Below are 56,480 nucleotides of genomic sequence, written 5' to 3' on the forward strand. Positions count from 1 at the left end.
ATCAGTTTGAACGATTGGAGCATCAGTATTTGGGAAGAGCTCAACATGTGGATCTGTATAAAAAATAAGGGACTAGACGAAAGAGAGAATTTAGACAAGGAGGAAAACATAGTATTTTCCCAAAAAACCACATGACGAGAAATCCGAAGACGTTGAGAGATAGGATCCCAACAACGATATCCTTTATGTTCAATTCCATAGCCCAGAAAACAACAAAGACGGGCCCGTGGTTCCAATTTTGTGTGTTCATGGGGTCGAAGAAGAACAAAACATGCACAACCAAATACCTTAAGAGATGTGTAAACGAGTACAGTGGCAAATAATTTTTCAAAAGGAGTTTGATTATGAATAACCTGAGATGGAAGACGATTTATGGTATGAACAGCAGTGAGTGCTGCTTCACCCCAAAACCGCTCCGGACAAGAGGAGGAAATTAGCATGGCACGGGCTGAGTCAAGAATGTGACGATGTTTACGTTCTGCACGACCATTCTGTTGTGATGTATCGGGGCATGAACGTTGAACAATAGTACCTTGGCGATTAAGAAATTGGATAAGAGTGTTATCTTTATATTCCATTGCATTATCGTTACGAAGAATTTTAATAATTTTGGCAAATTGAGTATGTACCATTGTTGCAAAGGAAATATAAATAGTAGAAAGCTCAGAACGATTTTTCATTAAATATAACCAAGTGTAACGTGAATGATCATCAACGAACACAACAAAATATTTTGAGCCCCCCATAGTGGTATTGGGAGAAGGCCCCCATATATCAGAGTGGACAAGATCAAAAGAATTGGCAGCAATAGAATCATTTTGATTAAAAGACAAACCAGGTTGTTTACCAAGATGACAAGAAACACATTGAAAAGAATTATCCTGAACAGAACCTAAACAACCTTTGGAAACAAGAGAACGTAGTTTAGTAAGAGACACATGACCAAGACGTAAGTGCCATAAATTTAAATTGCTGCATGGAGTAGAAGTAGTAGTTGCAGCCACGGAAGAGGATGATGGGATGTGAAGATACCGAAGCTTGAACATACGACCAATTCTACACCCTATCCCAAGTACCTTCCTCGTCTGCAGATCCTGTACAACACAACCAGCAAGAGAAAAAGTAACAGTTAATCCAAGTTCGCATAATTTCTTATAAATTGGGCCCTTTGGGCCTCCCCCTTAAAAGGCCTATTAAGAGGGAGAAGGGCTTGCCTCTATAAGGCAGCCATCCTCACATGTTTTAACCGATGTGGGACATTTGTAGTCCAATACCCCCTCGCACTCGTGAACTGGGTATCTATGCCCAAGGCTCAACGAGTGGACTTTTTTTCGAGGACGGATGCACACCGGGCCTGCTCCGATACCATCATATAAATTGGTTCTTATAAATTGGGCCCTTTGGGCCTCCCCTTAAAAGGCCTATTAAGAGGGAGAAGGGATTGCCTCTATAAGGCAGCCATCCTCACATGTTTTAACCAATGTGGGACATTTTTAGTCCAATATAATTGACCAACAGAGAAGAGATTCAACGTGAGCGTAGGAATACAATAAGTATCAGACAATTGAATGGAAGGGCTAGAAACATGACCACGGAAATTAACATGCAATGAAGAACCATTTGCTGTTTGAATGATAGGGCAGAGGGATAAGGAACTTGAGAGGAAAAAATACTAGAATCGGAAGACATATGATTACAACAAGCTGAATCAAAATACCAAGAAGAATTACCTGAAACAGTCGAGAGTGCAGTAGATGGTTGTGATTTAGAAAGAACCTGTTTGACGATATCTTCTAAATCACTGAGTGATAAGGTGGAGAGAGACGGAGGGGGCTGAGGAGTCTCTACAGTGGCAGCGGTAGTAGCAGCAGTTGGAGATGATCTAAATGAAGAGTCAGGACTAAACGAAGTACCTCGAGATTGAGGTGGTCGAGGAGGCCGAGTGGGACAATTTGGCAGAATATGACCCTTCTTGTGACAGTAGCGACATTCAACCACTGGACATTGAGGCATAGAATGACCATTTTTATGACAATTCCGACAATATGATGGTCCTGTTTTGTAAGAGTGAGTAGCAAGAACCATATCAATTTGTGGAACCTTAGATGAACGAATCCGAGTTTCTTCAGATAGCAGTTGAGAGACAACGGATTCCAATGTGGGTAGTGTTGTACGTTGAAGTAAGGAAGCACGTACAGATTCAAACATCTCAATGAGGGCCATAAGAAATTGAATAAGTCGCAACTGGTCACGATAGTCGGCATATAGAATAGCATCAGCAGTGTCCTTCCATGCAGGTTCTGATAATTGCAATTGATCCTATATTGACTGCATCTGAGAAAGAAAATCATTAATAGATTGTCTAGGCTCTTGTTTCATTTTATGAAGAGTCATCGTTAACTGGTAACGATGAGAGAGCCCCGTAGTTGTGTATCGTTTGGCCAACAAATCCCAGATTTGTTTGGCAGTCTCAAAACGACCAAACTATTGATGAATAGCAGGCAGAGAAGTATTATTAAACCAGGTAATTATTTGATGATTTTTGCAGTCCCAATCATCTAAACGATCAACAAATTTTTTTTATGTTTCATCTTTGGCTTGAGTTGGCTGGACGATATCTCCGGTAACAAGACGCCAGAGTTGGCGACCTTTTAAAAAAGTCCTCATAGACTGAGACCAGAGAATGTAATTCGACCCATCTAGGATGGTGTGAATAGGCTGGGAGATATCAAGTTTCTCCATGGTTTCAAACACTTGGGACTACAGATTGGCAAGAAATTGAAACGAAGAACAGGGAGTCAGGGCTTCGATACCATGTTAAGTAAAGAAGATATGCAAAAGATATTGGGTAATTTTCGGTGTGTATTGCAATATGTCAATGTACATCTTTATACAAAGGATATGTAGCTAGAAATAGAAACGTATTAACACTAATTCCTATAATCAAGTAATCATGCTAATCAACGTATTGGACCAAGCTGTCATCTTAACAATTCCTAAACTTAAGTCAATAACAGATCCTATAATATCATAACACACACAAAATGGCATGTTCATTCCAGCCATGCACTCTACTGACCATCTAAGTGATGATATTATGTCCATTTCAGCCGTGCCACCTACTGGACACATTAGTCACAATAAGCTTCTAGTCCCGGTTATACCATCCACTACCATTGAGGCTCGGCCAAATGAAACAATGTCATCTACTACCCTAGCTAATCCTCGGATAACTTGTGATGAGTCACAACTTCAAGCCGCACCCGCAAGCTTCGGTTCTACTGATCATGCACCTACTGGCACTACAATTCCAGAAGAATCTACAACTTCAAGCCCTCCACAACCGGCTCACACAATGATCACTCGTGGAAAAGCTGCCATAATAAAACCAAATCCCAAGTATGCTTTGAGTGTCACAACTCAGAACATACCAAGAGAACCAAACTCAGTTCGCTCTGCACTTTCTCACCAAGGTTGGAAGCAAGCCATGCTTGACGAGCTTACAGCACTACATGCCAATGGCACCCGGACATTAGTTCCACGGACATCCGACATGCATGTGATTGGTTCAAAGTGGGTGTATAAAGCTAAACTCAAGGCTGATGGTAGTTTGGACAGACTCAAGGCTCGCTTGGTCGCCAAAGGATATCATCAAGTTGATGGCATAGATTACACGGAAACTTTCTCACCAGTCATTAAACCAGGGAATCAACAGCCTGGAATGAAGGATCCTCAATGCCCACAACATGTTTGCAAGCTCCAAAAGGCACTCTATGGACTCAAACAAGCACCAAGAGCCTGGTTTGATCGTTTTAGCACCTTTTTACGTAACGTTGGTTTTTCTTACAGTTTGGCAGACCCATCTTTATTCACTTTTTATTCAGGGAATGATTCATTAATATTACTTCTATATGTGGATGACATGCTTCTTACAGGGTCTAGTGTTCAAGTTGTTGATCAATTTGTCAAAGTCCTTAGCAGGGAGATCGCCATGAAGGACCTCAGACCACTTCACCATTTCTTGGGCATTGAAGTCACTACTACCAACTCTGGGTTACATCTTTCTCAAACTCATTACGCTTTGACTATTTTGGAAAAAACAAATATGAGTGAATGTAAACCCATGAACACACCAATTGAGTCCAGAGCAAAAGATCTTCCCACTCACATGGCCATCACCGACCCATCTTACTTCCATAGTATAGTGGCTGCCCTCCAATACTTAACTCTTACACGTGCGGATCTTTTGTACAGTCTCAATTACATTTCTCAATTCATGCATGCTCCTCCAGAAGTCCACCAAAAAATGGCCAGACGTATTCTTCGCTATGTCAAAGGCACAATTCATTTTGGCTTTTTTTTAGCTCAAACACTACATTTGATCTATGTGCTTTCTCTGATGCAGATTGGGTAGGATGTCCCACAACACGACGATCAACAACTGGATATTGCACATATCTTGGTCAAAATCTGATCTCTTGGTGTTAAAAAAACAAAAGACAGTAGCTCGTTCAAGCACTGAAACTGAGTATCGAGCCATGGCACATGCGACTGCTGAACTCACTTGGCTTACCTTCCTCCAGAAAGATCTTGGTGTCCCATTGCATTCTACGCCGGTCTTATTCTGTGATAATTTGAGTGCCTTATGCATGACTATCAATCCCGTTTTTCACGCACGAACAAAGCGTATTGAGCTGGACTATCACTTTGTACGTGAGCGGGTAGCACTTGACAAACTAATTACTCAGTTTGTTTCGACTACTGACCAAGTAGCAGACATCTTCACCAAACCGATGTCCAAAAATACCCTCTCCTATTTTCTACCCAAACTATGTCTTCTGCCTCGCCATAGTTTGCGGGAGGGAAATAGCCAACAACTTCTAAGTCCTCATAAATTCGGCTATGCTACAAAAATCATGTGATGATAATTGGAGTGATAAGGCTGTCAGGAGAGATAAGGAAGATATATCACACATGGTCAAGTCAAGCTCTCCAAGTAAGAGGTTTGTTTCAAGTGAGACTCCCTCATATCAAGTGTTAGCTCCATCTCAATCCAAGCAAGAATCATCGGATTACTCAAGTATGAAGTCAATCTCTATCGTCAGTTATTAGCAGACTGATGTGCCAAATATATACGTAGATTTTTGCATCATTTACACATAAGTTCATCCCATTTTGATTTGATTAAGAGTTGATATTGCCTAAGAAAACTATATTTGCATATTGTAGGTGCCAAGGCAAAAAAGGGAGGAAAAGAGTGTAAAATGAAGATTTGAACTCCAGAACTGATTTCCGATCGATCGGAGCCATTCCCGATCGATCGGACCTGCCAAAACACTAAAAAACTCATGGAGGCAGATTGTATTTCCGATCGATCAGAATAGTGTATGATCGATCGGAGGTACTATTCACAGCACGCGCAGTTTCGTGAAAAAATTCTGAATTCACTTGTTTTTAAGACAAAACGACCCCAACTTGTTTTGAAAACGACAGAAGAGTTTGGGGTAGTATAAAAGGGCATAAAATAGGGTTTTGGGCTAGTTCTTGGAGGGTTTTTCATTCTACCACCATTGGAGAACTTGCAGCCACCATTGAAGCTTGGAGAAGAAGAGGGTCTACAAGGGGGTTTTCTCTCTCCTTTTCTATCCTGGTTTCTATGGTTGATTTCCTTTGTTTAATGATTTATTTTGCTTCCATGAGTGGCTAGATTTCTTACTAGGGTCTTAATGTAACCAAACCTTGAAGATTCAATAAACTTGGTTTCCTTATTTCTTGATTTCTCTCTCTATTGATTGTCTATGTGTGTGATTAATGCTTTTGAATGTTTGGCCATCATTTAATTGATTTGCTGCCTAGATTGAGACCGAAAGGAGATATCTAGGGTTTGGCTCAAGCCATAGATGACATAGGGTGTATGAACCATAGAAATATGGGTTTGTGGCTTATGCAATCGATAAATGATTTCCATATTCTTAATGGGTTTTTGATATATTAATCCGATTGTAAGGAATAACAGGGATTTATGTTGAAAATACGTTTGATGTATCTAGGAATAGAACATTGAATAGGTTGGGAAATCGATAGTCATTATAGAGAGAGGAATTAAGGATTACGGGACCAAGGGAATTGAATTGGATAGGTGAGGTGACGTTAAGTACCCTAGTGCTTTCCATCCCTGATTTCACACTTGTGTTTGATTTGTCTTTGTTCTTTTTAATTAGTTTAATTAAAAATCAAAACAAACCGCAAAACCTTTCCCCAATTTGCATAGTTGTTACTAGTTTGACATTGATTTCTATTGCCAACACATCCCTAGTGGAAACGATAATTTATTCACCTCTTTATTACTTGTGCGATTTGTGCGCTTGTAATTAAATCCATATCAAGTTTTTGGCGCCGTTGCCGGGGATTGAGGCAATTGTTTTTTGTGTCAAATTAGGTTTTCAATTGTGTTAATTGGTTTTTATTTTTCTGCAGAAATTCTTTCTCTTGTATGAGCTTGGGAAGACATTCTATTAATCCGGAATTAATTGCTATTGATTTGGAGATTGAAAGTACTCTTCACAATGTTAGACGGGAGCTTATTAATAATCAAATGGAAGGCATGGGAGACAATCAAGGAACGGGGAATGTTGGTGATCTTGGTGGAGCTTTAATTGTGAATGATGGTAATGGTAATGGTGGAGGTGCTAATGGAAGAAATGGTGGTGATGAGGTTGGAGGCCCTCCTAGGCAATTTGATCCTCGCTCTCCTGAGGATTGTGCTAGGCCTACTTGGGACACAAATCCTTCAAGCATCCGCTATCCTCCTATCAATGCTACTAATTTTGAGATCAAGCCGGCTATCATCAACATTATCTCTAACTCGGTGAATTTCTATGGTCTTCCTAATGAAGAGCCCAATGTCCATCTTCGCTCTTTCTTGCATGTGTGCACTACTTTTGGGATTAACGGAGATTCTAAGGATGCTATCTTGTTGAGGTTATTCCCATTTTCTTTGAGGGACAAGGCTAAGGGATGGTTGACGTCCTTGCCTCCCAATTCTATCACCACTTGGGATGAGATGGCGGAGCAATTCTTGACGAAATTCTTTCCTCCGGGCAAGGCGGTGCAAATTAGGATGGATATCATGTCCTTTGCCCAAAAGGATATTGAATCATTTTATGAGCCTTGGGAGCGCTTTAAAGGAATTATTCGAAGTTGCCCAAATCATGGTCTTCTGGAATGGGTGGTGTACCAAGCTTTCTATAATGGGTTGTGCATGCATACTAAGGAGACTATTGATGCGGCTGCGGGAGGTTCTTTTATGACCAAAAACCAAGAGGATGCTAGGGAATTACTTGATGAAGTGGCCAAGACCACTAACTCTTGGTCCTCGGTGAGGGGGAATCCAAAGCACGGTGGAAGCTTTAGAGATGATGAGGTTATGTCTACCTTGGCTATCATGGCAAAGAAGATTGATGCATTGACACTAAATCAAGCTCAAGGGGTACATGCTATGCAAAACACACCTTCCTACATTTCTTGTGATTATTGTTGTGGATGCCATCCTACAGGGGAGTGTCTCATTGCTTCTTCCTCGAATCCTAGTGAGCAAGTGAATGCCATTGGTGGAGGTAATTTCAATCAACCCCGTAATGATCCTTATTCCAACTTCTACAATCCAGGATTTAGGAATCACCCCAACTTCTCTTGGAACAATACTCAAAATGTACAAAATCCTCAACATCTAGTGCAGCCCCAAGAAAAGAAGAGGGATATTGATGACATGTTCTCAAAGCTTGCGGGAGGTCTTAATACGCTTACAACACATATCTCCCAATTTATGACAAAGACGGAGCAATTCATGAGCAAAACCGATGCTACTCTTCAAGCCCAAGCAACTTTAATGTAAAATTCTGGTGCTTCCATTCGGAATCTTGAGGTACAATTGGGGCAAATAGCTAACAATTTGTCATTTAGAGAAAAAGGTACCTTGCCAAGCCAATTGGAATTGAATCCAAAAGGGAAGGACGAAGAGCAATGCATGGCAATCACTCTTCGGACTGGTAAGGTAGTTCAAAATGCTGCTGATCTTGATGCCGAAAAGGTGAAAATTTTACAGGAGGAGGAGAAGTGTAGGAAAAAAGGGGAGAAAGAAGCTGAAAATGTCCAGAGACAATTTCTGATCGATCGAAGGGGGTTCCCGATCGATCGGGTCTCTTTGATGAAACTTCACCCGAGGCTAATTCCGATCGATCGGAGCCCCAACCGATCGATCGGCCTGTGCAAGTGAAAGATGTGCAGCCACAATATGCAATTGAGCCCGATTGGCCCGATAGTTCTCTCCCTGCACCTCCAGTCAAGGCTTATGTGCCCCCAATTCCATTTCCTCAAAGGTTAAAGAGCAACAAGAAGAATGATGATCAATTATGTAAATTTTTGGAGGTATTCAAGAAGTTTCAAGTGAGCATCCCCTTTGCCAAAGCTTTAGAGCAAATTCCTTGCTATGCCAAGTTTATGGAGGAGATCTTATCCAAGAAGAGGAGATTGAAGGAGCATGAAAAAATACAATTAACCGAAGAGTGTAGTGCCATTGTGCAAAGGAAGCTCCCAATTAAGCAAGATGATCCGTGAAGTTTCACAATCCCGTGTACTATAGGTAACAACTTGATTGAGAGATCTTTGTGTGATCTTGGTGCTAGCATAAATTTGATGCCATTGTCAGTTGCTAAGCAAATTGTAGTGAAAGATATTAGTCCAACCACGGTGTCCTTGCAAATGGCGGATAGATCAATCAAATACCCGCTTGGCATAGTGGAGGATGTGTTAGTAAAGGTGGGTGAGCTCATGTTCCCGGTTGATTTTCTTATTTTGGATATGGAGGCCAACCCTACTACTCCCATAATCTTGGGAAGGCCATTCTTGAGCACCGGGAGAGCTTTGATAGATGTTGAAAAATGGAAGCTTACTTTGAGAGGTGCGGGAGGTGATCAAATCACTTTTAAAGTATTTGGCAATAGAAGGCAAGAGGAAGTTTCTCAACAATGCCTCCAAGTGGAGCATATTGGCATGGTCATCCCCGACACTCTTGAGAAAGAAGCTCCATATATTCTGGTGGAAGTTCTTCTAGGCAAAAATTTCAAGGTTGAGCATGAAGTTCTCAAGGCAGCCTCCCAAGATGAAATTGAAGTTCAAAAGTCTCAAGTTGAAGATCCCAAGGAGAAGAAAAAGAAGAGGAAGAAAAAGAAGAAGAGGAAGACCAAGAAAATGAAGAAAAATGTCTATACTAAGGAAATGGTGGTGATGAAAGCTTATGCTCCTTGCATGGCACCTAAGCAATCAAATATCAATCCTAAGAAGCCATCAAGGGGAGTCTACACCACAACCCTCAAGGATCCCGGTTGAATTCACAAAGGGGAGTCTGGCTGAAGACTTTAAACCAAGCGCTTTTGGGAGGCAACCCTGGTTTTATTATTCTATCTCTATCTTTTTATTTCTATTTTCACATATTCCATGCATTGAGGACATTGCATATTTTAATTGTGGGGGTAGGAATTTAGGTTTCTAGTTTTTGTAAAAAAATAAAATTTTGGACTTCAAATGCCTTATGCCGTGTCATTCTTGAGTGTTTTTGGATTAATTTTGTGATCTTTGAAGCATTGATGGATCTTACTATGGACATTCTTTCCAATTGATTTTTCCTATCTTGAAAATTGTTTTGCCCATTGTGCTTTTGTGAATATGGAACACTTGACTGTGGGGTATGAAATATGACTTGACTTTGGCATTTGTGTTTGTTTGAGATCAATTTGATTCTTAGTAGCACTACTTGAGCAATGAAAAATGAAAAAAAAATATAGAAAAGAGAAAAAAAATTGTGTTTATGAATAAATGGTTTCTTTCATAAGTTTTCTGCTGAGTAACCAGGCCTCTTGCCTAGCAAGCAATGAGTTTTGCGTAAAAAGGTAGGAAATGAATGTTAGAGTACCTTGGTGATTAGTTTAACCTCATAGCCTTTTTGACTCGGGTAATTAGATCCGTTGGGTTGTCTTAACACCTAGTGCCCTAAGCCAACTGGATTGGGAGTCATTGGTCGAAAGCTCATTACATGAGTCATTTAGAAAGCTTAAGGAGGTTGAACATTGCACAAGTCACCTTTGAGAATAAAAAGAAAGGAAAAAAAATGTGAATAAGAATGAAGTTTGAATAAATGTTCATTGTATTTTCTCTTTGATTCTTATTGTTCTTGGAAGACTACATGACCATTGTTTAGGTCACTTTGAAGCCAAATATCAAGTGAAATCCATTATGTGCATCAATTCTTGAATTTATAAGCAAAATGGATGAGATAAGATTATTGAAGGAATGCTTTTATTGGTTTGAATGCCCTAATGTTTGGTTTGTTAGTGTGGATAGGGTTGCAATTGTGAATCCGTTTTATACTCTTGTTGATGACATGAATTTTGGCATTGAAGTTGTTTAATGTTTGTGGGTATCATTCTGGTAAACCCTCAGGAGACACAACTCCTCCTACTAGGGGCACCTAGGGGTTTAAAGGCTTGTGACACATGCTAAGTGTCATCGTGAACCCTACGAAAGTGGCATAGATTAGTTGCTTATTTAGAGTAGGTAATAGTTGTTTTATTTTTCATTTGAGCTTAACGGAAAATACACTTTCCCTCCTTTATTCATTCTCAATTTGCTCGAGGACGAGCAAAGGTTAAGTGTGGGGGTGTTTGATGTGCCAAATATATACGTAGATTTTTGCATCCTTTACACATAAGTTCATCCCATTTTGATTTGATTAAGAGTTGATATTGCCTAAGAAAACTATATTTGCATATTGTAGGTGCCAAGGCAAAAAAGGGAGGAAAAGAGTGCAAAATGAAGATTTGAACTCCAGAACTGATTTTCAATCGATCGGAGCCATTCCCGATCGATCGGACCTGCCAAAACACTAAAAAACTTGTGGAGGCAGATTGTGTTTCCGATCGATCGGAACAGTTTCCGATCGACCGGAGGTACTATTCACAGCACGCGCAGTTTCGTGAAAAAGTTCCGAATTCACTTGTTTTTAAGCCAAAACGACCCCAACTTGTTTTGAAAACGACAGAAGAGTTTGAGGAAGTATAAAAGGGCAAAAAATAGGGTTTTGGGGTATTTCTTGGAGGGTTTTTCATTCTACCACCATTGGAGAACTTGGAGCCACCATTGAAGCTTGGAGAAGAAGAGGGTCTATAAGGGGGTTTTCTCTCTCATTTTCTATCCTGGTTTCTATTGTTGATTTCCTTTGTTTAATGATGTATTTTGCTTCCATGAGTGGCTAGATTTCTTACTAGGGTCTTAATGTAACCAAACCTTGAAGATTCAATGAACTTGGTTTCCTTATTTCTTGATTTCTCTCTCTCTATTGATTGTCTATGGGTGTGATTAATGCTTTTGAATGTTTAGCCATCATTCAATTGATTTGCTGCCTAGATTGAGACCAGAAGGAGATATCTAGGGTTTGGCTCAAGCCATATATGACATAGGGTGCATGAACCATAGGAATATAGGTTTGTGGCTTATGCAATCGCTAAATGATTTCCATAGTTCTTAATGGGTTTTTGATATATTAATCCGATTGTTAGGAATAACAGGGATTTATGTTGAAAATACGTTTGATGTATATAGGAATAGAACATTGAATAGGTTGGGAAATCGATTGTCATTATAGAGAGAGGAATTAAGGATTAAGGGACCAAGGGAATTGAATTGGATAGGTGAGGTGACGTTAAGTACCCTAGTGCTTTCCATCCTTGATTTCACACTTGTGTTTGATTTGTCTTTGTTTTTTTTAATTAGTTTAGTTAAAAATCAAAACAAACCGAAAAACCTTTCCCCAATTTGCATAGTTGTTACTAGTTTGACATTGATTTCTAATGCCAACACATCCCTAGTGGAAACAATAATTTATTCACCTCTTTATTACTTATGCGATTTGTGCGCTTACAATTAAATCCATATCACAGACTGTGCACTCAAGCCAATCAAGCGAAACTATCAGATAAGACCAAGCAATATTGCATCAACTCTATCACACGATTGTTAGCTCTATCATGCAACTCTGTTGCACATGCTAAACAACACATGCGAACAATCAGATAAAGTTGATCACAATAGAATGTAATCGGTTGAGTGGATAGTCAAGTGTACATTATAAATTATTCACGACTGAGTCTTGTAATTTATTCAAGCTTAATAAAAAAATACATTGCATTTGTCTCTACCAATTTTCGTTACAACCCTTTCTCCTTTTTATCTCATAGGAGAAAAACTATATATATATATATATGAGACGAGACTCGAATATGAGACTTAGCCCTAGTTCAAGTTTTAACGAGTTGACTATCACCTGTCGATTTATTAATACTCGCCTTAATTACTTCTTTTTGTCTTCTTAATTTCCCACAAAATTGCATCTGCAACCAAAACAAAATAGTTCAAAATTGATTTTGAAACCCTAAAATTTAACAAGTAATCCTCCAATCTAAAGGCACGTTTCTATCACTTCTCAGTGCATATACTTCGAGTCAATCATTCTCTACCCCTCACACCTTTTTTTCCTGCAAAATTGTACCAGTGACTTTGGCAGTATTAGTAGACTTATGACATGCACTATAAACACATTGTTGACATCTGTGTTGAATATGTTTTCCATTTTTCTTACAAGTGATAATAACAGGCCTTCGCATTGGGCCCAACAACAGAAGTGATAGGATAACTTTTTTGGAAAATGACATATTAATACCACTTTTAAAACTGTTGGACATCTAGATCCACTTCAAAAAACTTTATCCCTCATAAGTCCATTTTTATTTTTTATAATATTTAAATCATTTAAATTTTATCTTATTCCTTTTTTACCCTTTTTAAAGAGGATTAGATCTAATATAGTTTTCTCTCTTGTTATATGCTACATCTCTCTTATCTCACTACATCTTCTCTCTCTACTACATCTATCTCTTATCACAATAACTTTCTCTCTCCTACTGCATCTCTATCTCATCACAACAACTTTCTGTCTCCTATTGAATCTCTCTCTTTACTACGTCTTTCTCTCTTTCTCATCTCTTTTTATGGCTATCGTTTTGGTCCAAATATGACTGGGCATTATGCGTCTCTATGAGGGGAGTCTAATGGTGATGGTGGTATTACAAATTATTGTCGAAATCGATCGGATCTGAAGTTTTTTATCCAAATTATAATACTGGCCGACCAATGTTACTGTTTTGAAACAGTAACATTGGTAACACTAGGCGATCAATGTTACTATTTGAAATAGTAACATTGACCGAACAATGTTACTATTTTAAAACGGTCATATCCGATGATCGTTTTGGCCCATACATGACTGGGCATTGTGCGTCTCAGTGAGGGGATTCTAATGGTAGTGGTGGTATGGCGAACCGTCGCTAAAATCGACCGGATCTGAAGTTTTTTCAAAATAGTAACACTGGCCGACCAATGTTACTGTTTTGAAATAGTAACATTGGTAACACTGACCAACCAATGTTTTGTTTTGAAACAGTAACATTGACCAATGTTACTATTTTAAAATGGCCAAATCCGATGGCCGTTTTGGGCCGTACCTGACTGGGCATTGTGTGCTTCAATGAGGGGAGTCCAACTGTGATGGTGGTATGGAGAACCGCCACTGAAATCGATCGGATCTGAAGTTTTTTTTCCAAATAATAACATTGGGCGACCAATGTTACTGTTTTGAAACAGTAACATTGGCCGAGATGGATTTGATTACCAGAAGATGTCTTCCCCGATTTCCAAATCGTAGCAATAAAGCAAATCCCATCTCGGCTCTCGAGATGCTCTCTTGTTTATCCTTTATTTCTTTATGTGTTTTTATCTTCTTGTTTTTTTTTTACTTTCTTGGAAGGATAATGTTGTTTTTCTAGCTAATTCTCACTTATTTTGTTCGGAAATCGAAAACCCTAGAATGTCTGGTTCTGTCTGTGAATTTTTGCATTCAGATCTACGAAGTTACCACGTTTTTGAGGTTTATGTGGTTTGAATTTTGTTTTGTTTGGTGTGTTGGCAGCTTGAATTTGGAGGTCGAATGGATGTTGGCGGTAGTAGTGGTGGTAATGGGGGCCAGCGTAGAATTTCAAAGTTGTTATGAGAGAGATGCAATAGGAGAGAGAAAGTTATTGTGATAAGAGAATAGAAGTGTAGTTGTGGGAGGAAGATAAGGATAAAAACGTAATTAGCATATTAGTGGTACCTTAGAGGGATAAAGTTTTTTGGACTGGACCTAAGTGTCTAAAAGTTTCACAAGTGGTACCGGCCTGGAATTTTCCCTAACTTTTTTGGCCCAACAATGAAAGGATAAGAAAACAAAATCAATCACGACTTAACAAGTGTTAAGACAAAACTTCATATAGAATTTAATAAGAATCAGACTACTACATCTCCTAACCATTGGACTAAGGATTGATCCCCGATCTGATTGTGTCTAATCCTTTGACAATAATTAGCGGACTAACAATAGTACTGAAATTATTGAACCTTACTTGGTGTCCACCTGATAATGATTTCTGAAGAAAGTTAGAAGAAGACGACGAAGAGATGAAACACAGAATATTTTTCTAATACTTGATTATTACTCTCGGTACATCAATCATTAGTTACAGTTATACACAACATCTCCATGATTCTAGTGATACAGCTAATATCTATCTCTAATTATCATAACAATCATTGACCCTATGATTTAGCATCAAAGACATACATACACAGTAAAAATACATCCATGTATTTTTGTTAAACTTTTGTGTTACTTTATGGGACTAAACATCAGAATAAATGTTTATCGATATTATCATTGCAAAAAGTTGTACTCTTGCAGATGGTCCTAAGAAAATTTTTCAAAGACGCTACCCTTCGACTCCACCAAAATTTTTCTTACGGATCAAAGTGTTATTGTTTTAATATTAATCCACCGTAACATCACCTCCTAACTCCGTCCTTCATCAAGTATATACTAAGAGTGTGTTTGGATTGAAGAATTTGGAGGGAAGAGAAATGAATGAAAATAGAGTTTCCTTCCAATTCTCTTGTCTGAATAGTTTATTAAAAATTAAGGAGAGGGATTTGAGGGGATTTGGGAGGAAGATTTCATTAAATTTTTGTTAAAATTATTTCTCTCTAAAATGGAGTCATTTGGAGGGAAGAGATTACTAATGCAGTCATTTGTAAGTTAAATATCTATTTTACCCTTGTACATAATATATTAACATAAAAATAAGGATAAATTAGTAAATTAAACAAATATCATTTCCTTCTTTTTTTATCTATCTAAACATGAGAGAGAGAAAAATAGTCCCCCTTCCCCTCCCTTCCCTTCTCTTCCTTTCCCCTCCAAATCTCTCAATCCAAACGCATTCTATGAGCAGTGTCGGCAGGTTCCATCGAGAAAAAATATACATTCCAAGTTGCTTCAGCATTAACTAGTGAATGTTTGACTAACTGGACTAAATGTCATTCGTTGGATAGTTAGCTTGTACAATTGGTCCTTGCATACTTTTCTATAGGTATGCTTTCATGGTAGACAAGATCAAGTCAAATTTGATGTACCCGATGCATTAAAATTAAAAACAAAATAAATCATTTATTTATTATATATGACACTGTCATATTTGAGATAATAATTTTTGGAATCCATATCACTGTTATCATGTAATACAACGTATCCCAACCCCGGTCGGAATCCGAACAAAGGACTTCATAATCCCAAGCAGAGTAGCCTAACGACCGGGCTGTTTTGAATTCCGATCAAAGATTTGAGTTGATTGAATCAATTTGAAGAGGACTCGGATCTATTGAGGCTATTGAACGGAGTTCCTTGTCATTTTCCACAATAGACATGATTTCTTCATCCAATGACACCCAAGCTTCTATTCCATTACTGATTCTTGTATCCCCAAGGTGAATCACGTATATCTGAGGTGGTATGGCAAAACCAAGAGGTGGGATCCATATAGGCTTCCCCGAACCAAAATCAATAGTATTAGTGCCTAAGTTGCACCAGCTATTAAACACAATTAATTCGTCTCCATTGGAGAAACCCTTAGAAAATGATTCACCAAACCTTTTCAAGAACTCGCAAAGCGACTGCAATCCTTGATCACCTTGAAGGCTCTTCCAAAGAGCATCATTGATTGGGGATATTCCTTCTCTCATCCGGGACACGAAACTACGCACATCTGTTTCTTCACTATTTGCTACTGTCACTGATGGTAATAATATGTTTCCCACACTTGTTTCGGGGAATTCTGGTACAGCCTTTCGTCGTAAGTTCACCGCAGTTGATATCAAAGTGGACTTGGCATTTGTTGCAGACATGATGCGTTTAAAGAGGAATGCAAATACCATTTCCGCACGCGTTGGGTTGTGCACACCTAATCTCGTTGCTTTGGCCTTAAGATTGCTAAGGGCTGATCCTTCAAACACAAACCTCCTTACAACAAATTTTCCCTCTCTGTGAAATACTTGAGCTGTTAAAGCCTTGCCGGTCAGCTCTTGCGGGAATGCTTTGTTTAGTGGAAAGATATATGAGGAGCTGAAATCGGGAGGTTGAGCAACTTCTCCTTCCCGCATCATTGTAGCCCAAGTTCTCATGAATACAATCATAGAAGGTCCCTCAAACAAGTTGTGTGGAAAAACCATGCCTACTGCAAAACCACCACAAGCAAAAACAGTTTCTTGGAACGTAGCTGCATAACCACCTGGAGTCATTTCATTCATAGAAAAGATCTCCTCTGGGACAAATTTAATCAGTGTTGAGAGATCAGGTTTCTTGAGATAATCGCATAAATTGCCATTAAATCTAGCCACCGTGTACGGAACCCCCTTGTCATTACAGTCATAGGAGATATCGTCGATGGGCCTTCCGGCGAGGGGATAATAAAGAGTGAGTGTCTTTGATAGAGATTGTTTCAACAACTGTGATCTCTTGGAGATGGTCTTGGAGGCATCTTGGTTTGCAGTGAAGAAGGCGACCATGGGAACATACATGAAAGGAGCAAATTGATCGAGGAGAGAGATGACATGGGTTCTAAGGTGTTTAGGTGTGGGAGATGAGGGTTTGATGCACTCTCTTGATATTATCTCAATCTCCATTTTCCTTCTCTCTCATTTGTACTCAAGCTAGCTCTTTTCATATTTATAATCACATATCTTACTTTTCTCTTTAGCTAAAAAAATTATTTTTCATTCTTTATTTAATTTGTGTTTAATATTTTGTATGTTGTCAAATCCGAATTTGAAGGTTTATGATGATTCGGGGATCAAATCTTGTATTTATTTACATAAATGTTACTCCAAAAAAACATATTTAGATATAGTAGTGCTAGATAGCCTATATAATGGTAGCCCGTGGAAGTCTAAATCTCTTTAATGGAATTTTAAAACGTTTTAACTCTCAAAATACATGTTAGATTTAAAAAAAAATTACATATTCAGAATCAGCGTATTAACCTTTTTCTAGCAAGATCCATTGTCGATGAATTTTATCGGGTGGATTTTAATTCCATTGTTTTTTTCAATAGAATTTCAATTCCATTATTGTTTTCACAAGAATTTCAAAACACAATGTATTCAGAACCAAAACAATGAATTCTAAACTGTACTTTAAAAAACAATGAAATTTATATTAAAACAATAAATTTTGGACAAAGAATTCTGAGATAAAAGAGTGGAATAAATCTGTTCGGCTTTCATGAACTACCAAATTGATGGACTACATGTCGTATTATCGTTTTTTTTTTTTTTAGTTATAAAGGCTGCAGGACTCAAATATGATAATAATTAATGAGTAAACTTGTAAGGGCTAGAAGAATGTCAGAAGAGTGAAGGATGTGTGCGAAATAGGTGTTTTTGAGGTCCGAGTCACCGCCGGATGAGCGCAATAAAGGGGCACTCTCGGCAATCTAATTATCAAATGTTGTCTTCTTTTGTTTTTTGAAAAAGGGGCTTGGGAAAAGGTAGGATTCGATCTCACGCCTTAATGGGTGGATAATCTCTTACATATAAAGTGATTGTCATTCAACCAATGACTCATTTGCTCATCAAATGTTGTCATATGGAGATAATAATGTATATTGGGGACCTTAATTATCACAATTTTCTAGTGTCAGTGTCTTCGTATGTTGCCACATGTAATTATTTGGATTCTTTCTTGAGGCCTCACTTTTACTTATTGGACCACTTCATCGGCTTCCAATCAACTCTTAACCCCTTCCAAAAAGTAGGCCCGTGCTATCAGTCCTCGGATCACAAAACCTAAGAAATTCAAAGGAATTATGTTCCACCAATTCGAACTCTTGATTTGAGGGATATTTCACTTCCAAACCCGAAGATATAATCACTAAGCTAATGCTAAGGTGTTACAACAAACGATATGTATCCAAATCAAATTCGTTTTTTGAGATGTATTATATTCAATGATCCTAGCCTGTATATTATTTCAGTATTATAGTCTTCCCCTCTAAAGACATTGAATTTCAAGGAAATGACTTTTTTGGAATCAAAACCCGGGCACAATCAACACACAGATGTGGTGAGTTGACCAAACACAAAACGTTAAACTAAATAAAAATAAGTGTTGGCTTTAGGTATTTTCCATACAGAAGCGTTAAGTAGTTCATGAGAGTCCAAGTCTCTTAAATGAAATTTTAAAAGATTTTAACTCTCAAAATATGTTAGATTTTTTTAAAAAGAGTGAAATAAAGGTATTACATTGATTAAATCAATGGAATATTAAATCTGTTGGACTTCCATGAGCTACCAAACTGATGGGCTACATTCATTTTCGTTTTCCAGTGTTTTCTTGTTTTTTAATTATAGTCAATTAAAAATAATCATAATTAATTAATGCATTGCCTAATTAATATCTTGAATCTTTGTTTTCAAAACGAAAATAATTTCTTATATATAAACTAAACATGCTTTTAATATTTTTCGTTTTAGAAAATTGTTTTCATCAATTTCAAACCAAACAGGTTTATAATGTTTTTTGGGAAACAGTTGGCGATCTTCTGTGCTAAACAGGAGATGTCACAATTTTGGCTATCGAAATAGGAGTGTTGGGTTTATGGATAATGTGTATGCAAGTGTGTCAGGATTTGCTGTCAGTCCAAAAGTTTTGATAAGGGTTAGTACCGAGTCTGACATCTTCACTAGATGGATTGTGTGTAGAAAAAGAACACAAAGCTATTGGCTTGTGGCTTACCTTCCAGGAAAAAGACTTAAAATTCATGATGTGTCAATCTAAAAAAAAATAGGAGATAGAAGACTATCACTGGATTGAAAGAACGTCTAATGAAAGGAAATGAAAAACAACACATTACTGGAATTCATTAAGAATTTTATTGAATAGGAACACATCCTAAGATGTATTTAAACGTGCTTTACAAGCTTAATCAAAGACATAGCCACGGGAACTTTTTTGAAAAAGAAAAGGACAAATGTAAAGCTAGTTGGTCTGAGTCATGCTAATTGAAAAGATAAGTGACCGTTATCATTGCCTAAGTAAGTAGTAAAAATTTGAAGATGCTGAGTTTGTGGTTGATGCGAAGAGTTTGTAGATTTTCCTTCTTTCTCCTTTTATAGTGCTTGTTGTGACCATGGTGACATCCCTTCTCCTATTTTCTTGGCATCTTCCTCCCATTTTATGTCATGGGGATCGTAGGAAATCACCTTCTTGTTGCTTGCTTGAGTGACTAGGTTAGTGGTATTCATAACCGCAACCCTCTCCTGTAAGGTGGATGTGGACATTCTATAAGGCTATGGTATCTTCTACTTTCCTGTTTTGCAGGCTGAATGCTTGGAATTATGGAAACATGACTAACATTCTCCATCTGAGTAGTGCCCATGTATATATGTCGACTGTGGATATATTTCTTCTCCTTCAAAGTGCAGGACGAATGTGATTTATGTGGCTCAAATGTCGTGCTTTAGCTAGAAACATGTTTGAGAAAATTCAGGAGCATAGGACTAACAAACTCTGATTTCTCCTAGACTTCTTTTGAGATAATCTTACAAAATAACAAAAATTAACAATAAAAATATCTTTTCCTTGCCATGTGGCACTAGGAGGTTGGTTGTTCCTTGCAAAGTGTGGGGCTCAAACTGTCATGTATGAACTGGAGGGTGAGGGCTACCAACCGTAATCCTTAGAAAATCCAAAAACAAGAGAAATAGAGCAAACGATTAAAACATGAATATCAATCAAAAAACAAAAGAAAATCCAAGAAGACATTCATGATAGCAACATAGATATAATTACAACTACAATAATTCATCTACGTACATATGAAATGTCAAAATCATAAAGATGTGGTGGTGATAAGAGAGACCATTATATTTCCACGTAAGGTGTTGGTAAGTGGTCCAATTCCATGTGGGTGGTAGATCGCATTTACATTGTGATATATGAAGAAGGATAATATTTGATACCCTCAAAAAGTGATCTTAAAAGACTCTCATTTAATATAGAGTGTTGGATGTGCAGTAAGTTCTACATGTATGTTTTTAATCAATTATTATTTTAATAGATTTGAAAGACTTTTGGGGGTCACATTTTAGGATCTCTAGCCTTGTCCATATGAAGAATTCGAATTGGATTTGAAGACTTGGGGATTTTTTTTTTGATAACCAAAGAAGATGGTGACACAGAATTGATCAAATTCTTTTACTTGTCAAACTTGTAAAGTGTGGAGGTAGCAAATGTCAAGTTTGGTTGGCGCATGCAAGATTGGGTCAAATCTTTGATTCAAAGTTTTCAGCCATCTCAATCTGATTAATTATGACATCTCAATCTTGACTAACTGTAATGTTGTGCTAAAATCAAACATAACTCATACAATAGCATCAATTAGGTTGATCAATCAAGTACCCAAACACTAAATAAGCAAATAAATCGAGCAAGACGTAAAGAGACACGAGATTTACAAACCAAAGAGACACAAACCAATGTAAAAGGGTGCATAAACACATGTAAATTATCTACCTATCACCAGCTCAGAAGTCCTAGGGCCTAAATATATTAATCCATATATATATATATATATATATATATATATAGGCTTAAACAACTTTATAGTTTAGATCAAAAAACTTAATTGTCATGGATTATTTCAAGTGTATAATTTCTCAAAACTTGGCCAACAATCACGCTAGCTTGAGTCTAATCAAGAAGTTCATTGTGAGAGACCTAGGTCCTCAAATTTCAAATATGAACACTTCAGACCAAATTAAACAACCAAGTAATCAAATGGCGCAACTCAGCTTAAGTGTGGGTCTCCAATCGGCAGCCCAAATTGAATTTCAACCAAAATTATTTTAGTTCATGGAAATGATCACTATCAACCTATATAATAGATTAGAGTGATGCACACGGAAGTAATTAAACAATTTTGATACCAAAACAACTGCGTACATAGGCAGATTTGAGACTAACGCAGGACGGAAACTGATAGAGGTACGATCATGATCAATACCTTGGGAAACAAGTAAACTCAGAGAATTGGAAAACAAATCTCGTTGGAACTGTTATTAATAATATTCAAGCGTGTCTTCAATTACAACTTAAAGAAGTATTTATACTAGAAAAGAAACCCTAAAACCCTTAGAAAAACAAACAAATGAAACCGAATTAAATAAGGAAACATTGAAAAATATGCGCAATAATAGAAAAGTGTCGCGTAGACCCCTTAAACGTGTAAATTTGGGCCCCAAATCTTCCGTTATGGAGGACGAAGTCTTGATATTGGTGTAAGGCACATAATTCCCTTTCCGAAAACATGTTATGGGCCTTCAAAGCTCCACCGTTAAATCCCTTGCTTTCGATCCCAAATGTCATAAAATTCAGCTGCAATTTGTTCTACATCAGAGACCAATGTACAACTTACACCAAATCACTTTGCAAGGCTCACATTTGATCAAGGATGATTCATAATGGATAATATGTAATAATGAACAAGTATTGATCTATGAAGTTACAAAATTAATCAAACCTATGTATAGTCAAATCGGGAAGATTAGGGCAAAGCTAAGCTCAACAATGCAAAAAGATCCAGTAGTCAATCCTATGATCAACTAAGTAACAAATAATCCAACCTCATGAAAATCTCCACATACAACGATAGAAAATCGATTTTGTGCAATATAATTAAAGTGACCCAAAATCAATCTTAGAATCAAGTATAGCACAAATCACTTCAAAACAAGTCAAGTAAACAAATAGCAAGTAGAGGGAAGCTAGCAAAGCACAACCAATTTTAGAGTGGTTCAAAGCAACCCTCCTACATCCACTGCCTAGGTTCATCAACTTAGGATTTTCGATCCGCTAAAGATGATGGTTTTGCAAATTCACCAACAACTTAGGGTTTTAACCAAGCTAACCCCAAACTTTCACAAGGTTTCAAGATGACCTTAAACTAGATGTTTCCCCAAGCTAACTCCCAAACTCAAAGAGAATTGTGTTTGCAGGTTGAAGAAGTCTCTATATGGCTTGAAGCAATCATCTAGACAGTAATATAAGACGTTTGACTGTTTCATAATTGGGCAAAAATATATGAAACAGGTTCCCTAGGCTAGTCTGGTTTGAAATTTGATATATGTTTTGGTGTGTCCTACACCAGATATTTCATATGCTATTAGTATGGTTACTCGGTACATCCATAATCCAGAAAAAGTGCATTGGCAAACATCTAGGTGGATTTTGTGATAAAATTTGAGCACCGTGAATGTTGGTTTTTATTTAAAGATGAATGATCAAATTGGTCAACATGTCGTTGGTTACGTGGATTCCTCCTATGCAGGTGATTTGGGTAAACGGAGGTCTATTACTGCATATTTGCTTACACTTGCAGGAGCATTTGTTTGCAGAGATCGACTTTTCAGTTACATTGACAGTTGGGCCGAACATAACCTGTCCCCCTAACACATCCAAAGCAGTTGTTAATCCTGCTGATAGATTGATAAATAGGATAGCGCTGCAAGCAGTAGAGCCAAGTAAATCCCTAAAATCAAACAACCTCCAAGGGTTGCACACATCTTTCGGTCTCGAAGACTAGATGGGAGCATGTGCGATTGTTGTAGAAGATCTCACATATTTCAGTTTTTCTCTGATGCAATCAGATAGTACGTCCTTCAGCAAAAATTATTCTGTAGACATGTACATTTTTATTTCATGTATCTTTAACTTAAAACTTTTTTTGTAAGCTTTCGTCTTGTACCGATTGAAGAAATGACAAGATCTTTGGCCCTTTTGTTTTCTAGGTCGTTCTCCGGAGCATGACGAGCTGTCGCGTCTACTTCTGCACCACCTTCAGTAGTACCTCCTCCGCCTCCTATCCATCATGGGACAAGGATTGGAGAGGAGGACCTTGCTTCGGGGAGAAAAAGAAGAATGAAGGTGCTCTCCTTCCACTGTTCTATCGGGAACCCGGCTTCTCTGCCGCCCCATTCTGGTGATAGGGATAGACTAATCTTTACTCTAAAGCGTGAATGGCCACCCATACATAAGAGATCGATTGCTCCGTGCGAGACCAAGGGGTCGGCCTTGCTCGCCTAAAAACCGCTTGCATTCTGAATCAGTGCCAATGGGAGAAAGCGCCGGCCCGAGAGGAGCTTAGGGAGTGTGCCGCTCGTTACACTATAGATGTTAGTTGTTTAGATTTGACTGGGATGATTTTGACAAACATTTAGCCTAATCCTGACAGTTTTCTTTTCATAGTGCTCTCAAGATCTATATGAGCTGAACAAAAGATCTTGCGCTGACAATGTCGGCACATGCAGTAGGTTAGGGCCAATGATAAACTGAGGGTCGATCTTACGGCAGCTAGGACCAAGCTTGCCAATTTCAAGGCCGAGGCCTCTGCCAAAAATGCCAAACTGGAGAACTAGTTCGCAAATGTGGAGGGATGCAACCAGCAGCTGTAGGCCAATCTTAATGAAACTTTGGCTATATATTGTGCTTTCTAACGATAAGAAAGCTGCTACAAACAGCTTTTGATGAGGCCTTCCACAAGTACAACGATGTTCTCAAGGATCAAGGGAATATGTATGTTTAACAAAATTCATTAGGTACAAACGACATGCAAATCATTAACATGTGCACATATAGGGAAAAATTAAATATTCGGTACATTATATAGATTTAAGATCTCCATGAAATACATTTCTAGGTATAGATTTCATTATGGGATCTACAATCATTTTATGCGTAGATATGTACTGAATGTTTACCCTTTTTTTTTTTGGATTGAGAAATGAATGGTAGACTAGAGTTAATGGATGGAGAGTTAAGTGAGAGAGCTCACCTTTACTTGGATAGAAGGTAGAGTTAATGAGATTAAGTAGAGTTATGAGATGTAAGTTACAAAAATACCCTTATTAAAATTGAAATGAGTAAAAACTTTTATGGGTAATTGAGGAAACAACAAATAAATTTTTCTCTCACCTCACAAATCCCCCAAATTGGGGTTAACAAAACATTGAGTTGGAGAGTTAAATGAGGGGGAACTGCCGCCCTCCTTCACTCTACTTAACTCTCTCCTACAATGTTAATAAGGTGAAGTTTCTCCTCCCGCCTTAACCTTCTTCAATTAACTCTCTAAAATATCAATCCAAGCAAGCCCTTAAATCTCCTTAACTCTCATTAACTATATCTTCTATCTAAGTAAGATTGCCTACAGGTAGTTCCCCCACCATAACTCTCCCTCACTTAACTCTTCATTTTTCAATCCAAGCAAAGCCTTTCAATTAAGATAGTTGTATCCGCAAGGCCAACGCTCGAACTTGGCCCGAAACTAGCCCGAGAAGTAGCTACTGTCAAGGTTGCATCCATAGGAGCTTGAACCTACTGTTGAGAAATTTGTCCAAGATTCTCCTTAACTAAAATATCAACACGACAGTAGAGAAATTGAAACCGAAAAAAAAAACACAAGAATATACGGGAAAAACCTCCAAGACCAGAGGGAAAACTATGGACATTGTCAAAAGAGAATTAAAAGAAAATTCACTATCTAGCAAATTTGAAAACCTTTGTGCACTTGTGTACTCAGATCATCAACAATTTATGGAACAAAACAATTGAATGTAACACCATAATTTATGAGGAACCTATTGGGCACGGTATCAACAACAGAGAATAAGCAAAAATTAAAGCAATCGAAACAAGACACCAAGATTTACAAGGTTTGACCAGTTGTGCCTACATCTTCAGAGTTGCAGAGAGTTTTTCACTATTTTAGAGAGAGAATACAAGATAACTGTTGTAGGGCTACAATCACAATTATATACCCTAATCTTACTTAATCAGTTGGGTCGAAAAATACATAAAGGCCCCAAAAAAATTTTAGTGCTCCAATTCGGGCCTATCGGCCCTCACCTCCGCTCCACAAAGTAAGCCTCTTGAAAATCCACTCTCAGCATCCGCAACAAATCTTCTTGGGTTGAGTCATTAACCCGGGTCACCGCGCACAAAACAGGCTTCAACTAAAATCCCAACAAAACCCGGATGGAAAAACCTCGAGTCTATAGAGCGACTAACCTTGAAGCAATCCACAATAATGAATTTTAGATTACAAAGGAATTACTTAATCTCAATTAAAACCATTAGTACATCTAGACTCAACGTATGCTTTAGCATAGCAGGAATCCTCCAACGCTGAAGTTGCTTTGGAATCCACCAAAGTCTTCTTGCTTGTGTTGACCTTCAATTGGATTCCACCAACATGAATTAGTTCAGTACATCGAACTCTTCACTACTACCGTCTTCACTAGCTTATTTCTCAAGCAGTTATCATATGCGTATAGTCACTCTTATACGAATCACTCATAACATCTGAAAGACTCCGAACCTCTGATTTGCAGTTGACCGACTTCATATCTTTTTCAGTCCCGTTGTCAGAGTCTTTTAAACTAGGGTTGTTATGGTAACGGTAAATATCGATTTACCATACCAATACCGACACATTGGTTACCGATTTTTCTCATAGATTGGTATACCGTTACCAATTATACGGTATGATAAATTTACTGATATAATTGGTATCGGTAACGGGTATGAGCTTTCAACCCATCGGTATTTATCGTTATCGACATATATATGCAATATTTATTATTTATTATTTTTAATTTTAATTGTTTTAGTGTTAACCATTAGATCTATTTGTCAATTAGATCATGACCATTTGTGCTAGGTTATTTATCAAAAAGATATTCTCTCTGTTTCTCACTCTCTCTCGTCTCTACTCTGATCAAGGTCGTTTTCTCTCTCGTCTCTACTCATTTGACGATGTGTACACAGTAAGCCCGAGCCAGTAACGCAGCTCGATTCATCTTTCACCCTTCATATTCAACCTTCGTCGTCCATCTAGTTCCTTTGTCTTACTTGTTAGACTTAGTCAAGCAGGGAAAGCAATACTTGAGTCTTGAGATATATTTTTTCTGGATTACTGTTGTTGTGTTCTTCTGTTAAAACATGGAAATTTGAGGGTTTTCAAGTTTCAGGTTATAGCCAATTAATTTGCTTCATTTTCTTGATTGGTAAATTTACCAATTACTAGCTATCAATACCAATTAAACGGTATACCGATCGACGATTTATCATTGTTACCGATAATGGTAACGGATACGAATTATGTGATACCGATATGATCGGTAACGGTAACGGTAATCCGTGTTTGATAACTATTACCATTACCGTAACAGCCCTATTTTAAACCTTTTTATATAGGAGCTTTGTATGGGTTATGTCTTCTGTTAATCTATTCGAAACCAGACTTAACAATCTTTAAGATATATTGTTTATCCACGAGTTTGTTGAGTCATGGTTTAAGATAGAAGTTGCTTTATCAAAAGAGGGTTTGTTGTATCATAGCAATCCTATCTTCTTTCGTCAATAACCAATTCTTATCCCATCTTATATTATCCATTGGATAATTAAAGCGTGTGTTTAGCAGATAGAAATATCTGTTACTCAATAGCGGACATAATCAGTTAATATTTTTCAGGACAGAGTAACCTACTTCGTGGTCACATTGACCTTCTCTGCACAAAAACAACATATGTACTTCAAAGATTACTTCCAAGTTTATTTTGCTGCAACCACATCCATGTTCTAACTTTATAAGCACTGACCACGCATTTGTCCATTTATGAATATTAGAATTTACAATTCTACAAAATTGTTACAACTACGCACTTAATTCTCTCTCTCCTTGAACCCAAAGAGATTACCACAAGTTATTCCCCTTTACTCTCTCCCAACCACCTCTCAAACCCAAGAGAAACAAAACAATAGGAAATTAGGTTCCAACCCCAAAAAATAAGTCTCATATATATAGAAAAATAATGCAGCCATCAGCCGTATCAACCATTCGGACAGTTATTCAACCTTCCTCGATTCAAAACATTCAATAAGGTCCCTCAGCCACTTCACGTACCGAAGGCGTCGGGACGGCTAAAGCCAGGAAACGTTAAACCCATAACAAACCTCGCCTCCGCAAACTCCAAATCAATCCCAAATTTATTGATCAAACCTAACACCTACTACAAATATCATACTGAACAGGAAACTTCAAAACGTTATTTTTGGCTTGAATTTAACCCAACATTGATCGTTCACCTATTTGATTTATATGCTTATGCATATAAATATATTGCGTGCCATGGCTCACGGAATTTATGAATCAGTTTACACTTTTAGAAGACGAGACTATGCAATTAATCTGGCTCATAATCAGGCGAAATTAGATCATATTTGGAATTGTTACATCAAGAAAGTCAAAGAATTATTATATAAACAAAGAGATTGATTCGTCTCGTGTTAACTTTTCTCATTCCACTTTGACTACAGAATGAGCATTTTCAGCTGTGAATAATATTAAAATAGCATTTGTCTCCCTTTTGTCTAAATTTCTGGCTCCGCCCCTATTAAAGTAATAATAATCAATGCATGTATCACATTCATATCCAGAAACCTCATATCTTCTTACCACCTATTTGTCAAATCATTTAACCACTCGTCCTTTTTTCTGTCAGGCAATTAATAACAAAGAGATGCATATGTATTGAAGAATAATGCAAATAAGAATTGTATATGAAAAACTCCTTAATAACAAACCCTACACAAGTTTTTACACTGAGAGTGTGTTTGGATTGAGGGATTTGGGGGGAAGGGAAGAAAAGGAAGGGGGAATATTTTTCTCTCTCCCATGGTTGGATGGATAAAAAAAAAAAAAAATTGTTTAATTTACTAATTTATCCTTATTTTTATGTTAAAATATTATGTACAAGGGTAAAATAGGTATTTAACTTATAAATGACTTAATTAGTAATTTCTTTCCTCCAAATGACTTCATTTTGGGACGAAGAATTTTGATAAAAATTTAATGAAATCTTCCCTCCAAATCCCTCCTCTTAATTTTTTTATAAATGATCCAAACAATATAATTAGAAGGAACCTCTCTTTCCTTTCCCTTCCCTTCCCTCCAAAACCCTCAATCCAAACACACTCTAAAGATAGCTTTGGTTTGGGACAAGTGACTGGTCGAGGAAGAAACTGCAAAGATAGAAGATAGAAGGCAAAAGCATGATAGAAAAGGCCGATCAAGAGAAAAACCATGATAGAGCGACCCGTATAAAAAGCCCCGGTCCAGGTTAGTAAAAGGTCAAAATGGTTACGTGGTTGATTGTACCCGAGTCAAAAGTGAGATTATTTCAAAGATCATGGTAATCATATGAATTTAATCAGAACTATGATGAATCGTGTGTATACTCTACTTGGATGACATATTGATTATCTAAAATGATATAGCAACATTGTAAGCGGTCAAGATAGGGTGTATAATCAGTTTAACATGAAAGACCAGGAGAAGCCAGCTACATTCTTGGCATCAAGCTTGTGCGAGATCGCGAATGTAGAATATTGGCTCTTTCTCAATCTACATACATAGATAAGACATTAGTCAAGTACGTAATGCATGACTCTAAAGAAAAGTCTCCTACCTTTAAGACATGGAGTTCCTATTTCTAAGGACGATTATCCTACGACGAAAGATGAAAAGCATGCAATGAGTAAGGTACCGTACGCTTTTGTAGTTGGCAATCTCATGTATGTCATGTTGTGTACCAAACCCGATATCTGCTATGCAGTAGAATTGGTCAGTAGATATCAATCTAACCCTGAAATAAACATATATTCAAGTACCTTCAAAGAACGAAGGACTATATGCTTATATACCGTAGTGATGAGATCGTTCTAGTGGGTTATACTAATTAAAATTTCCAAGCAAATAATGACCTCTAGAAGGACCACGTTCGACTATGTGTTTAGCCTTGGTAGTGCAGCCATCAATTGGAGGAGTGTGAAACAAACTTACATCGCATACTCCACCACGGAAGCTGAATATGTGGTAGCTTCGAAGACCGCAAAAGAGGTTGTTTGACTAAGAAAATTCCTTATGAAATTAGAGGTAGTGCCTGGCAATGAGAGACCTATAACCCTATATTGTGACAATAGGAATGCTATATCTCAAAGTAAAGAACCTCAGTACCATAATAAAAGAAAACATATTCAACGGAAGTTCCACTTAATTAAAGAGTTTCTGCAACGAAAAGAAGTGGAGGTACTGAACATTGCATCATTACAAAAATTTATTGATCTGTTCACCAAGGCCCTTACTGGAAAAAGCTTCACAACTCATTTAGAGGAAATATGTGTTAGGATACTTTAGAACTATGTTCTTTAGTCCAAGTGAGAGTTTGTTGAGATAATGTCATAGAAACATACCATATATAATGACAATTCTGAAATTTATGGATAAATATTTTATTAGTGCATTTGTATTTAATATTTTATTTATTACATGGTTGTTCCATTAATGTCTAGGGATGTTAGACATAGGAATTTTGGATACCCATATACACTTTAAGTATGAGTATAGATAGACACAAGATTAATATTGCGTTCGAAATAAAAATAGTCGCAACCAGATTAACAAAGCTAGATATTTTGTTGATATAGGTTATAGTGCACAAACATCTCCTATAGGGGAGTGATTTGTTTTGATCACTCAAGAGGATTCTTAGATTGGTGCACTAGTATATGTGAGGTGACATGCATTGATAGACTTACACATGAATGAACAACCGATAATGTATTGTGAATGAGTTGTTCATCTTATAGTTGTGTGAGTACGATATCTTTTAAGCTTGAGAATGTCAATACTCTTGTACTCATAACATGTGTGTTTTGATTCATCAATATTGCATATGTATTGACAATAGATCTATTGTCAATATTCTCCATAAATTCAACGCATGCCACATGGGTATGAGAGCACATCTATAATATAGTCATTCATGTATTTTCAGTTAGGGAAATGTAAGCACCCACTTGAGAGGTTCAAATTAATCTACCCAGAAATTGTGCAAAGTGATCCTTACGGATCAAGCGTTAGTATTTGAATTGATTGACATCTCAATTTAATACACTTAGTGGATATATATATAAGAGAACCGAGAGCTTAGGTAGATTTTGGAGTGTTTGATAGTACACAAACTCTCACTCCAACTTACCGGATGTTCCATGATGGACATATTCATACATATCTCAAAGATCAATGACAGGTTTCTAATTGAAAACCTCGATGTAAGAATCACGCATGCATAGTTCAGGTAATGTCAAACGAACAATGGATAGATATATTATTCCTAGTCATAGGGCTTTACGGTAAAAAATAATATTTCGAGAATCTAGATATGTATGTCCTCTGGAGTCCCCTTGATAGTGTTACTTTAGTCTCTCATCCTATTAAAAGAAGATCGACAAAAATCTTGAAAGTCATTTTGACTATGATGGGAATCTCAACTCTCAAGGATGGATATTATATTACAAATAGACTTATGAATATTGGTTTACCAATGAAAACCCAAGAGTAAAATTACTTTTGTAAAGATATACCAATTTCTTGTAGCAAATATTTACTTTGAAAAATTAAGTTGCGTGATTTTTAATTTTAGATTGTAAGTTAAACCCGCGGTTAAACGTTGATCCATGCGAGTTAAAAGGTTTACGGGCTGCACTGCTTTTATATTAAACTGGTCATATTCTCTTTAATATTCTTCCAATGTGGGACAAAGAAAAACCACCAAAGAACTGACACCTGTCATTTATTTGAAAAGTGGGTCTCATATCAACTTTACTAGTTCTCTCTGTTTTCTATGCATTTTTATTATTTTTTTAATTCTTTGTGAATTGTCATGTGTGGGTCCATGACAAAAAATTACACTTTTATATACTTTTCGTCTTTTACCCTTTTATTATTTTTATGGACTTTTTTTATAACTAATTTAATTTCAAGATTACTATTATACTTTGAGATATATTATTATAGTTCTTTCTAGTCTTACATTATTTAGTTATTTTTGTTGATCTATTTGTTATTTGGTATAAAAGTAACACAATCATATATGATTAATTCAAAATTTCTATTTATTATGCTATTATTATTATTTATAAATAAATTAAATTATATAAATAAATAAACGGTTCAATCCTTGACCCTTCGAATCAACCGGTTGAACCTTCTAAAATTATTGTCGAGGGTTGATTCTGATAACACTGCGGCCAAGAGACCTTTGTACTGCAATCCAACGTGGCCACACAATAAGCAGCCCCTCCTCCCTCTCTCCTTTTCCCCACAAGTACAAGTTATCACCTACGGTCCTAACGTTAGAGCATCTGCATCAGTTTCTCTTAACAGATTCCCTAAAATACAGACAAAAATGTCACTTTCCCCTATTTTACAGATTCCCTATCCAATCAACACTGCATCAGATTACCTATCATATTCTCTATTGCATTAAAATAATATTTATTTCTCTTTCCTTTATTTATTCTATTCATATAAACTACTTCTATTTAAAATAATAAATTAATTACATTTAAAACAATATATTAATTAAAATAATAAATTAATGTTATTAAAAATTAGAAAAAAAATTGAGGAGAGAGAAAGAAGAGAGAGAAAAAGTGAGGAGAGAAAGAGGAGAGAGAAAGAAGAGAGAGAAAGAAGAGAGAGAAAGAAAGGAGTGAGGAGAGAGAGGAGGGAAAAAATGAGGAGAGAGGAAAAAATAAAGTAGTAAAAAATATTATTTTATGTTTAGGGAAGTGAATAGTGGTTCTCTAGATGTAGGGAACTACTGTTCATATTCTGTAAAATAGGGAACCTCTAGGTAATCTGATGCAGAGCTCTATTTTGACAAAATCTCTAAATTTTACAGACAGACTCATGTTTAGGTAATCTGATGTGGATGCTCTTATGCTTGTTTATAGAGCTGAAGAGTAAGAACCGAGGTGACATCTGGTTTTATCAATCCCGCTCTCCTCCTCTTCATGTTGTATAACGACAAGTGTTAGCGTCTCTCATTGGAAGATTATTTTGACATTATCAATATGGTTATCAAATGAACTGTAATTATAATGAAAACAACGGAAATAAATGTATGGATTAATATATGCTCTCTAAAGTAAAAAACTATCATTAAAGAAAAAGAAAGGGTCCACATTATTCTATAGAATCAATTCAAAAAATATAGTTAAAAGCAACACGTCAAATCTAATATACCTCCAGAATTCTGACTAGCCATGAAATTCTTAAAAATAACATACAACTGGTGACTTCCAATTTCACAAACCACAACTCCATATTGAAATACTAAGAAAAAAAAAAAAAATTATTAAGGCAGCAAAAATTGATACTGCCCAACATAATCCTCTATAAGTTAAAATACGTCCATGGAAAGAGATAATTTTTGATACCTTACAGCTTGTCCTCGAACTCTGAGAGAGGGGTCATCTGCTCCTTCAATCCCTTCCTCTTACGGATATCATGAACAAGAGTTCCAGCCTGTGATGTGGGATCCATTGGATCTGACATCATCATATCCCAATGATCAAATACACACTGAGGGAAAGCCTGACCCGAGGTTGCAGCCCTCAAAGTGCCAGAGAAACCAAACGACTCTACCACAGGAAGGTAAGCCTTGATGTTATAGAGTGGGGTTCCAGGCCTCTGCATTTCTTCAAAGACATGACCACGTTTCTGGTTAAGAACACTGTAAATACCACCAAGAGCCTGTTCTGGGGCCTGGATCTCAACCAGATAGACAGGCTCAAGCAGCCTGGGCTTGGCAGTTAGCTGGGAAGCATAAATAACTCTCCTGGCAGTTGGAATGACCTGACCACCACCTCTGTGGATAGCATCAGCGTGAAGAACAACATCACAGACTTCAAAACAGATACCCCTCATATTCTCCTCAGCCAATGCACCTTCCTTAGATGCCCACTGGAAGCCGGCAACAACAGAGTCCTTAATTTCATTCAGATACTGAACCCCCTTACACATATCAACCACCATGTTCGGGCCAGTTGTCTCAGGTCCAAAACACCAAATTTTCTTGGCAAGATCCTTGTCCCACCCAAACTCCTCAGACAATATCTTAGAACGAACCTTGGGATCATCACGTGGACCAATACGGCCGTCATCAATTGCCTCAGCAAGACCCTCCTCTAAGGGACGTGCTTCCATGTAGAGACGATTATGCTTGTTAGGGGATTTGCTCATCACAGTGCGGATGGACTTCTCGAGCACTGTTTCACGGAATGACACAACAGGATCAGACTTGATAATCTCAGCACCACCCATGAAATCATCCTGCAGATCCTTCAAACAGATCTCAAGATGGAGCTCTCCTGCACCAGCAATAATGTGCTCTCCAGACTCTTCAATGCTACAAACAACCATAGGATCTGACTTGGCCAAACGTTTCAAACCTTCAACAAGCTTAGGAAGGTCAGAAGCAACCTTGCACTGAACAGCGACACGAACGACCGGTGAAACAGAGAACTTCATAGCACGGATTGGGTGAGCATCAACTTCCTTCTCATTTGTCAAGGTAGCATTCTTGGTAATAAACTGATCCAAGCCAACCAGTGCCACTGTGTTACCACACGGAACATCTTCAACAGTTTCTTGTCTCTTGCCCATCCAGATAACAGTTCTCTGCACATTCTTAACATACAAGTCTTTCTTCTCACCAGGGACGTAGTTTGGACCCATGATCCGAACTTTCACACCTGTCGAAACCTTTCCAGCGAATACACGACCAAAAGCAAAGAATCTACCTTTGTCAGAAGCAGGAATCATCTTTGATACATAAAGCATGAGTGGACCGTCGGGGTCACAATTCCTAATAGCATTGGCATACTGATCATCCATGGGACCCTCGTACAAGTTTTCAACACGGTACTTTTGAGCCGTGGCAGGAGAGGGAAGGTGAAATATCATCATTTCCAGTAGGGCATTACTTGCTGGGAGCCAGGTTTGCATGACACGCTTCATCAGTGCCTTCCCCATCAAGTCCTTCTCATCAGACTTCATGGTAACACCAAGCTTCTGCAACATAGGCCAAAGCTTCTCTTTCTGGTCGTTCATGCAAGTGTTGATAATCTGCTTGATGGGTTCATAGCAGAACTGTACAAAACCACGCTTGCAAGTAGGAGAGCCAGAGTTCTTGCTGGTCCACTTTTTCGTTGCTGGGTCAAAGTAGTTCTCACCCCAAAGCCTTTCCATCATCTTTGCCTCATCAACACCAAACTTGGATGCATACATCTTGGCGAAGTTGGTTAGAGTAAAAGCCCAACCATGCAATCCAGCAGAGAAAGCAACTGTTCCTTTCTCAGGGTAGACCTGAACATCACCAAGAAGTGGATCTTCATAAGTAGCCATGATGACATTCGCATTCTCAATTACCCTCTGGAAAGTTTGGTAAGCCTCCTCTCCATCAACCTGCAGCTCAAGAAAACACCTGTCCATCTTGTTTACGGTCAAGACAGGCCTGATCCTTTCACCAAGGGCCTGCCGGAGAACAGTTTCTGTCTGGACACAAACCCCCTCAATACAATCAACCACCACAAGTGCACCATCAGTGATACGAAGTGCGGCTGTGACTTCAGATGAGAAGTCCACGTGCCCAGGAGAGTCGATGAGATTGATGAGGTACTCATTGCCTTGTCTTTCCCCCTTGTAGCTCTTCAACGAATCATCACTCATCTCATAGTAAAGAGATATACCAGTTGACTTAATTGTAATGCCGCGCTCAGCCTCATCCGCTCGGGTGTCAGTCATACGTACATCACCGGCAACTTCTTGAGCAATGATACCAGCAGCAGCCACAAGAGAATCAGTAAGTGTTGACTTCCCTATGAAAGAGAAAAAAAGAGGACCATGAGAGGTGAACAATAACAAAAAAGAGTTGCTTCAGAAAATTGAGAAAAATAATTAAAGTGATAATTTTACAGAACAAGCGAAGAAATTCTATAGAAACAAACGACAGTGGCAATAAGTAAAGGAAAGCTTGGGACCTGATAACCAGCACCAACAAAAGTTTTTACAAAAATTGAAACTAAAATTTGTTTCCTATTACATTAAAGCCCATATACATGCACACAACATCCAGAGGAGAAATAATGTACATAGAAGATAGCCATTAAAACTAATCTCCAAAATGAAGAAAAAAAATTTGACAAATTGTAACATACAAACAAAATAAAATAATACAAAAAAGAACATTAAACACTGGGTATGAAACGGATGGTAGCACACTAAAATTCATACCATGATCAACATGGGCAATAACAGACATATTACGAATATTATGCTTCAGGTCCATAATCCTGCGAAGCTCATCAGCAGTAAACTTCACCTGCACATTTTACAACTTTAACTTGATTAGAACAAAGAAAAACAAGAAATAAAAAATAACAGAGCTTTAAACCAGTAAAATAAAGTACTCACCATCTCAACTACTCTTCAAGTTTCCCAACTAAGTTTGTAAAAGAAGCCTGCCCAAAAATACAGTGGACAAATAAATTATTACAATTTGCTTCAAGAAGTTAGAACATTGTGCATGCTCAAACAATAACCCAATTGGAAAGCCAGTACATAGATGAGGAAAAAATAACCAGCAGCTCGGTCCAACTGTGTTTTTTCGCTAACTCAAACTGTGTTATTTCAACCCACATACATATGACTTGATCTAAATTTTCATTACAAGGATTATGTAAGAACAGGAAATTTATATTCGTCATAATATGCATAATGATTCATAGAAGGTTATGTCAAATAGATTTCCAATATGTTGAATTCCTCACCATGATCACAAACACTACAACACAAATCAAGGAATTTCATCTAGGAAAAAAAAAACTAAAGTAATTCTATCAAAATACGAAGAAGGTAACCGCCTGAATTAATCCATCAAAATACACATAACGGCTACAACAAAAGTCTCTATATATATAGAGAATTAGAGATACTCATATATAAAACCATTAACATATCTACAAAATCAAATGCATACACAGAAACAAAAAAAAAAAATACAACCAATAACAAGAACACACGAATCTCATACTGATAGATTAATCGAAACATTATCAAAGTTGTTAGCAGAAGAAGGAATAACAGATACAAAGAGAGATACAAAACCAATAAAATATGTGTAGTTGAAAACAAAAAAATTAAGGAGCTTACGGAAACGCCGTCTAGACAGAAAGCGGAGAGGTTTTGGGTGTCGCAGCTCTCTTCAGGCTCGTCTCTCGCTCGTCTCAGACTCTCAACAAGAAGGTTAGTATATGGGTATGCGAGCGGAGTGATATTATCCTAGGGTTTAGTATGTAATGGGCTGATAACGATAATTTGGGCAATTGTCGCCACAAACCAAATCTCTTATAATACTAATACAGTTCAGACCTAGACCTACGGCTCCATTTGGTTCAGAGTATGATTTACAGAATATACGCTAGAGTATAAGCAATTCATTTATGCTAGAGTATAATATACCTAGAGTATACGCGATTAATTTATGTCACAGCTATATATTGTAAATACATTATTGTTTATTTTTTAAAAAGATACGTTATTGTTTGGTGAACTAAATTTTGACATAGAGTATAACCTGTGAATTTACCAACATAGATGTTAAAGTTAAAAGTTATATTCAACAAAGTATATAGATATTACAAATAATATTCTTAACAATTTAATTGAAAAATATTTAATTTAAGTTCCATCAATATTGCGAAAACCATGTTATTTAATTTATGTATCATCATTCATTACAAGTTCTAATGTTAAATTAATTTTTTTTTCTAAATAGATGGATTATGTATCTGTTTGTACCGTAAATGATCCTTACACATATATTGACACGTGGCAACTTGGGTCCCACATTTTAGAAGGAGCCGCTAATCTTCAGTTGACACATGGCAAAGCATGACGATTTTATTTCTAATGTTTGTTCATTTTGTAGATTTTATGGTGTTTATTTGCATGAAATCTATGAATCAGTTACTGGAGATCAGGAGTGTTCGAAAATCAATGTCCAAAAGGCTACAAATGGAGAAATTATTGTCTGTCTTAACGGTTTATCCTTTTTCAAACAGTTTATTAACGGAGAACCGAATATGTAGCAGAAATATCTCAAAGGAAGTCCAAGAGAAGCCAGAGTTTGTTAGCCTTACGTCCCTGAATTTTCTCAAACACGTTTCCAACTGCTACACAACACTAAGAAGCGAAGGTCACATTCGTCCTGCACTTCAAAGAAGCAAACATTTTCCAACAACCTTTCGTGTAGGAGTGTCAACAGAACGGCGATTGATAGTCATGTTTCCACAATTTCAAGCACAAAGTCTGCAAACCAAGAAGGTGAAGCATATCATAGCCTCCTAGACCGTCCACATCGACATTAAAGAGGAACACGACTAGAGAGATGTTACCATCATCCTCATTTCGAGGAGATGGTTGCGGTTATTCAGAATTATGGCCTAGCAACAAGCGAGATGGCAATTCCCCATGACTTTCCACATTCCCAAATGTCAAGAACGTGGCTAGGGAACAGGAGTTGAAGGTCACCATGAGCACTATGAAATGAAAAGGAAGAGAAGTCTATAGGTACCCCGTGTCAAATCCAGACTCTGCGTCTGCATATCTTTACTGCTTTCTTAGGCAATGACTCCGGTCACTTGTCTTTTCAATTAGTATGACTCCGGCTAACTAGTTCCTACCTTAGCCTTTTACTTTTCAAAGCCTTTGTGACTATGTTTCGTTTTAGCTTGTAAAGCATGTCAAATACATTCCAGGATGTATTTCTTTTCAATGAAATTTTTAATGCATTCCAGCAATGTTTTATTTTTCATTTCTTTTTAATAGAAGTATTTTTCATTCTGATGATAGTCTTTTGTCTCTGGGGTTGATAACATGACCGAAATGATACAGTGAACTTAGGAGTAAACAACGTACATAAGGTTATGAATATAGATGGAGAAGGTTTAGGAGAACAAACTACATAAGGGTTTTTTACACAAGAATAAGCTAATCAGTCTTCTCATGCCAAAAAAACAAACGATTAATCTCTTCTGGTGGACCCCTTGTAATTCCACTCTTCGATCATTAATGATTTCTCTTATGGGCTTATGAAATCCTTCAAGAACCGGCCCTTCTTTCACCTAACCCTTTTTTTCTTTTTTTATTGGCTGCTTGAAGTCCTCTTCTTTGTCTCATTACTAAAAACCATATAAGCCCTCTTCTATATGGGCTTAAGTAGTAATCCTTCTTGTGGGCCTCATGAAAGTCTTTCTGTAATGGACTTTGCCACTTTGCATAATTTCAACTCTCTACATCAACTTTACAATGTTGTAACTTCATCATTTGTGACCCAAATCAAGCAAACTTGGCATATCCATACGAAGCTTAAGAATTCTACCTTCCGAAGCCCTTAAAATAACTAGATTTGGAGTTCTGTAGTGAAAGTCTTGGGCATCCGAATAGCAGCACATCACATAATATGTTTTAAGCTCAATCGAGTCTTTTGGCACATGCATCTACAAAAGCACAAAACAAACCAACATAATACAAAAACATCCAAATAAATATGTAAAAATCTATACAAATATATATATATATATATATATATATATATATATATATATAATATCAACTTATCAAATACCCCCACACTTTGACTTTGTTAGTCCTCAAGCAAAGTCTAGTGGCGAACATTGTTCAATTTCATTTGAGGAAGTTGAAGATCATGGCCAAAATGTTGAGTAAAATAAAGAGATGGAATACAGGTTTAACATCATTCAATTATCATCGAGGTTTTTACATATAGAAGTAGAAATTAGTCGAGCTAAATAGTACGAGTACTGTTACTAGCAGTTATTGATTTTGAAAGGATATGGAAAGCGGTAAAATGTAGTTCAATTAGATGATCTAGTCAACTAAATAGTGGTTGATGCCTTGATGGTTACTCTAACAAAGTAGACATGCATCAATGTAGGAGAAGTTCACTGCTGATATCAAGTGGCGAAAACAATGGACAAACAAGCAGTTGCTAGAAATTTTTAATTCATCAAGTATAAATGTAAAAAACAAGAAGATAGATAAAAACATAATTCAAATTCTCATAGGTGCATTTGCTCTTTCATTTTAATAACAAGTTTCACCAAGTTTGTTATTCAGTATAACTTTTGAACTATTAGCATCTCTCCTCATAATCAGTTATGTAACTAAAACCACTTTCTACTCATGGAAGCTCTTGATCCCATCTTGCACTTAAGCTCCCTTTCGTACAATCATCTGCCTTTGAATTCATATTCATGTGCATTCCCAACTTCCAATTTTTTACCATGGTTGAAGTACCACACACTTCTGGCATGCTCAACAACCCAATCATCATGATCCACGTCAACTTGCTTTGTATCCTTCTGTCCTATTTTGATGTTTTGATCTTTCCCACTTACAACTTCAAAGTATCTCCTTTTTTCCCTTATACTGGCAAAAAAATTCACCGATCTATCAATCCACCCTCATGTTTGGTATCCATTCTACGTCCCTCACTACTAAAGAAATCTAGCCACTTTGGCCTTTATCTTGTATGTTCCAATCCAAATGGTCTGAATCGCCTCCATTGCTTTCCGATAGCTCACTCCGATCAAGACGAACAAAGCCAAATTTGCATGCCCTTCTATTCTTGCTTCTCATAACATAAACTTTGTCTCAAATTGATAAAATGGGATGAAATATATGTGTGTGTGTGTACTTTTAAGCTTCACTCTAGAAAGGGTACATTTTTTCTCATTTCACCTATGAAAGTTTTTGAATCTTTGTCTAATCTTGTTAAGTAATGGTCTGATGAAAATTTTAATTTGTTAATGAACCATACACTATAGTTAGTTTAGAAGCCTTTTGTTATTGTTTTTTCATAAGATATGGGCATCCATTGACTCCATTTCCACTTATCTTATTAGGAGTCAATTGCCTATAGAATAAAATGTATGAAGGAAAATGTGAAGTACAGTATATAATAGGGGCCACAAGTCTCTGTGGTGCAAGCTTTGATGATGCTGGGTGAGCTACCGAGTAGTAAAGAGGTTAAGTCTCTTATCCCACATTGCTTAGGGGAAAATGTGAAGTACAGTATATAATAAGTCAAACTTTCAAACTAGTTACAAGTGCTTTTCTTTGGAGGAGTTGCACCTGATTCCATTGTGTTGTAATCGGGATTACGTCGTAGGTGCACACTCATATGTATCCTTACAACCCACCTGAGCACTTAGGAAGCCGCCGCCAATTGGTATTTATAGATGCCATTGGATGTCTGACGATCAAGACACAATCCACTTATGTACCAGAGATTCACGAGAGTTTGAGGGGTCTCATTATATGTAGGGAAGGTGCCAAGCACCCCCACAACATCCATCCGAATTGGAAAGTCACCATCTAAAATCGGGAGAGTTTCGAGTGCTGTCGTTATTGCAAGAAACAACATATATACACATTTATAGGATAAAATGCATGAAAAAAAGGGGGTTGGGGGTCGGTCAAATCAATGTTCCACTCTCAGTATGTATAACCCTACGGAAATATTATACATGACTTATGAATGCTGGTGCAAGGTCTTACTATCGGGAGAAAAATATGATATATGATAGAGTAAACTAATGAAATGAGGATGATGCGGGATGCATGAAACATGAATGATAGAGGAAACATGAAAGAATGCTAGACTCTTGAGACACTACTTATTTTCGAGTGGATAAATAGAGGACATGGACGTATGCTATGCTTTTTCTTTTTTTTTTGAAAGGCCCACAGACCACACACACGTTAAGCCATGCCCGAGGGGCATGAAGGCCACCACTGCTGATGGAAAACTACCCAAATCCCAAACCCCCCTGGTGAGAATAGAACCCTGAACCTCAAGGTCCTGGGCAGACAACCTGACCAATCAGGCTATCTCCTATTCTCGACGTATGCTATGCTTGTTTTACCTATATGCGGCAACAATATTTATCACCACAAATAGTAAATATTATGTGGCGACAAAATATGTCGCCATTATTGGACCGCTCAAAAAAGGCCGCCAACTTTAAAAAAAACCCGCAAACTGAAAAAAAAAATCTAAATTGAAAGAGTTTCCTTCCCAAAACGAGAAACGCGAAAAAAAGAGCTTCCTTTCGTAAAAACGATTTTTCCTCTCGTTCTTCATCGAGCCGTGAATGGTTGCTTGTATTTGATTCAAGGAGCAATTTTTTTTTCTTTCAGATTGCATCGTTTTCCCCTAAATCGACGCTGTCGGTCTTTGAATTGTTGGTCACTGCGAATGCCATGACGACCGCGCACCAGATCAGAGATAAGGGAAAGAGTCGACGATTTCGAGGTTAGAACAGTTATGGCATTTCTTAAACCTGATGGTTTGTGTGATTGATTTCATGTATTAGCCTTGAAATCCTAGGTTTTCAAGTTTTCTAGTGTTTTTTTCTCTGTGATAGCTTCAATTTCCTTTTGAGGTTTAATTCTTTCTTCTCCACCTCTCCTTTTGGGCCCTATTTTTGTGTAGACATACCTTGATTTTCTTTTCTCGCTTTCTTCGTTTCATCATTTCAGGCTTTTGATTTGACAACTGCATTTTAGCTATCAGTTCCTATTTCTAACTCGTAAATCAAGTATGAATTGAGAACTTCATTTTAGAGATCATATCCAAATTCCTCGCTTTCTTCGTTACATCATTTCAGGCTTTTGAATCGTGAACTGCATTTTAGCTATCAGTTCCTGTTTCTAACTCGTAAATCAGGTATGACTTGAGAACTGCATTTTAGAGATCATATCCAAATTCCTAAAGAGGGAATTTGGAGGTCACCGGAGTTCCAACGTTGGTGCGTATTCCAGTGGCACACGAATTTCTTCTTGCAGGACATCATTATTTGGATGTCATATATGTATGCATTCTATCACTGAAAAGATGTATATATCTCTCAGTTTTACATATCTAGTGATCTATTATTGTCAAACATTCTGTAATCTTGTTTTAGGATGTTTTTCATATTAACGATAATTTACTTGAAAGAAGTGGATAATTGTACACATTATTGTTCTCTGTGGGTGCCTATGTAGGGACTATGGAAGAGTCCAGTGCAGGACATACAAATGGAGCTATCCTTTACTTATCCATAGATCGTAATTCCTACCTTAAAGCTGCTAAGAATCGTTTTGTTAACTAGAAAGTCTTTCACCTAATGCTAATGGTTGACTCTGCATGTTCCCCAAGTCTAGTTAGAAAGGGGTCGAGCATTGGCCTTGGTCAAGCATCTCCGTCTTAGCCGAGTTGTTTCCTACTCGCCTTCTAAGTACTCATGTATTACCAATATCCCTTCCGGTACTTATATACAATAGCAGTATTGTTGTTAGATATACTAAGACAGAGAATGATATCTATTATACTTTGTCTATCTATCTATCTATGGTACCAAAGGCATAACCAAATCAAAGGCTCCTTTATTAGGTTGGTTGCTTGCTTGTTACATAGGTCGTCTTTGATTGTGATACTCTGTTATGATAAACAATTTCTTCCGGGGATAACTATACTCCAAAGGTACTAATTTGTTCTGCTTTTGCTCGATTATAGTGCCCTACAGGCCTGAAAGTTATACTCACTTTGTGTTCATTTCATTGTTGTTAGGTGAGGAAGCGATACACAATTACAAAGCAAAGAGAAAGATGTACAGAGGAAGAGCATAAGAAGTTCCTAGAAGCTTTGAAGCCGTATGGCTGGGCATGGCGACAAATAGAAGGTAGAATTTGATGTTAAGTTAATTATATTTCTTATGTGATATATTAGTTGTCCTGTGTATCTCAATTGCCATTTCTTGTAACAGGGCACGTTGGCACCAAGAATGCTCATGAGCAGAAAAGGTGTGAGAGTAGTAAGGGTTCCTAAATTAAGACTTGACATGTACAGTCATTGATATATGAAGTACCAAAGTGTTTTATTATGTTCTAGTTTGGTTATTTTGTTTTTGTCTTCTCTTTATTAAAACATCGTTGTTGTGTTAGACTGTCTGCATATATTGTGTACGTTGATTATGGATTAGATTCATAACTTTATTTGAGCTTTTGCTCATTATTTGTTCAAGTAGCACTTGCTTCTGCATCTTGTGCCGTATTTTATGTTCTTCACATTGGATTTCTATTTCTTTCAGGAATGGTGCACAAAAGCTGTTAGGTATTAATTCTCATAGTCATAGCTATTGGTGAAGCAGGTGCATATGTTCTTTCGAGAAAGTATGGCAGTGTTGACCAACTTGATGTTGGGAAGGCCATTATTATTAGCATTATAACTTTGGGTGTAAAAGATTATTGGAATTATTAATAATTTTTTTTTTAAAAAAAAAGTACTTTATACAGCGACATTTCTGTTGCCGTAAAATAGTAAGAACTTTAGCGACAACACAAATGTTGCCGCAAAAGAACAGTTCGCCGCAGCATCCTTTTAGACACGACTTTTTGCCGCAACCTACGGCGACGCATTTTTGCCGTCGTAAAAAAGTATTGCGGCGACTTTTGCTATGTTTTACTCGTCGTAAAAAGGTGAAATTATTGTAGTGACATGCTTCTGTAAGAATAATATTGGGATCGGTGACCTCTTTGGAAAACAAAGACGTGCATACTCATATGGACTGGTCCAAAACGAACGAAATATTAGTAGTGTGGAGGGGTGGACTGTTATAGTTTACATATATTACCATACGCCATACTGTTGTTCTAACAGTTGTATTTTGCATGAAAATTAAATTTTTCTAGGAAAAGATAGGAGTCTGTCTAATGGAATGATTAGAAATGGGTCGGTTAAATTTGAATATTTGATTAGATCTTCAACAGTTCATGATGATACTGCTGTTGAAACATTGCAAAAGAATCATCCAAATGTTTATCCTCCCTTTTTTCCCCCAAAAAAGAGTGATGGAGAGCAAATTCCATCTAAAAACATCTAACATAAGAGTGGTTCTATTGAACTCAAGATTTATAAATTTGATTAAGTAGGGTACATGAAATTGTCGGTTCAACCACCTGATTAGGGCTAGTGGGTTTACATCATAATAGGGCTTAATTAGGTGGTTGAATTATTCAATTAATTAGCTAAATAAGTCTTCCTAAATCTATATAAATGTGTATATATATATATATATATATAGAATAGGATGTGTTTCAGGATCTGTGACAGATTTCGAACTTGACAGTGATATTGATTATTTGATTGATAGGTTATCTTTTACAATAGAGTTGATTTTTTGTTCTTTTCTTCAACTAATCGGGTCGTTAAATACCTTGTTCCTTGTACATTTATGTTAACAAGATCCCATATCGTAAAAAAATGTGTGGATTCTGTTATATATAAAGTCAAGCCCACACCCCTAACTAACAACAATGTATTTTCCTTTGAGCGCAAGTACCATTAAATGAGAATGCTCAAGGGAGAAATAAAGCCGTGTGGGTTCGATATATCCACAAGAATCAGACAACCCAAAGCAGACAATATTATTGGTATACATGAGGGTGTTAGGATGTGAATTTACAGCAATTTCTAGATTCAATTTTATGTATGAAAATAGTCAGGCACATACCTTTTTTGAATACAAGTACCTTACAAAAATAAAAAGAAGAAAAACTTCCATTAACCTCTATGTGGTTTATTGTAAAGTTGATTATATCATTTTGGCGAGAAGTCAATTATTTTGCTCACTTGGTCAAAATATAGCCTAATTACTACTTTGATAATGTTGTCAAAAAAACTCCTTTTTTACACTAATTTAACAAAACCCTATTGAGTGGTTAAATAATTATTAATGAGCAAAAAATAGAAAATGAAAACATAATTATATGCTTAGTAATGTTTACAATATAGTTGATGATAATCATCATCACTTGCTCAAAGTAGTAGAGAGTGATCAAAGTAAAGGTGAGAAGAAAAATAAGCAAAATAGTAACTAAAAAGGCAGACAAAGAGAAAGCAAGCTCATAATGGTTAATTAAGTAACATGATTAGATAGGTGAAGGCATGCTAATCAAGTAATTAATCAATAGATTAATTAGCATGACCATAAAGGCTCTCCCATATCGCTCTGATGATATTGATCAACCACCATTTCAATGGCGCCGGAATTAATCGACTGGCGCATTCTGATGTGCACAACCTCAGCTTGAGCAATTGCAAGTTGAGTCTGCAAGGAATCAATTTGATGTTGTAAAGATGATATTGCTCCAACACATCCATAAACTGGGTCCCTTACTCTGGCATTTGCCTCGTAAACCATGGAATTAACCGCGTCGCCACGTTGCTGCTCTGGCAATTCCTACGAGTTCCAAAACCCAGCAAACCCTAATTAGCCACAAGTGTATAGTACTTCTGTTTCAATTAGGAAAGAAGTAAGATCACATTGTAGTTTTTGTCATCTTGGTATGAAAACCCTAATTTGGTGATTGAGTATGATAAGTCTATAATCTCTTAGGTTAAACAGAGAGAGTGAACAAAAATCAAAGCAAAACCATTTGTCTGATCTTACTATTTGTTTGATTTTGATTGTCATCGTTACGTCATGATTACACAAAAAAAAACCTTTAATTAGCTTGCTGGATTTATAATCGTATATATGCAAACAAAATATAAAGTTTCGAGCTTTATGTACTATATATAAGATTGAATTAACACTATCTTTTGGACTCATTATGTGACACCAACCTATATATATTGATGTAACCCTATACCCTCAAAAGCACAAAGGCTTAGATGATTCCCAAACATAACTTTTTTTTTTCTTTTCCAAATATTAGTTGTAGAGTAATTGAGAATTCTAAGACCTTATCTAAGAAAATCAAATTTCTTTTAAAAAAGCTACTATATATATATTGTGATCACATCATCATGTGCATGTGTTTAGCGAAGTCACCTTATCTCACCTCACCTCATCTCAGTATGTCAAAATAAAACACGCTCTCGGACCCATCTTCTTCACTTTTATAACGTCTAGAAATAAAGGTGAAAATCAAGGTAAACCTACATTATCATGAGTCTTTAACATCTCTAATTAAAAGTTTATAGAAGAATTAATCAACTACCAAACTATTGTCAAGCCTTTTGAGGCAAATAGAATAAGAATTTCACTGTGGGGTATTCTCACCAACGGGATGCTAACCACTACAACCGAAATAAAGGTAAAAAAAAAAGCATAATTAGAAGGTACTTCTAAATTCTATTTCATTTTTTAAACTAATTTTTAGTAAAAATGGTAAAACATATATAAGTAGCAAATTATATATGTGTTTTACCACAATTTGTAGCTAATATATAAATGTTTCTTGTTTTGTTTTATGCACAATTTACTCAACACAAATTGTTGCCCACATCTATCTAATTTCTCAAAATTGTAAATATTTTGTAGAATAACCCTTCAATTTTTTTTTAATTTTTTTGTCATTTTTCATTTTCAATATTAAAACAAACACCCATTTCTCTTTCCATCTCCCGCTAAAGTCACCAAATTACCCTTGTTCAACTATTGTACATGCATGGACTTTCTTTTTCTAAATTATGCAAACTAATCAAACTAGCATGACCTTTAATGTTTCAATCACAATATGATATGTTGCTTTTTCTTTGAAGCCATGCTACGAATATTATGTCGGGTTTTATTTAATTTTAATGGGAACAATGATGAATAGAACAAAAACAAACGAAAAGAAAAAAAGTGTTGTTAAAAAAGCTTGAGCTTGACCTAAACCTATATCCAACTTTAGAAACCCATGTAGGTTTTTCTGTTGACCTAATTGAGATCATCAAAAGCAATTGCTTGCTTAATTAGTTAAAGAAGAGAGAATGGAGAGAGCTGTGTGTGCCATGGGAGTGTATATATATATATAGAGAGAGAGAGAGAGAGAGAGATACTGAACCTGTAACATTTTGTTGACATTGCTAGCTCCAAAAACCTTATGAACACTTGCAAACTTGTGAGGTTCATTGGCCGGAAAATACGGTGCAAATACGCAGTCCTGAGCACATCTCCGGCGGAGAAGCTTGCACGCTGCACACGGAGACAATACACCTTGCTTTCTACCATTCTCCTTCATGATCGATCTTCAAGCCACAATATAATGGCAAACCCTAGTAAAATTTACAAATTAACACAATATATAGCTATATTCAGCTTAATTTTATTTATATAACTAGTTTTAGTGTATAAGATTTTTGAGTATTTGAAAGCAGAAGAAAAATTAGTGAAGATATTTGGATTTTGTTTTACAAGGAGGGATAGGATGAGTTTGTGGGCTACGAAAGGGGTGAAGGTGGTGGGTGTTAGTTATATAGAGATGTATGTGACAGCAAATCTTGAGAGGTCCCTACAAAGAATAAGCCATAGATTTGGTGGACGAAAACATCCTTATTGATAAGATCTCTTTAGGTCCACTTCCATGTGACATATCGTCTACCTTTTAATCTTTTTACACCCCTTTGATAGTATTTGGGGTGTCGGGGGTCTGTTGTAATTTGCTTTATAGCAGACCCCATTTTAATAAATATAAACTATTTAAAAAAATTTTAAAAATAAAATAAAATTACAAATGAGTTTTGATCATGTTTACGAGTCTAACGGTATTTTTTGTCCCAAAAAAAAAATCAAATTCATCACAAAATAGACATAGAATGTTTCATATCTATATTCAACGGTTTACAATTTTCATGTCTTTTTTATGTTTAATTTGATTTTTTTTTGGGACAAAAAATATACTGTTGGACTCGTTATCCCGATCAAAACATATCCATAATTTTTTTATAAAAAAATAAAATTTTATAATGACCTTAGAGCCATTACAGCGGGACATGCTGAAAAAAATTTACAGCAAGTCCCAGCCACCCTAGTATTTGAAGCCTCAAATGTACTTCATATATATACACACACACCACCGCTAGGTGCGGACATCTGTAACTTATAAAGTTATGGATTTCATTTTTGGAGCAGTTCTAAAAAGTTAAATAATAAGTGGTAATTATTTTTTTTTAAACAGCGAAATCCGTAACTTTACATCCACACCTAATTACCACACTCTCTAGATATATATAGACCAAGGAAAACAAATGTCAATCCAAAAGGAAAAGAGATTGCATTTGTTATTGTAAGATACATGCATCAAGCATAGAAGTTTCATTTCATATATAATTTTTTGAGAAAAATATTGCAAATAATAGTAATAATTGTCAAGACAATAGATGAGATGGTATTAAGACATGTTTGGACATTAAAATAACAAATTCATTCTTAGGGCTGTTTGGTTGTAGGGTTCGGCGGGATTCGGGATATAAAGATGGGGAACCAATAATTATTTGGCAACCAGTGACAACCACATCGGGGGGTGTTGGTAGGTGTTTATCAAGAATCCCGAACCCTACCCAACACTCAAAATTTGAACCTGCAAAATTCTCATCGAGAATTGGTAGCGATTCATTAATTCCTTCAATATAATTGAAGTTACGAGATTACCCATAAACGCTATGACGATAATACATAAGGGTACTCTAGTAACTTTACACATAATGTTCCAAACCCTTATAATTTGTCCAAAAATTCCTAACCAAGCCTCCCAAATCAGGGGCGAAGCCAGAACATAATACGCGGGGGTTGTCGGGGTGGACACAGGATATCATGCAAGGGTAGGCAAAGTTAAGTGGGGTCTAGGGGCAGCACTCTCAAATTTTTTTTGAGTTATCTATTAATTATACTTTCGAAAGTATGAAAAATAACACCAAAAATCAAAAGTTTACAAAATAGGATAAGTAATAATTGTTATGTGTCTTCTTGTTTCAATCATTTGAGCATGATTCTTTGCAACAGGGGGATCTAAATTGAAAATTCAAGGGGGTCTTTCTATAAGTTTACTATATAGTTAGACCTAATTAAAAAATTTTGAGGGGGTCAGCTATAACATATGGCTTCGCTACTGTCCCGAACCGCATCCAACTCGCCTTAACTTCCTAGTCAAGTTGGCTTAAAGGATATTTTTTCAATTAGAACTCACATAAACCTTTCTGTCCATAACCTCGCAAACCTTCTTGTTAAGTTAAGTATGTTGGGAAATTTACCCAAGATGCTCCTTAACAGAAATATCACACAATAGTAGAGAAATTGAAATCAAGAATAACACAATTAACACAGAATATAAGTGAAAAAACTCCAAAACCGGAGAAAAATCCACGGGTGTTGTCAAAAGACAATTTGAGAAACTTTCACTATATGACAAATTTGTACCACCATATTCTCAGTGACATCTCTACCCAAGAATCCAAGAGATTATCATAAGTCCTACTCCAGCTTATACTATCTAAGACTCTACATCTTGGAATCTTTCACAGTCCGACACCCAGAACCCTAGGCAACACCGACTCAGATGCAGGGGACAAGGAATACGGGTGAAGGGATATGGGGATTCATAGATTCTCAAAGAATCCAGAATGCGTGTGCAGGGGGACTCCACATATAAAAAATATGTTATTTATATATTAATTGAAAGAGTGTTATTGATAAATAATTGTTATGTATTCACTATCGGGTATTCGAGGAAGAAGAATTGTTATACTGCCAAAAAAACAGTGTAAGGACTCCGTAGGATTCCATTGAATTGCGGCAGAACAATAAAAAGTTAATAGAGGTTGCCTAGGTCTAATTGAGTTTGTAGTTTGGAGTTTAGTTAACTTTGGAGTTTGGAGCAATACAATTTCTATTCTTTTGAAAGTGTAGTGGTGCAAAAACCCAACCCGCTATTGATTGTCTACTTTGAAAACCCATGTTCTAAAACTGTGTGCCTTTAACCTTCCTCTTTTGTTATTTTATTTTTATTTTAGAGAAATTCCTTTAAACTTCTCTATCCCTTTCTCTCTCTTCTGTTATTTTCCCTTCTCTCTTCTGTTATGCGAGATTGCCGCGTCCCATACGCATTTCGCCGAGTCAATGCCGCTCCCGTGTCCCCGCCGCACTCAGTGCGAGTGCGAGACCCAATTTGACGTGTCAGTGCTGCCCCAATTACACCAAGATATTTTCCACAAAGTTTTCCCTACTTTGCTCATTTTCTCATTAGGTTTGGCCGCCACTCTAACCCCTAGAGAAACAAAACAATAAAAAAATTTATTACAATCCTAAAAAATACTTCTATTTATACTAAAAAATCTACAGTCCCATCAGCCGTCCGGATGCCTACTTAACACATCCCGACGACAAATCCTTCAAACATGTTTTCCAACATATCCGTCCGAACTCCCCTATCATCCATCCGGACGGATCTTCATCCTTCCTCGATCCAGACATCCAGTAAAGCCCTTATGTCACTTCACGCACCTGAGGTGTCTAGACAACTAAAAGCCTCGTCTGGAAGGCAACTCTAGAAACAACATTTCAACAACAGAACTTGCCTCCACACATAATCCGAATTGACTCCAATTTATTTATTGATCAAACCTTTCAAAGTATAGTCAATGTGGAACAGTTTTCTTCAAAAAAAGAAGAAGATAGTTTAGGATTTAATTTTAAAAAACAAGAGGAATCAAGTAATATTTACCTCTTTAATCTTAAAAACAATTCTCTCTTGAATCTAGCGAGCTTGGAGGGATGTAATGTGGCTGCAAAAAAAAGGGATGATGATACTGGCAGTATTGTGGAGTGTTGGTGTTAATAGTAACTAGCAAGTGATGGTCTTCAACTGCTTGTGAAAATGTCGTTGTGTGCTTAATTGGCTTTACTGAAAATGATGGAATTGTGATTCAGAGCCCCTGAACAATGTATTTCCTTTGATTTTTGCTTCCTGGTCATGTTGATTGAATGCCTACTTTCATGCAATAGATGTATTTCCTTTGATTTCTGCTTCCTGATCATGCTGATTGAATGCCTACTTCCATGTAATCTCTATTGCTTGATTGGTAACTTGAAACAGGAAATTTAAGTTCTTAATTCGATTTCTTTACCTTATTTCCTTTTTTATTTTCTCACTCATTTTGATTCTATAAAAGGGTGTCAAGTTATTTGTAGGTTTGCATATCACAAATTTAGTTAGGGTTTATGGGCTTGTGCTATGAGAAAGACGCATGGAATCTTTACGAATTTTTACGTCAAAATTCACTTGGAACCCTGTTTAACTCAATAAGACCATCCTATCTTGCCGACCCAATTTCATGAGATCTAGGTATAACTATTGGCATAGGAGTTGAACTTGCGACCTCCTGCATTGTAAGGAGTTACCAATTATCACAATTAACTTCGTCATCCCAACCAAAACTTCTTTGTTACATTTTGAATACATGCCAAACACCCAAATGTCACACAGAAGTGTTTCAAGCCATCAATTTGTCAATTTCAAAATAAATCACAGGCTTGAATGTGCTTTAAGACTACTTTCCTATTTCATGAGCAGCGATGTTATGGGGTTCACATTCACAACTAAATAGGCAGACCAGGAAAGCTGTAGTTGTGCTCATGGCAATATCCCCACAAGCAGTCCACCGCAAACTTCTAGGAGTTGTAATTCTAGGACCTGTACGATTGTAGGAGAATAAAACAAATATGAGAAAAACTTCAGGAGTTTTTGAATAGTTATAACTAATAGATGATGGATATCGTTTCATCTTTACATTAGTCACAACCCACAGAAACGAAACGGAATAGCTAGAGTGGTAGATTAATTAGTTGTTCCAACTTCCAATCTACATACATAGCTACTACTATTAATGTTTCTTGAAGATCCCTTAAGCGTTAATGGACCTAATTTTTAGATTTAATAAACTGCTACAAAAATATAAGCACAAATGAACAACATAAAAATGCCTATATTATGGCAAGAAAGTACACACTTCACAGACCCACAAGACAACATCACACATAGCTAATCGAATTCATGAACAAATATCATAAGTTCATACTTCATAGACCCACAAGACAATTCATTGCATGAAACAACTCATGAGCTTGGAGGGATGCAAGAGGGAGTGGAGCTTTGATGGCGATGAAGTTGGATATGTCTAAGGCGTATGATCGTATGGAGGGGAATTTTTTAATTTTAATTATGCGCAGAATGGAGTTCAGTGAGAAGAATGTCCAGCTGGTTTTTCAGTGTATTTCTACGGCTTCTTTCTCTTTTATGCTGGATGGCAGTCCTTTGGGATGGTTTTCTGCAACTAGGGGTCTTCGCCAAGGTGATCCCTTATCGCCTTTCTTGTTTATTATGGGTTCTGAAATCCTCTCAAGGATGTTGTTTCGAGAGGAGATTGCTGGGAGTATTCATGGTATCCGTTCTAGTCGTAATTCTCCTCCAATTTCCCATTTGTTTTATGCTGATGACTCTATTATTTTTGCTAGAGCGAATGTTGCGGAAGCCTCTGCCATTAAGAAGTGTCTTGATAATTATTGTTTGTGGTCTGGTCAGAGGGTTCATTATGGAAAATCTGCCCTGTTCTTCAGTCGTAATGCCACAAAACGAGTGCAGTCCAATATTAACAGTATTCTCCAGTTTCGTATATCTCCTCTGAGGGCTGTTTATTTGGGATTACCAATTTCAGATTTTTCCAATAGGAAATGGTGGTATGAGGGGGTGAAAGAGAAGATGCTTCATAGGCTTTCCGGTTGGAGAGCTAAAACTTTATCTCAAGCTGCTCGGGGTACGCTCATTAAATCTGTTTTGTCTTCCATTCCTTCCTATAGTCTGCAGTTGCTCAAATTTCCCAGCTATGTGTGTTCTTCTCTTGATGGGATCATGAGAGATTTTTGGTGGGATTGGGATTGTGGTCAGAGACATTTATATTTGAAGAGTTGGGCTTCTATGTGCACTCCTAAATCTCGAGGTGGATTAGGATTTAGAAGAATTTCTCACATGAATTCCTCTCTTTTAGCTAAGTTTAGCTGGAAGTTATTGACTGCAAGTGGTGCAATGTGTAAAACCCAGTTGTACAGTAAATATGTTATCCCGAGAGGCGGTGATTTGATGTCAGCTCCTATTTTGAATTCTGATTCTTGGGTTTGGAAGAGTTTGATGAGTGCTCGAGGGGTTCTTAGCATGGGGCTTTGTAGATTTATAAAATCTGGTGCTAATACTAGACTTTGGTTGGATCCTTGGATTCCATTCCAACATGATTTCAAACCAATTGTCAAGGCTGGGGTTTTTTTTCAGCAGCATGAGTCCACGGTGGATGTTTTAATGCTGTAAAATCCACGACGTTGGAATAGATCTTTGTTGCGCAACCTGTTTGAGCCTGGTACAGTGGATAACATTCTTCGAATACAACTTCCAGCTTCATCTAGGGAAGATAAATGGGTTTGGCAGCTCAGTAATTTTGGTGATTATTCAGTGAAGATAGCCTACCATATTCTTAATGCAGGGGCTGTTATTGATCAAACATTTTCTCCCTTGCCTATTTCTTATTGGACTAAGATTTGGAGGATGAATGTGCATGCAAGGTTTCAGTTGCTATTATGGAAGTGTGTGTGGAATTTGTTGCCTACAAGAAGTAGATTATCAGGGATTTTGCATCTCTCTCATAATCAAACTATGTGTCCAATTTGTTCTTTGGAATCTGAATCTCTGTTACATCTTCTGTCTTCTTGTACGATTTCAATGTTAGTTTGGGGTTCTTCTAGATGGCATCTTGATTCTCGGGACCTGGGCAGAAATGGTGTTTTGGGTTGGGTCTCTTTGGTCCTGAATCCTCAATTGGCAGGCATTTCAAAGGCAGAGAGTCACGAGTTTCAGCTGCTGGCTCTTGTATCCTTGGATCAAATATGGCGTTATCGAAATGATGTATTGCATGGATCTCAAACAAAATCTGATTTCGAGTTGTTGAGCCAGATTAAGATTTTGCATGTTCGTCATTGTCAGGCTTGGAGGATATCTAATTTTAATCCAGTAATGCATACTTTGAACTGGTTCCCCCCTCCTTCAAGTTCTGTGCAAGTGCAATTTGACACAGCTATGGGGCAAAATATTACTTCAGCTGCGGTTTTAGCTCGTTCCTCTTCAGGTGAAGTATTATTTGCCTTGGTTTTCGGTGGTCCGATGGTTGATCCTATGGTGGGGGAGGCGATTGCTCTTCAGTTGGGTATTAATAGATGTTTAGATCTTCAGTTTCGAGAAGTTCAATTTGAGAGGGATGCCATTCTGGTGATCAATGCGGTTGTTAATCCTCATTTGGTTTCGCATTGGGTGATTGAAAATTTAGTTGAAGATATCAGGTACAGTTTGCAAGGGATCCCGAATTGGAGTCTCTCAAAGGTTAGTAGGCGTCAGAACGCTTGGGCGGATGGTCTCGTCAAATGGGCCGCGGCTAGGAATCTTTCTGGCAGCATTCCCACTTATTTCCTTCCATTGGTGCAGATTTGGTTGGATACCAAACGTGAGCATCCTAACCATTGTTTTGGTCTTGTTGCTTCTTAGTTTGCCTTTCGTTTGTGCCTCTTTTATTAAAAAAAAAAAACCCACAAGACAATTCAGCCAATCGCACGAGACAAAGTACATAATTTACAAACCCAGAAGACAAAATCGCACATAGACAATCGAATTCATGAACAAATATCATAAGTGTTAAACATTCCTCTCTTCCGATCAGATCATCATCGCCACGACCACTATTATTCACTCCGGTAGTATCGACGCTGCACCTCTCGTGAAGATTGTTACTAATGTGTGAGTGCCCTAGTAGTTGGGTGTATTGGGCCTTGTTCACTTGTCTTCAGCTTCTTCAACTCAGTTACACAATTATGTTGGGCCTACCTTGAGTTGGTCCAAGTTCATTATGATGTTGGCCCTTTATTGAGTTGGTCTTTCATTAATGGGTTCTAATTACGACTTTTGAATATATTATTTGTATACAACGAGTCAATTCATATGACCGTTGATATTGTTCCGTTGAACATTTGTTTGCGTATTCACCTAATTGTATCTTTGTACAATTTGAATTTGAATAATATAATAATATGTGTTCTTCTTTCTCTACTCTTCCACCTTCTTCTTCTTATTCACCTAATTGTATCATGTAACCAAACTCTTAAACCACATAAGTTTTGTGACAAACGAGCGAGGGTGTGAGCTCTCTAGTTTCCTTCTCGCCTTATTCATTGGTAAACAATCACTCCTAACATGCGCATAAACTGTTTGGCTTGTCGAATGATGTGTCTCATAAGCAATGGTCATACTTCTAGCATGTTAGTGACATAATTACAGTAGTTGAATCCATCTTCAACCAATGGCGGATCTATGTATGGGCAAGGGTGGACAATTGCCTCACTTGAAAATGTAAATGTGCTCCCTGATTTGGTAGCTGGTGCAGAGCACCACTTCTTTGGGAGACTAGAATTTGAATCTCAGTCAAAGTCTTTTTTAACCCAATTTCTCATTTTACAAAAAGAATTATTATCCTGCCCAATTTTTTAAGCTTTTCTGGTAGTGGCTGATAAATTATTTTTTTTCATGTAATGATATATATTAAAGCCCTATCTTTCTTATTAGAAAATAAAAACCTCAAATACCAACATCAAATCCTTCTTATTAAAAGCCTCAAATCTTTCTCACCTAATTATATATATTAAAATGTTTTTTTTTCATGTAATGATGTATAGTAAAATATAAGTTTTATGGTAAAATGCAAAATTTGGCACAATAATTTAAATAACATAAATATTATCAACAAAAATTGAACCAAATATATATACTAATATTTAAGACAGCAACATCCGAGCCACTAGTTGAAATGGTAAAGATGATGTGTACACCTTGGTGACTAAGGTTCGAATCCCTCTCTTTTTCAAAAAAATAAATAAATTAAAGACAACATATAACATGTATGTTGCTTTCCAAATTATTATCAAGTCTAAAAATGAAAAATAAAACGTAGACATCTTTTTGAAAAAATTGTCATTGGTGCAAAATATATTTTACCAACAAAATAAATGAAAAATAACATAATAATACCACTTTCAAATATAACATGTATGTTGCTTTCCAAAT

The 56,480-nt window shown here is 36.9% G+C and overlaps 3 protein-coding genes and 1 non-coding gene across 4 annotated transcripts; all 4 read right to left on the reverse strand.

Moving 5' to 3' along the window:
• Positions 1–7,112: 7,112 nt before the first annotated feature.
• LOC119986359 lies at positions 7,113–7,218 on the reverse strand. Its single transcript, XR_005465247.1, has one exon. It is a non-coding gene; the product is annotated as a small nucleolar RNA R71 (small nucleolar RNA).
• An 8,592-nt stretch (positions 7,219–15,810) lies between these two features.
• On the reverse strand, positions 15,811–17,040 carry LOC119985561 (stemmadenine O-acetyltransferase-like). The gene has a single exon (XM_038829851.1). It carries the CDS (start codon positions 17,038–17,040, stop codon positions 15,811–15,813), a length of 1,230 nt encoding a protein of 409 aa, XP_038685779.1.
• Positions 17,041–32,594: 15,554 nt separating this feature from the next.
• Positions 32,595–36,757, reverse strand: LOC119985756 (elongation factor 2). The gene is made up of 4 exons (XM_038830134.1): positions 36,648–36,757; positions 35,910–35,956; positions 35,730–35,817; positions 32,595–35,314 (listed from the first exon to the last, which is right to left on the reverse strand). Exons 2-4 carry the CDS (start codon positions 35,910–35,912, stop codon positions 32,874–32,876), a joined length of 2,532 nt encoding a protein of 843 aa, XP_038686062.1. The 5' UTR covers positions 35,913–35,956; positions 36,648–36,757; the 3' UTR covers positions 32,595–32,873.
• An 8,553-nt stretch (positions 36,758–45,310) lies between these two features.
• Positions 45,311–47,767, reverse strand: LOC119986020 (LOB domain-containing protein 4-like). Its single transcript, XM_038830548.1, has 2 exons — positions 47,400–47,767; positions 45,311–45,805 (listed from the first exon to the last, which is right to left on the reverse strand). The coding sequence occupies exons 1-2, from the start codon at positions 47,574–47,576 to the stop codon at positions 45,542–45,544; spliced, it is 441 nt and encodes a 146-aa protein (XP_038686476.1). The 5' UTR covers positions 47,577–47,767; the 3' UTR covers positions 45,311–45,541.
• Positions 47,768–56,480: the final 8,713 nt, after the last annotated feature.

This window comes from Tripterygium wilfordii, chromosome 19 (genome assembly GCF_013401445.1).
Source record: "Tripterygium wilfordii isolate XIE 37 chromosome 19, ASM1340144v1, whole genome shotgun sequence".
Classification (NCBI taxonomy): Eukaryota; Viridiplantae; Streptophyta; class Magnoliopsida; order Celastrales; family Celastraceae; genus Tripterygium; species Tripterygium wilfordii.

Bases quoted from the DNA above. Each gene is read 5' to 3' on its own strand.
- LOC119985561 (XM_038829851.1), bottom strand. From the start codon at position 17,040: ATGGTCGCCTTCTTCACTGCAAACCAAGATGCCTCCAAGACCATCTCC.
- LOC119985756 (XM_038830134.1), bottom strand. The intron at 35,315-35,729 runs GTATGAATTTTA...TCTCTTTCATAG, and splicing joins TATTGCCCATGTTGATCATG to GGAAGTCAACACTTACTGAT.
- LOC119986020 (XM_038830548.1), bottom strand. From the start codon at position 47,576: ATGAAGGAGAATGGTAGAAAGCAAGGTGTATTGTCTCCGTGTGCAGCG. The intron at 45,806-47,399 runs GTTCAGTATCTC...TGGAACTCGTAG, and splicing joins ATGTCAACAAAATGTTACAG to GAATTGCCAGAGCAGCAACG.